General features: G+C 41.0%; 1 protein-coding gene across 2 annotated transcripts; it reads left to right on the top strand.

The window, feature by feature from the left end:
* Positions 1 to 16418: 16418 nt before the first annotated feature.
* Positions 16419 to 68205, top strand: Jcad (junctional cadherin 5 associated). 2 transcript variants are annotated; one of them, XM_027928455.2, is made up of 4 exons: positions 16419 to 16510; positions 31877 to 32207; positions 48241 to 51986; positions 63459 to 68205. In XM_027928455.2, exons 2-4 carry the CDS (start codon positions 31936 to 31938, stop codon positions 63491 to 63493), a joined length of 4053 nt encoding a protein of 1350 aa, XP_027784256.2. In that variant the 5' UTR covers positions 16419 to 16510; positions 31877 to 31935; the 3' UTR covers positions 63494 to 68205. The 2 variants fall into 2 exon arrangements, with proteins under 2 accessions (XP_027784256.2, XP_071456039.1); XM_071599938.1 differs by lacking the exons at positions 16419 to 16510; positions 31877 to 32207 and adding an exon at positions 32281 to 32409.
* Positions 68206 to 72089: the final 3884 nt, after the last annotated feature.

The following is a 72089-nucleotide window of genomic DNA, read 5'->3' as shown; positions in this document are numbered from 1 at the left end:
AATAGCTATCTTTAAAAACAAACAAAAAAAAACTTCTTACTATAGCAGAGTTGTAGGTGAGATTCTGGAGTTGATAGTACTACACATAACTTTTAAATACACATCTACTAATTCTAGGAATGACTATACCCAGATGTGCATGATCTCTTTGGGGCAGAACAATGATTTCTTTTTTAATCAGAGTCATGCTTCTGCTGTTGCCAGTACCTGTGGTCTTTGAATCTGAGACTCTGATTCAGCTCCATGCCTTAAGTTACCCAACCTATTTGTTTCCTCCTTTCTCCAACTCTGCAATCCACTAAATCTTTCAAGATTAAACTGAGTAAGATAGTTCAAATTTGTTTTTTGTCATTTGTAACAAACAATATTTCTTACTGAGATGCATATTTTTGATACTAGGACATGAACCCAGGGGTGCCCTACCACTGAATTACCTCCAGACCTTTTTATTTATTTATTTTTATTTTTTCGAGACATGGTCTTGCTAAATTGCTGAGGGTCTCACTAAGTTGCTGAGGTTGGCCTTGAACTTGTGATCCTTCTGCTTCAGCTTCCAGAGTTGCTGGGATTACAGGCATGTGCCAACTCACTGTGCTCCTTACCGACGTGTAAAATACCAAAATATAGTTGCCTTCTGTTCTATTCCTTTATTCTTTTTTCTCCAGCTAATCTGGTAATTTAGTCATAGTATGGGTTTACTAGATGCCAATAATGGCTTATCCCTCACAAGCAGCATAGATGCCCTTTAAGCTTGATCTCAGGAAACATTTGACTTCTTTCGTGGAGTCAAGAGTAGTCACTAGTAAGGAGATTTGGGCCAGAGCAAGAGTATAATCTACTGTGAGGGTATAATCCATTGTTTTTCAGTGACTTTGGTATATAAATGCATGTCTGGTGCAACTCTAATAAAATAGGGCTGCTCTGGTGGAAAGGAGAATTTGTTTTCCTCTTTCTCTAAGCTGAGAACAAATCTTGGAAGACTCCTAGTGTCATATGCGAGAGGAGTTTAGGAAGCCAACTGAGCAGCAGGCACCTAGAACAAGAGTCTGGTTGAGCCATAGGAGGGCAGTTGAAGGAAAGCCCGCAGCATCTGCAGACCTATGGGTTCATGCTGGGTGACTGTGGCTGATATGGGATTGAATGGAACCCTGGAGGGTGGTGAGGAGGAGCATTCTGTTGGGGCAGTGACCTGTAAAGGATTGACTGATGGGGGAGTGGGCCTGGCATGGATGGCAGAGTGGTGGGAGGTGGGGCTTTCCTACTGAGTAAGGGTCATCTGTGGAACGTGTGACTAGGAAGTTGTTTTTGTACCTGGGGTCTTGCTATGTTGCTCAAGCTGGCCTTGAACCCCTGGGCTCAAGTTTTCTAGCCTCAGCCCCCTGAGCAGCTCAGGCCACAGGTGCCTGTTACTGTGCCAAGCCTGGAGAGAGGACTGTTCTTAATACAACTGTTTGAAGAAGGCAAGGAGAGCAAAGGCAGCAGATAAACCATGAGTCTTTTAGAAGGAAGGTAAAAGTGATGCTTTGAAACTTGGTAGTTCTTTTAAGATGAGAATTCCAAAGGAGTAAAAATTTCTTTTTCCCTCACTTATTAACTATTAGACCAAACCACTGAAGAGTAAGAAAATTAATTCCACCTGGGTATAATCTAGGAAATAGTTACTCAATAATTCAGGTAACTTGTTTATATATATATATATATATCTCCTTTCTCATTCTTGTTCTCTCTTTAAGGTGGGGAAAGTTGATTTTAAAATTAAATAATTAATTAATAATGATTAGGAATAACCATATGCAAGTAGGACCTGACCTAGATTCTTTTTTATAACTAATCCTCATAATCTATAGAAACTGTTCTAAGTTTTAAGCAGGGGAGAGAAATGTGAAGTCCAGCTTTCTGGTTTTCCTAAGTTCAGAATTAAGAATGAATATATTGGATGCATCCATCATTGATGTGATACCTAGTCCAAACTCCAAGGCATTCTCTTACTTGGCTACCCTCTATTCTCTCAGAGTGACCATGTTGTGTGTCATGTGACCCAAGGGTAGCCAGTCCATAGCCAGTAACCAGGAAGAGGTTTGCAAAAAAGTTATGTGGGGACAGAGATAATGGTAATTAAGTAGACCAATAAGATTCTTTCTCTTGGGAATTTTGCTCCATAGAAAGTTAATTGAAATTAATATTTCCATGACTCCAAAGTTTGAATATATATCTGTGGGCTGATGCTGGTTAAAGAGAAGCTCCTCTGATTCTTACTCCTTTTGACCTAGTAATAAGGTAATATCTCTTTGCCAGCATCACCAGCAAAGGTGAGTTTCACTGCTATTGACCTGGATAGCTTCACCAGAGAATGTGCACTAGAGCCTAGAGCCAGATTTGTGGGACCCTTACCTCTACTACTCTTATGCCCTCCATCCCCATAACATCAAATAAAGTTCCCATCTTCAAGGGCACACAAAAGAAAATGACTATAACATCTCCCCATCCTTTACCGACATGTATTTAAAACATTGGCCATGGGCTGGGATTGTGGCTCAGTGTTAGAGCCTTGCCTAGCATGTGTGAGACACTAGGTGCGGTTCTCAGCACCACATATAAATAAAAATTAATAAATAAAATAAAGTTTCATCGACAATTTTAAAAACATTAAAAAAAAAAAGCCACTGGCTATGACCGTTCTTGCCTAAAGTTGCCAGTGTCAGTCCTAGAATCACAGGCACCAACCTCCTGAGTGTCATCAAAGAGAAATGTCAGCTCTGATACAGCAAGTCTCAAATGGAAACATGTTGTTGTCTGTGGTTTTTTTGTACGGTTGCAGAAGGGGGGCCTGTTGTCATTGACTGACAAGAGGAACAACGCCTCTGATGGTTCAAGGTCCAGCTTCTTACAATTATCCCAGGTGTAATTTACTGATCTTTATGTCAGGTCAGAGCAATGAGCTTTTTCGCCAAAAGGAGCAAATCCCACCATGGCTGCCTTTGTCTAGCCATTCAGCCATTAGAGCGTCTGCTTCAACCATCTTCACAGGCTTGATGGGTGAATTGCCTGGTTTTCACTGAATGGAAGTCTCTGATGCTGCTGTATTTAAAGACAGAAAGAAAAAAACCCTTCATCCTGCTCCATAGGAAGTGCAAAGTGCACTCCCGGTTCAGGAGTTTGCCTTTCTACAATTCCAATCAGTCTCTGTGTGTAGCTTGGCGGCAGCGACAAGGTGAAATCCCTGCCGAGATGCCCTGAGATTTGTCAGAAAACAGGCTTCACTGGTACATTGTATGCTCGATCACATTGTGTGCTCGATCAGAGGGAGCTACCAGAATTTCAGAGGAAAAGACACTTGTCCTTAATGACTAAATTGGAAAAAGCATGGCGTGCAAATCAAAACTGTGAGACACTGCTTCACGCTCCTTAGGATCACTTAAAAACCACACACACAGCAAAATAACAAGTGCGGGCAAGAATGCGGAGAAGTTTGAATCCCACTTCTGGGTATATATTGAAAGTACGGACTCAAAACAGATATTTGACATCCTATTCACAACAGCATTATTCACAATAGCCAAAAAATGGAAAAAAAAATTCATGTCTATCAACAGATGAATGGACAACCAAGACATGTGTGTGTGTATATATGTATGTATGTATATGTGCATATTATATGTATGCACATACATGTGTGTATATGTATATATAATACACATATAATATATATACAGCTTCATACGCCTTAGGATGACTGTTCAAAAACAAAACACAACAAAAGAGACATACATATATATATATTTTTTCTTAATATGTATGGTATATTTTTTCCTTTTTAAAGGCTGAATTATATATATATATATATATATATATATATATATATATATTTGTGTCTATATATATATATATATATATATATATATATATATATGTACATGGACTACACATGTGTCCTTATATTATCCTAGCTAATTATATATATATGCAGATATGATTCTGCCTTAAAAATGAATAAAATTCTGGTACATGCTGCAACATAGATGAAACTTAAAGATATTATGTTAACTGAAATAAGTCAGATACAAAACAAGAAATGTTATTCTAGTTTTATGAGGTACCTAGAATATGTAAATTTACAGAAAATTAGGGGTTGAATGGGAGAGGTACTGGGGAGTTATGGGTTAATGAATAGAGTTTCTGTTTGGGATGTTGAAAGATTTCCACAAATGGACAAAGGTGATGGTTATCAACACTGAATGTTCTTGGTACCACTAAAATGTATACTTAATTTCTTTTTTTAAGTGGAAAGGTCAATTTCATTTGCTCAGTTCTTTGCCAAGGGCTTAGGCAGCTCAATTCTACCTACCATCTTCTGGTAGGGGGTCGTAAATGTGTTGTTATGGTACAGAGAAAATGATATGCAGAATCTGGAAGATGGGTTTCCCTGGGCCATTCAGGCTCTCTGGCTGTGGCCTCATTAAGATACTCTGTAATTCCAATGTCTTCGTATATTTTTCCACAATTTGTTCAATACTTTTCCATTTTTCTGCCTGTCCTCCTGGGCAAGTCAACTTTGCTGGGGAATGTGCTTCTTCTCTCCTGAGAAACCTTTTAAAATGAATAAAACATGGGTGTAAGCAGTGCAGCCTGCCCCGCTGGCTCACCCCAGCATATATTGTGTCTTTTATTTCCTCCTACCCTTGACAAGCATGATGGCTTTGCTCACATGCTAACTTTGATTCCTGTGAAGTCGAGGATAACAGGCTGTCAGTCTTATCTCACTAGAGTTTTAGATGCTAATGATTAACAGTGCCACGCTAAGCACACCCAGGGCTACACGTGTGTCCTTACATCATCCTAGCTACACACAGATGACCCTTCCCAACATCATTGCAAAATTAGGAAAGGAGAACTGAACAGCCCTGGTCTGCCATCCATCCCTTGCTGAAATGGGAAGCCCTCTTTCTGTATCTCTGTGAGTGACCTACAGCCTTAGAAGACTAAAATGTTAAAGTTTAGCTTTAGCTGTGCAGTCAGCCAATGCATGTAATATAGGGATATTTTTATATCACTATATTAAAATTTTTATATCACTATATTTAAAATTTTTGTATTTTAAATATAGTGATAGAATAAAAATGCTGCTGTTCTCAGGCTAGGAAGAAATAATTGACAGGCTCCTGTGTAGGCACTGTGTTAGTCAGCTTTCCATCACTATAATGGAATACCTGAGATAATTAACTTGTAAAGGAAAAAAGTTAATTTTGGTTCTTGGTTTTAGAGGTTTTAGTCCATGATTAGTCCCATTGCTTTGGGCCTTAGGCAGAGACAACATATCATGGCAGGAATGTGTGGCAGAGCAAAACTTCTCACATCGTGAGCCAGGGAGCAAAAGAGAGCAAGAGGAAGAGGTCTCTTCCAAGATCCTGTTTGAAGCTATTCCCCAAATGACCTAGGTCCTACCTCCCAATAACCCCACTTTAGAGACCAAGCCTTTCACACATGAATCTTTGAGGGACATTCAAGATTCAAACTATAGCAGGTATCAAAACTCAAAAAGTCCCATTTGAACCATATTTATAAATTAGAAGTGAAGATATGCATGCCCCAGGAGGCATCAAGTTAACTCCATTTGTCATCTCAGTTTAGATGATTCAGAACAAGTGACAGTGCTTGGAAATAAGTGTTATAATATAATGAGGATACCGCAGTGGCAACTGTGGAAAACAGAACAGACACAGAGCGTGGCAGCTCCTCCGCTTTGTACCCTAATTCTTCCGAGGGACTTCCTTCCCCTTCCACGGATGTTAGTACAACAAAGACAAGCTGGCCTAATTTCCAATGCATCTTGCTCTTCCTACTCACTTTGGATTTTCCAGTGTGCTGCTCTATAATCTGACAGCATGATGCTGACAGGTTGGCATCTGCCTATGTTTAGGGCTTGGTTGGCATTTCTGATGTGACACAGGCCTCACTTTATGCAGGAAGTTTTATGCAGAAAGACTGTAAATTCCTAGGGTGGGTTAAAGGTACAATTTTGGATCAAAAGATAATGGTTAGCTGGGCGTGGTGGTGCACACCTGTAATCCCAGTGGCTCGGGAGGCTGAGACAGGAGGATGGTGAGTTCAAAGCCAGCCTAAGAAACTTAGTGAGGCCCTAAGCAAATCAGTGAGACCCTGTCTCTAAATAAAATACAAAAAAAAAAAAAAAGGCTGGGGATGTGACTCAATGGTTAAGTGCCCCTGAGTTCAATCCCTGGTACTAAATAAATAAATAAAAGCTAATGGTCAGAGCAAACCATGGGAATTCTCTCTCCTTAGCCAACCTTTATGCCACTCCTTATATAACAATCACCCTGGTCATTGGTGCCGATGTGAACATTAAATCACTTAGGCCATTCTATGGAACTGGGATAAAACTGTGTGAATTGTCATCAGAACTATAGGTTTAAATGAAAGAGCATATTATTCCTCCAGGACCTAACTAGAAACATTGAAAGCAGCATGTCTGTTAGCAGCTTGCATAACATGAGCTTCTTCATTATCTCAGGAGGCAACTCTGATTGTATCATATCTTCCATTATCAAAGCACACTTATTCCTTTCAGAGATTAGGATGCTCCAACCCATTCCACTCTAGGTTCCAAAAATGTTTCCTCCTGGAAGAATATAAGGGTTCCTAGAAATCTATATGGATTTCTAGTTTGTGCAATCAGAAATTAAAATAAAAAGACTTAAGCCCTTTAAAAGATAGTCTGACCTGGGGAATGAAAAGGAGGTATTGCTTCTTATATGAGAAAGCAGTCATTTGTGAGGCTGTCATGCCTGAAGTAAAGGGGGTGGTGGGCATGCATAGGTGACACATGCCACATGATCTCTCCCACCAGCAGCCTCCTTTAAGAATCTAAAAAATACCTTTACAACCTTCTTGGATTCTCCTTCCTTGCAGACATCACCAGCAGCTAGATGTGAGCACGGCTGAAGATACTGATACCTTTTCCTGGAAATTGTTGTTATTGTACTTTGGGATGGATGGAGAGCTGTGCACATCAGTACCACCCATGAATGACCCACCCATGTGTGGGGAGATGTTATCAGCCTGAGAACAAAGGGAAGCCAACCAAGTCCAGATAGCCAGGTTGCCTCTTCTGAATGTTCAGCCCAGAGAATTTGACTCAAAGTACACAGAGTACTTGAACTTGAAATTACTTTCAACTTGGCCTACTTGGCACTGTTCCAGTTAAATCTGGAAGGGTGGAAGTCAGCAAAGCACTATCCTAGCCATAGGTACAATGTGTTCAATGTCCAAAGGAAGTATCATCATGGATTTATCATGCTCCTGTATGACTCAAAGTATACTCTTCATTGACTATCAGATGGCTATTTTGTCCATAGTATTTTGGTCAAGATTCCTAACACATTTGTTCATCCCCTCTCCACTGGGCTAAAACTAGTCCTGTAAATTCCAAAAGCTAGTTTTCACTGCCGTCTTCATGTGCAGGTGTCACACACACTGAACCATATGCTCAGATGAAGCTCAGAGAAGTCACACTTCACATTAAGTAAGAATCTTTTCCTTACAATGTTCTCTTGGATTCTTGGACTGTCTGGGTTCCTGGAAGAATGAAGGTAGCTCTAAATACCCTGCCTTTCAGGGTATATATTGACTAAATATTTGCTGGTATTTCAGTAGCTTTAAGGAACTCCAGTGCTTTGTTTCAATCTGAAAATGCACATGCTATTTGTAATACCATTTTCCTATAGAAAGGAAAGGAAGAAGGAAGGTGGGGAGGGAGGGAGAAAGTTACATTCTTGCTTCCAAAGAAAAGACTCAGTGGAATGATCCTTCCAAAAATGTGTTCATCATGCTATCTCTATAACATTTTTTTCCTACAAAAAGCAAATGAATATAGAAATAGTTTTCTCCCTTGGTTCTCAACAAATGAGAGAACTGTGCTCTTAAGTTATATTTAGTCCCCGGAAACTGAAGCTACCTCCTGTTTGCAGGATGCTCTGATGTGCCAGGTGCTCTGCATTGCTCTCACTCATTTTTACATAAGCTTCAGGAAGAAGAACAGCTAATATTTAAGGAATATTGACTTTATTCTGAATGCTTTTATATAATATCTCATTTAAGCATCATAGCCAGGCTGTGGTTTGTTATATAAGGAAACTGAGGCTTGGAGAACTGAATTGTTTTACCTAAAGATGTACAATAAGTGGCAGCACTGAGATCCAACTAAATCTGACTCCAAAGCCTGTATATTTTTCCCTTGAGGTTATGTCACCTCCTGACAAGCAGGGAAACTGGGAAGCACTTTCCTCTGAATATATTCAGCTCCCCAAATGGGGCAGCCAGTGCCCTTAATGGTTAATGAGATCTATAGAGTGAATGGGTATTATTAAGAGAAACTGTCATTGATGATTATTGTTGGGAGTGGTCAGAAGCTGTGGCTCTCAAACTTTGCAACACATTGAAATCAAAGAACTTGTTTAAAACAGCAGATTTCTGGGCTTCACTTTTGGATTCCTACTCAATATCCACTAATCACTAGTTTTTCCCTAAATAGTCCATAAATTTACTGATTAATCTTTAACAGATACAGACTATGACATTTCTAATCTTAATGATTTATCTTATGAATGGCAGGTGTCACCAAGGCATCATGCCATTAGGAAACTGACAATCTGATGTGATAAAAAAGAGATCTTTGTGCATTTAGGGATGTTGTAGGAAGACATGTACCTGTACTGAGATATTAGTACAAAGAAAAAGTGTCTAAGAGAGCAAGGAACACAAAATAAATCATGTAACCTGGAAAATGGGAATGTTAAATAAATATACATTACTGAATATCAATGGGTATTAGCTGTGATCTAAAGTTGTTTCAAGGCCTTTGATTTGAATGCCAGGCGAGTGTGTATAATACTAGCCTCAGGTCATTTGCCTTCATAAGGAAGAGGAGAATATCCTGTTTTCTCAAAGCAATGGTATCTTGGTGTCTGTGGGATTTCTTTCATTACTTTTATGTCAGTGTTTAAAATATACATGTAAGAAGGTTGTCTTGAGTTTTAAATATATTATCTTAAACCTAATTATTAAGATCTTAAAATTGAGGGATAGGGGATGTTGCTCAGTGGTAAAGTGCTTGACTTAGAATTGCTTCAGCATTAAAAGATTGTGTCCTTATAGCCCTTAGTGTGTCATCTTTTCTGGAGTTCTCCCCTGTGACAGTGCCCTGTTCTTACAAGAAAGATAGGAACATTGAAATTAATTAATTAATTAATTATTAATTAATTAAAATAAAAATAATATTGGAATAGTGTATTGGGAGGAAGCAACAAAGAACTGGTAACTGGGAAATGTTCTACATTTTTTATTAATCCTTTAAAATGTATAATCTATCATAGCTCCATATTTTGATGGCTCTATTGATAAATAGGTGGCCCCTGACCATGAATAAGGCACTGTTCCCTAAAAGTAAGCACATTTTGTTTATGAATGGCATTACTTCAAGACATACAATGTTACGGTGCCCGTGTATGCTATATAGAGAGGGGAAACGAAATAGGGCTAGATTTAGTACTACCTCTGTGACTAGTTAGTTATGGTAAACCTCCAGGTATTTGATGGTTGCAGCAAAAGTTCTAACACACATTGTAGACATCAAGAATCATAGGGAAGACTGCAAAACTACATAGACAAATAATTAATACATCCACCACTTTGATAAAAGCAAAAGCACATGCAGTTTCCTGCTGATCTAAGAGTTCCATTCAATGTATCCTTTCACCAGGAAGGAGCTACAGATATCCATCCACAGATGGGGACACTAGTGATGATGTAACAGAAACGGGACATTCTGCAGGACCTTATCAGTGATAATTGAGGAAAATGCACTAACTTGTCAAGGGAGGATAGGAGGAAATATGGCAAAGGAAACATTGCCTAGTTACTCAGAAATTTGGAGACACTACTTAATTGTTCCAGCTAGATAAGACACTGGGTTTGGACTGACACTGTTATTTTTCAACTATTGATGATGAAAGCTAACTTTCATTTGATTTATTACCTTTGCTTAGACACATTTCATGTCTACTAGTTGCCTTTTTACAAACCACTAATCATCTTCTTTGGCCTCCCTTATTTGCATGTTTTGATATTACAAGCTTTTAGAATAATCTGAGTTTTGTTAGTTTAAAGAGACCATATCTACTTGATATACAGATTATCCAGGCCCATAAGAGGCTAACAAACAGAGAGTTTTAGGACAGTAAGTTGAGTTTAAAGTAGAACACAGAAGGAGCAAAAATAACATTCCAAACTGAGTTAAAGTAAATTGGCAAAGAAATTAAAATTTAGAAATCTCCTAAAAGTATTTTGTCTTTTCCTTTGGTAATCTTTCAGCCCTCAACTAGCCCATAGGACCCCATAATGTGGGTTTAGGTGACCATTTTTTACTTCATAAATATTCAACTAACCAGTTCTACAGTTGTTTGTTTCATCTGTCTGTCCAAAGGAATGACGCTAGGTACTCAGTGAGAGAAATTAGTGCCTACTCAGACACTAATTTATGGAGGTTTTAAATGTACTGTTTTTGGTGCTGGGGATTGAACCCAGGGCATGAGTTCTACCATAAAGCTACATCCCCGGCCCTGGATCTTCATTAACAAAGGTATGATGGAGTGACAATTCCTGAGAGGTCAATGCCATTGAAAGAAAAGATTAAAGTGAGAAATACAGCATGCCATGCCACACAGGACCCTCGGGGAAGCACCAGAGTTGGTCAGGAGGCAGAAGAAGAGAGGCAAAGGCCCAACCCTCAGCCTTAGTGGGGTTTCTGCAGGAAAGTCAAGGCCAGATCAGGGAGACAGCAGTGTTGGCTAGCACATAATTTCTGGGATCTTTGGGACACAATTCTCCTTCAATGTCTGGTAGCAGGCCCTGCATTGATTTAGTGCAGGGAAAATTTTGGTGTGGTATGTGAGTTCGATAAGGAGGTAGTTCTGAGTTTGGGCTCTGATCACAGGAGGTATAAACAACTTTGGCTGTTAGTTTGGCCCTGTGACTAATGAATGCCAAGTAGACAAATATAGAACCTAAGAAAACAGTTAGAGGAATGAACAATCCATTACGCCAGGATCTCAGAATCTAGTTGCCAAACCAAGTGTGTATGCCAATAAAGCAAATCCAAGGTATCTATGGTACATGCTATTCTGGCAGTTTGTTATGGCTAGCATCTTAAATGTCCTCCAGAGGTTCATGTATTAAAGGCTTGGTCACCAGGATGTGATGTTAGGGGGAGGTGTGGAACCTTTAAGAGGTGGGGCTTAGTGGGAGAAAGTTAGGTCATTGGGGGGTGTGCCCTTGATGGGGATATTGAGACCTCTGCCTGCCTTCTCTCTCTCTTTTTGCTGCCATAAGATGAACAGCTTCCCCCCCCTATGTGCTCCCTGCCATGATGTGCTGCCTTACCTCAGGCTCAAAAGCCCAAGAGCCAACCAATGATGAAGTGAAGCCTCTGAAACTGGGAACCAAATGAGTCTTTCCTCATTACAAGTTGATTGTCTCAGGTATGTTGTCACAGTGATGGAAAGCTGACAAGCTGTTCAGTTGTTAAAAAACAACTTCAACAAAATGTGATGGACATTTTTAGAGAGGCATACTAAGTAATAGGATGGAGTTTTATTTAGGGAAGATTTATATCCTCTTCAATCTTTAACTAGAATGAGTATTTGAAAGGCATACAACTCTGTTAATAAATGCTATGTTTATGCACATGAAAATATGTAAATTGGAGCCTGGTCCAGTGCCTGGACCATAGAAAAGTTAAGTGAGAGGTGTATCTCACATTTCTCTCCAACTACTTGATATCAATTTTTGTTGGTAGTTGTCATTGATTTAATAAAGAACTGATATATTGGTCCATTCCTAAATGGAAGCATTCCTTTTAATGTTGATAACCAACTTGGAACAACTCATAATTGCTCATGGGTTCTCTTTGGGCAGTTCTGTAGATCAAATCTAGGGCCTTGCACATGATAGGCAAGTGCTCCACCTCTGAGTTACACCCCCAGCCTTTTTGTGGGATTTTTTTAATACCTGAATTAATTTTGATTAATTCTTGATTAGCAGGCATGTAACAGGAGAGAGAGAGCCCAGAGATGCCCATGTCTGGACCCCTCTTGTGCTGGCCACATTTCAGTCTGCTAGAAGCCACACTAGCATCTCTCTGCCCCTATGGAATCCCAGAGAGGCACTGCCATTCCCTAAAGGACATTGTCATTCAAGGGTTTTCTTTATGAATCTGGCAAAGAATTATAGAGTGCAGGCTGGGGGTGCCTGGAATATTCTACCACTGGTAAACAGCAAACCTTTGCTGTGAGTGGTGACAGGGCTTGGGAGAGAGACAGAGAAGCTGTTTTCCATTAATGTGCAGCCATATGTGGGACAAAGCTGACACAAAGATAGCCAATAATTAAAAGTGGTTTTTCTCAATTAATAACAATACAGATTCAATCTCCCTAGAGTGAAGGTGTATGTTTGAAAAATGTTTCTTAGTCCCCAGGGTCATACATTTTGTTTCAGTTAGTGTCAAATCTTCGAAGTCAACAGTTAATAAACACCTAATACACTTGATTTGTGAAGGACATTGCTGTGCTACTCTTTATCATCATGCAGTGATATTGATGGCTACTGTGCTTTGAGTGTGTGTTGTGTGCCATTCTCTTATAATCCTGACATATGTCATTTCCGTTTCTCCTGCTCTATCCTTACTTCTTAAACTTTACTGTGTGTAAGAATCATCTAGGCATTTACTTAAAGTTCACATTTCAAAATATCACCCACAGGAATTAGAAATTCTGATTGTGTCCATTATTGATGAGGTCTAGATAAATATCGGTCAAATCCCCTCATTTGATCCTGGCATAGGTGGTCTATGGAGTATACTTTGGGAAACAGATTTCTAGTCCATGGTTAGTTAAAGATAATTTTATGCAGTATAGCCTCTGAATTAATAGAAAGAATGCCTATATCTAAAAACAATTTTTATTAGCACTTCTGCTGTAAATTTCTCTCTAGTTTTTATATAACCATCATTGTTTGACTTTTCAGAACAAATCAAGATGGACTTCAAGATTTTATCAAGAACACTAATCATTTTTTAAAAATTTGAGAACTGGTGGTGTTTTTACATATTAAGAATCAAAGAACAACTAAATCAGCTAGAGGAAACTTTATAGTCACCAGTAAAGGATCCTAACATATAGTTCTAGGTCCTTGAAAATGTAGTAAGTTAAAGAAACAGATTTTTGTCTTTTTTTTTTTCTCCTTAAGCAGGATCTTAAGCATTCTTTCTCTGCTCATTGCACATCTGCCCTGATGACTCAATAATCCAAGTTCCTTCCTGAGTCTGTGAAATCCCTTCTCTAGGACTCAGAGGAAGGAGGGGACATTGGGCATCCGGGGCTGGATCCCAGCACATGTTCCCAGACTATGCTAGATAGATATCTAACATCATTGTGTGAAATGTTGTTTGCAATTACATTTTACATCATATAAATCATAGGGTTTTTTTTTGTTTTGTTTTCTTATTTTTACAATACCAGGGATTAAACCCAGGAGAGCTCTACCACTGAACTACATCCCCAGCCTTTTTTTTTTTTTTTTTTTTTTTGAGGAAAGTTCTCACTAAATTGCTGAGGGTGACCAGAAACTTGTGATCTTCTTACCTCCGTCTCCCAAGTCGCTAGGATTATAAGTGTGTGTTACTGGGCCTGGTAAATGCTAGGTATATTCCCCTGAGTTTAAATCTCCCAACCTCAGGTAGGTGGGGGAAAGGGACTGAAGTTTCAGGAAAGTAGGTGGCCATTGGGAGACTGGGAGGATGGAATAAGAAATGCAATTCTTTTGATGATCAAAATAAAATGTATGTAGGTGTTTTCTGAGTTACAAAGACTTAAGAAGAAATGTCCTCTTTTCTAAAAACACACACGTGTGTGTGTGTGTGTGTGTGTGTGTGTGTGTATCCCATGTCTGTATACCATTGATCAGTGACCAGTGCGGAAACTGACCAAATGGATTTTTCTCATTACTTTCCATCTTCGTTTGTCTTTTTACATTTATAATTCAGATAATTACCCACCCATATTCATGTATCTTTTCAACTTTTCTCTTCATCTTCTTTATAGTTCTAGTCCCAGATATTCAGAAAAATCTTCCACCTTTGCCCTTGACCACCACCATCTAGCATCTTGTCTCTTTCTTTTCGTTTTTTTCAGGGGTGGGGTGGGGTGAGGTTTATTCCTTTTCTATTTTGAAATGGCCTTAGTCATGACTGGAAAGCATTAGAGCAGGGCTAGTGATATATCTGTACTGAGCAAAGAAGGATGCCAAACATTTTGAAATGAGGTGGACATGATAATGAGCCAGGATCTAGAAACCGCAAACATCTTTGAAATTATGCAGTCATCTTCTTTTGAATGTCCAGTATTTCAATCTGATTACTTTACCCTAATTGAATCTGCCTTTGCTAAAACACATTCCCTATTAGACTTTATCTTGTTTGGTCACTGTTGTTCTCTACTGTAACTCTACAGCATTTTAGCTACATTATAAAACTTGTGTGGGGTTGACCTAGAAACCCAACAATATGTCATTGTTCTATGGGGAAACAAGTCCTAATCTTAATTCACTAGCCAATAAATGGTTCTCACAGAAACATTTGGCTCCATAAGTGTCCATACAGTCTTGAATACATATAGGTGTCACACAACAACAAAAGTTTATTTCAATGAGTTGGAAAAATGAGGAGAAACAGGAATTGTATATGTCATTGAAGCAACCTACCCTGAAAGATGCTTTGATGACAAGAAGTAATGATACAAATGTTATTGACCAACTCCTGGGAAAAGTCTCCTATGTTTCATTTTACTTTAAAAAAGTTTTTTCCCCATCCTATTTTCCTATCCTGGAGATGATGTTTGTGTCTCTCTAACCCACTTGTCCTTCAGGGTGGTCCCCATAGTATTCCCTGGTGGTTCCAGCTCAAATAACACTAAGAGTCTAAGTGTTAGTGGTAGTTACCATTTTCTGCATTTAATCTAACCAACCTGTGTGCATGAACTATTCCCAGTGCTAAGAAGGCATTATGTCATTTAGTTGTCCTGACTTTTCCATGAGGTGAGCATTGTCATTATCTCCATGTTGTTAGAGAGGAAACTGAGGCTAACAGAAGCAACATGTCTAGAAAGTAGTGAAAACAGGGACCCAGGTTATCTGCCACCTGATCTCTAAAACACTGTCTGCCCCCCCCCCCCCCATCTGTCTTTCTTGGGTATATTACTGATAACTCACAGTACCACACTTATTATATTGTTCTGTCTTTTCCTGTACTGGTGTGTTTTTTTTCCTACTAGATTACATAGTGTATTTTTTTTCTCAATTAGAGGAGCATATAAGGGCTCAGATATGGGGAGAGTGCAAAAAAAATTTAGATATTATCAGTAAGCATGTCCTAAAACCACAGTGTGGCTAAATGGTTTACAAAAACTGGGTTTTATGGGGACATCAGCCTGCTGTGTCATCCACTTTTGTTTGGATGGACTTAGCCCCACTCTTGCCTCTCTCCATTCATGAGAAAAGTTTAACACGTTGTCTTTCTCTGCCCTTCAAAGTGTAACAACTTGCTCCTGAGCAGATTAGCAATCTAATCTTTCTTCCTCTCTGCTGCTTGAAGAGAAACATGAAGTGGGTCTGGGGTCAGGAAGTGCTCAATCTGGTCTGAACTCACTGACCTCCTCCTATTCTCCCTACTCCCAGTCTGTAGGCAAATCCTAACCCAGGTTTCAGTTTCCTCATCTGCCATAAGAAAGGATAGATACCAGTTGACCTCTAAGGTCCTTTCTAGGCTATAGCTAAGACTCTAAGATGTTGCTTAAGAAGTAAATCCTAAACAAGCTGTTGCCACCATCTCCGTTTTCTGCTGCTCATGCCCTCACTGTATATGTGTGTGTTCTGTTTGTGCTGTGTGTGTGTTCCGTGTATGTATGTGAAATATGTTTGTGTACCTGTGTGTGACTCTATTCGAATGTGTTTGTGTGCATCACTGTATGACTGTATAGAAGGGCTTTTGTGTGTATCTGAGTATGTTCCTGAGCATCTGTGTATGCGGACATTGGCATAAGATTGACGCTGCCCAAACACAAGTGACAGGAAAAGAGAGGAAAGGGTGGCCAGACCACCTGTGCCTTCCGCGCTACTCACCACGTCGGGCCTGGAAGCGCGCGCATCCGGCTGTGTGCCCAGGTGCTGCCCTCCAGCGCCAAGGGCCTGAGCCCCGAGGCGGCCAGGGCGGTGGGCGGGGTTATCCCCTGCTGTGGGCGGGGCTATCCCGGGCGGTGGGCGGGGCGGGCGGCGGCGCTCCGGGCATGCTCGGCCGCGGCGGCTGCTGGCGGGGCGGGTCGCGCTGGTGCCCGGCCGGCCGGAGCTGCTGCGGCGGCGGCGCGGGCCAGCATGAGGGAGCCGCTCGGTAAGTCCTGGCGTGTCTCGCGCTCCGGAGTCCCACCGTCCCTTTGGCTCGCTCCCACGGCGCTATCGCGAGCCTTGCCGGCAGCCTCTCGCGCTCGCCCCCCAACTTCTCCAGCCCGGACGTTGCTCCTGTCCGAGCTTCCCCAGCCTCAGGGGATGTCCGAACCCCGGGTCGCTGTCCCCCTGGAGCCCCCCGCGCGGTGCTCAGCCCGGCAGCCGGGCCGCGGCGGGCCCCACGCCCGCAGCCCTAGGGTGGGGGAGCGCCTGCAAGTCTGGGAGGGGTCCGAGTCCCCGAGGTGCCAGTCCCGGGCACCGGACGCCGAAATCCCTGGGCGGGCTCCGAGGGCCGCGGCTGGCGTTAGCGCTCGCGTCGCCAGTGGGCGCGGGGAGGGCGCGGGAGGGCGGGGGTCGCTCGTCGCCCTCTCTACGTCTCCCTACACAGCCGGGGTCCAATCAACCCCCCCTCACCTGCGCGCCTGACTTCGCGGACCTCTCCACCCTAGAAACTGAGTCTCGGCTCCGAGTCCCCGAGGTCCCGGTTCCCACGGCACCCTAGCAGTCGGGACCTGCGGCGGGACGTTTGGAGCCCGCAGCCGCGCTCCTGCTCCCTGCTGGTGTCTCATCCCGGGCCTTACGCGCCCACCGCGCTGCGCGGTCGGGACTAGGGATTAGGACACTAATCGCTGCCGCTTCCCAGCTAGTGCAGCTGCGGGTCCCAGCTGCTTGTGGGGTTCGGGAAAGAACCCCGCTTGGGGGTGCTGTAAATCAGTTCGTTTATGGGATCTGGAGCCTGGCCGCCCTGGGTCTCCGTGCCCAAATCTCAGCTAGTTCCCTGTGGTTCCTCACCCCCAGTCGCAGTCAGTTCATCCCCAAATGCCAGCGTTTGTCTAGATGCTGTGACCACAGTGTTGCTCAGCACCCACTGCTAAAAGCTCCACTCTCGCTTCTTGTCAGTGGTTAAAGAAACCTAGCGCTTGCCGCGGATTCTTCTGGGGGGGGGGGGTGAAAAAGAAGCTGTGATTTCACTAGTGAAGAAAATAAATAAATTAGTTAAAAACGGGAACTTTACGCCAGCACTACCTGGCCATGTCCTAGTCATTGCTCATCCTCGATCTCTAGAAGCAGAGGACTTTAGGGAATTAGTTCCCTCTCACCTTTCCCCAAGTCTGGGTGCCAGGCCTTGTCTTCCGGAGAGGTCTGGGCAGTGTGGACCACACAATTCCCAGGTTTTTCCTGTCGGTGACAGTTTAATATGATGTTTCTCCCACAGCTTCATGTTTTCCTACTCTGGCCTTTTGTCTTTTCAGACTTATAAAGAATGAACATCCCAGGGATTTGAGGCAAGGATGGAAAGATGGGGAGATTCTTGGGAGGGTAGTGAGAGGTGGGATTCTGGTGGTCAGAAATGCTCTGGTTTAAAAAAAAAAAAAAAGCAGGCATAGTGTAACAGTACAGGTCAAACTTTAGGAAGACTGTGCCTTATATAAGGTGGTTCTAGAGTTTAAAATAGTTGGATTGAGACCCTCCAGCAAAGCAATACTGAAGAAAGATCTATGGAAATCATATAGAGATTCTGTTTGATGGGAGTTGTGTTGGTTTTCATATGAAATCGTGAGTTTGGTAAATTCCTTTGGTTTTTTCCTAGTGTTCTGAGTGCTTGGACTTCATTATTTACCTTAATATTAGGTGTCTAATTCTGTCACCAGCTGAGTAAGCTTCCTAACTGTCTCTCCCTTTTATTCCAGACAAGCAACATGTAGCAAACTTTTACTCTTGCTGGAGTGGGTGAGCAAATATTTGTTGAACAGAGGTCTTTAATCTGTTGGGCCTTCCTCCTGCAAAATTTCACCCTCTGCTGCAGAGACTGGGAGGTCAGGCCCTTGGCAGGCCCACGAGGGATAGGGTGGGTGGAGGAAGCCTGTTTCAGGGGGAGAAAAAAAGTTTGTCTTTCCACCCTCTCGGAACATAAAATGCCTGAGTGACCACATGCTCTGGAGTGCTTGACGAGCTCATCAGAGTTATCTGATAACTCATCTGAGAGATCACAGATTCCAGAGGCCTGCAATGTATTGTTCAGTAGCTATAAAACATAACTGGTGATCCAAGATACACAAGGAAAATAGAAAGGGACCAATTTTTCAATTAAAAAATAAGGTAAATATGAAGATTCTTGAAGTCTGCTTTTAAAATGGTATTCAAAGATAAATTCTTTCATTACCATCAGTAAAGAAAGCCCAGGAGTTGGTGGCTCCTCCAAGTCCTCCTTGTCCTTGCTGGGAGAGCCCTCTGGTTTAGAAGAACAGTAAACACCAATCATGGTAGGAGGCCAGAGTTTCCCTTTTAATGAGCTTGGCGAGACTCCACAGTAATTAATCTGGAGAGAGTTTAGAACATAGAGCATTGGATTGAAACAATTGTTCTGTTGTGACTTTCATTTTGATAAGCAAAGACTATATCTCTGGAATCTTCTGGGCCTGTTGCTGAGCCCCTTATTGTAGTTTCTTCTAGTTGTTTGAAGATGTTGCTTTTTTACCTTTAGGATTATCATCCTTGTGAAAACCTTGCCATTGTGCTTTACTCCAAAGGCCTATGGCTTGAAGAATACTGAGAGAACTCACTTGCTAAAGCCAGCAGCCCAGGGAAGGGTAGATCTGTCTTCCTATTCTTTGCTTTAGGAAATCCAGGACCCACACCCATACTAAAACCTCAGTGATCTTGATTTGAATTTAAGGTGTTTTATTTGAATTTTATTACCTTGACTTTTATAACTGTATTTCTCAACAACTTTCTATAGATAATATGAATAGGAACAGCTTGCTCAAACTGGCAAACATTTATCATCAATCCACTATCTTTAAAATTTTCTGCTTATTGGTTATCTCTTTATAGTTTACCTAATAAAGCTTGTTTCTCCATATGTAAATGAAAGAATTTAGATAACTGTTATGAGGAGACACTGACATGTATTTCAAAGAGGCAAAAGAAAGAAAACAGCAACAACAACAAAAATGAAAGCACCTCTATGCATAGTTGGAGAAATAGAAGCAACTATTTCTTCTGGTTATCTCTTGGCACAGTGGGGTCATTAGGAATTTTTTCTTTTTTTAACTTAAGCTCTGAATTTTGCAATGTTTACTTTTGAAATAACTTTACATGACCCTTGTAATTCAAAAATAAATAAAAATGTAAAAATTATATGAAATAATTTGAACTTTAACATTTGTATCCTAAAGATATTTAAAAAGTATGAAATAAAACTAGTATGTTAAAAGTTTAATGAAAATCATTACATGGCAGGCTTTACATGTTATGATGATGATAATGGAATAAAATTCTAGCCTAGTAAAAGTTTTATAGTTATTTTTACAAATAACCCCAAATTCCAGATGATTCTCAAAAATCATACCTAATTTCAGTCCTTTCTTAATGATTTGTAATCTTTGAAAAATGTTAATGAGGTACTTGGGGTCTTATAAAAATGAGGTGAAGTAGCCAGAGCACGAATTGCATGACACAGAATTTAGAGGTGAAAGAAAAGACAGGAGTGTGTTCACAAGTTGTGGAGACATAGAGAAATTAGAAAGATAATTTATTTCTCCTTCTCTCTCTTGTTGAATATGCCTTAATGTCTAATCCAGCAAATAATATTTCAAGATTCTTTTTTTCTTGGACCCCAAGTTTTCCATCCCTTTGTTTTTTTCTTTTTATCACCTTAAGGAAAGCAAACTCAGTGTAGTTCTTCTGCTAAAATGATTACTTCACAGATTAGATCTGCTTTTCGTGCCTTATGAGTTTTTAATGACATGAGGGCTCTGGCAGAGCTGGTCCTCACACTGTGTGGTATGGTAACAACAGTTTGTGAGAACTTGTCCCAGAACTTAAAATAGAACTTTGGAGTTATTTATTTAATAATTAAGACTAGCAAGGGAAATGGAAATCCTGTTTTATAATAAAATGCATAATTCTACAATTACAAAAAAAAACTTCAGAAAGCATTCATAATTCATGTATTATACCAATATACTCCATCCTGATTTGTTCTATGTCTTTAAAACAAGAGGCTATTTACCTCTTGTTTAAAGAAAGTACTTTGCTCTATATTAATCATAACATTAGACCTAAAAATTGTCAGTTGAAGAAATATTTACACTCAATTTCCAACAATTTGAGGGACTGATTACATCTTAAGTATGGAATGTCAGTGAATATAACTGAGATATTTTAGGTTTTTTAGAGGAGTAACAATTATAATGTGTAATCAAGACCTTTAAAATGTAAATTGTGATCTTGTATTGGGTTTCTTCAGAGCACATGATCTTAGGCTTACCCAAAACACATTAAGCATATCTATGGCAGATAAAATATGTGTGCCAAATTCTAGACCCTTATGTAATTTATTCTTTTCATTTATTCTTCACTCTTTCTTTTATGGTTCAGAGTCTTCCAAATATGCAGTATATTTTCAAAGATACATTTTATTAATCATACCTAGGCAACTCTTTGTTTTTTTAAAAAGTTTTCTTTGGAAGGGAGCCTGCAACATGAACTAAAAATTAATATAAGAGACAAATATGCATGATTAGCTATATCATTATTTTTTACATTATAGTAATTATAAGTTATTAATCATTATGTTACTATAACTAAATTAAGTTACAAACTTAATATACTAATTATGAGTGATTATGACAAATTACTGATGATGAAATGTTATATTAATATAGCTTAATTAAGTTAATTATAACATATACACAATAGTAAGTTATATATGCTTAAGCTAGTATTAATGAAATTAAGTATGTTAAGAATATGAGATTGCCAATATTTAACTATTTTTTGACCTTTTGGCAACTTCATATCATCAACATAATATATTTCATGATAGACATCATTAAATACAGCTAAAGTACAAATAGGGAAATTTTTTTAAAAACCCAGAGTCCGGTATCATTGTTGAATTTTGTTATGTTTCCTTTTGATGTTTTTCCCCTTCTGTGTGTATAGGTGTATAAATAAAATTGATATCACATTAATCTAGCATTTGAATCATGTTTTTATTATTTAACATAGTAGTATGAGCATTTCTCTGTGCCATAAGATACCTGAAAACATAATTTTATACATGTATATTCATATTATAGTCTTCCATGTAGATGCATCAAGTTTTTTAGCCATCCCCTAATGAACATTTATTTCAATGTTTTATCACAAATAAAACTTGGATATATAGCCTTACATTTATATGTTTATATACCTCTGATTATTTCATTTGGATAGATCCTAAGAAGTGACATTACTTCTTAGTATTTCACATGTTTAAAGATTTCATTACATATCACCTAATAATCCCCCCGCCCCCACCCCATTTTTTTTTTTTTTTTGTACTGGGGATTGAACTCAGGAGCACTTGACCACTGAGCCACATACTCAGGCCTATTTTGTATTTTATTTAGAGACAGGGTCTTACTGAGTTGCTTAGAGCCTTGCTTTTGCTGAGACTGGCTTTGAACTCAGAATCCTCCTGCCTCAGCCTCCTGAGCCTCTGGGATTACATCTCCTAATCACTTTTAAGAAAGGAGTATGCATTTGTGCACAGCCCCTTGCAAACACACTCACACCCACAGGTAGAAGAGGCCTGATAAGTTACCATACCCTTATAACAACAAACACAGCTTTTTTAAAGCTTCAGTAATCTGGTATGTGAATAATGGCATTTTGGTATAATTTGCATTTCTCTTATTACAGATGAGAGTAAGCTTTCTTTTTCATATTTTCAATTGGGTATTTGTATGTTTTAATTTTCAGTTCATGTTCTAAGCAAATTTGAAAAAGGAAAAAAAGTTCTGGTTGCAATGAGTTTATTAGTATTTTGTTTCCTCTCCGTGTCTTAGGGAGCCCTATAACTGTATTTATGGGAATAAAAATATTGTTTTTTTATAAATGGAAAAGGAGGAGGAAATGATACACCTTAAATAGCATTTATTTGCTGCTCTCCACGCTAGTGATGAGAATAAACACCACCTGGATTGTAACATCAGCCAGGAAGGGGGTTGACCAGGTCTGGTCTGTCTTTACATTCTCTAGCACAGAACACAGTATCTGGCCTGTCCAGTGCAAAAAAAAAAAAAAAAAAAAAAAAAAAAAAGTGTTTTAATGAATTTAGATTGGAGTTAAGTGCGCAACACCTGCTCTCTGGGATGGAGAATAGCTAGATGTTTAACTCACTGGTCCTCCTCTTCTCAATGTGTGGCCATTTACCTCTGCTTTCATGAGTGGCCTCTGCCCTGGTGCTAATGAGGCCAAGGTCAGAGGGTCTACCTGCATATGACCTACTTAGTTTTGCTCTGGTCATGGTCACTAGCTGTACCCTTCCTTTTTTTTTTTCTCCTCTCTCTCTTTCTCCTGTGGCCAGCTGACTTAGAAATGCATGCTATTCATCACAAGGGAGCACAGTCTGGAGATCCCAGCAGATTTTTAAGAGCTAGAAGGACCCTAATGAACCTCTAGTTCAGACTTCCGGTTATTCTCTTGCAGGGGAAGACTGAGACCCAGAAGTTGTTTTTCTTCTGGCAGTCCCAGGCTCTATCTAACTGACACACACACCAAAATGGTAAAATAGGCATCCAAACAAGGAGAGGGAAGCAATTCAGCTCCACCCTTTGGTATCAGTTAAGTGTTAACCACAGCTTCCTGATTTTATAATCCTGGCCATTTGAATATAAATGATAGAGCTAATACTTACCTCAGAAATCAGCAATACAGAGAAATTGCTTTATGTGGTCTCTTTCGTGGTCTTTGGAAGGGCCAGATAATTAGTCTTTGAAAATCCATTTGCATTGTTTGGGGAAAAAGAAAATCTTGTGGGAAGCCACATCAATGTTTATAGCAGCACAATTCACAATAGCTAAACTGTGAAGCCAACCTAGATGCCCTTCAGTAGATGAATGGATAAAAAAAATGTGGCATATATAAACAATGGAATTTTACTCAGCAATAAAAGAGAATAAAATCATGGCATTTGCAGGTAAATGGATGGCATTGGAGAAGATAATGGTAAGTGAAGTTAGCCAATCCCCAAAAAACAAATGCTGAATGTTTTCTCTGATATAAGGAGGCTGACTCATAGTGAGGTAGGGAGGGGAAGCATGGGAGGAATAGATGAACTCTAGATAGGGCAGAGGGATGGGAGGGAAAGGGAGGGGCAGGGGGTTAGCAAGGATGGTGGAATGTGATAGACACCATTATCCAAAGTACATGTATGAAGACTTGAATTGGGGGTCAACCTACTTTATATACAAACAGTGTTATGAAAAATTGTGGTATATATGTGTAATAAGAATTTAATGCAAAAAACCAGAGTACATGTATAAAGACATGCATTGGCATGAACATACTTTATACAAATATATGAAAAATTGTGCTCTGTACATTCCGCTGTTGTGTATTTAAAAAAATAAAATCAATTAAAACAAAGAAAATTTTGTGGGAAGAGTTGGGTTGAATCAAAGTCAAATTACCTATCATACTGTTGAATCAATAATTATTTCCCATTTCTGTAAAAGAAATGACCATTATCCTAGTTACACCAAACCTAAAATCCATTGTACTTCCTCACTTGAAAATTACTCTTATTATTCCTTTTCTCCTTATCCTCCTACTCACATGCCTGCAAGTTAGAGTGAGGGGACATCTAACTACTTGTCCCCCTCTGTCGTCCCTCTCTCCACTTTCCTATTCCCTTTCTTGCCAGATTCACCATTGAGCAGTCTTTTCTTTGCCTGCATCCAGTTGTGGTCTCCATTACCTACTTGAGGTCCAAATTCTGTTGATGTTGCAGATAAGAGTGGCCATTTCTATATAGGGTTTTTTGGTTTTGTCTTTTTTTTTTTTTTTTTAATTTAGGGCTTTGTTGTTGCTGTTACTCCTCTCTCATTTGTCCTAGATGTGATTTGCCTGTTTTTTGGTTTCACACAGCAAGTTTTATGGTAGCTCAGCATTACTTAGAAAGACCCAAGACCCAAAATGACCAAAGATGCCTGTGACGGTCACAATGGTATATTTGTGAATGAAGTACATTGCTGAATATTTAAAAATTAATTGGCCATCAAGACATATGGGCAAGGGCGGCACTGACTCCTCTGTGTGTGTGTGTATGTGTACAGTCATCCACAAGAACCATCTAACTCAAGAGAATAAAAGAGAATTGTTTTTCTCTTAAAGTATATAGTTTTAAGTTTAATGCTACCATGTCTTTTTGATTTTTCTTGTTTATATATTATTTGGTAAATTAGGGAACTTGATGATGAGGAAGGAAATATAAAATGAATAAGTCTTAAATAGTAGCCCTGTGTTCAATCCCAAGGCTGAAAAAGGCCAAGCATATGTTTTATAGACCCCAAAGAAGGACTCAGTGGAAAGGTTTTGGATGTTTTTTTACTCACTCACTCCTAGATGGCGGTGGGTGGGGGAGAATATGGAGGGCTGAGCTTGCTTAGGAGCAGGGGAATCTATGGGATAGGTTACGTGCCCACTGTGCAGGTGCATTCTTTCAGGTGTTTAGTTAGTCCATGCCTTCACTTCTCCATTACAGTTCTGTTTTGATGCCCTCCTAAAGCCTGGAGATACAAAATGGCCCATTCCCCTTCTCACCCATGCTCTTGGAAGTCCTGTAAGCACCTCCAGGAACTATAAGCACCTTCCCAGGAGTGTGAAACCTCAACACGTGGACTTCAAAGCTAGGCAGACCTTGGATCTGCCACTTAGAAGCTGTGTTGCCTTGGGCTTGCAGCCTCAGTATTCTCATCTGTGAAATGGAGACATCCACAGCTTCATCGGGAAGTTGCTGGGAATACAAAAGAAAGCAAAGTGCCAAGGAACTGACACAGTATCTGGCTCATGGCAGATCCTCATGGGTATTGATTTGATTGTTCATGTGTCCTGTGATTGTGGGCTCCTAATGTACATTCTTCCTCCTGGTTTATAAAGAGAGTTTATAGGGGCCATGGGGTGAGAGGCACAGAAAGTGAGTTAACCCTGAATTGAAGGGAATTCTTGGTGAATTTGTATATCGATGGGACAGTATTTTGAGCACTTTACAACCTGTCACAGGCATTTCCTAAGGGCTGAAAAGAATAGAATATAAATCTAGAGATGTCATGGATCAGTCAAGAACCTCACCCAGAAAAACTTGGCTCTCCAGCCTTGTTATTCCTCTACCTAAATTAGAGGCTACATGCCAATAAATATTTCTTTTTTGGTTCCACATCATGAAAGTAACAGAGAGACTGGGACTAAACTCTGTCCTGGCACCTACCTCAGTGTTCTTGTGTCTTGTTTCCTCCATTACAAGTTAAGTTTTAACATTATTTTATTTTTCATTTTAAAAACAAGACAGGGGAAAAAAACTTGAAAGATTGCATCTCTTTTTTTTTTTTTTTTTTCTTTTTTTGCATACTCAGCACAAAATCTTTCTTTTACAAAAAGGTTATTTTCATCAGTCTGTTTTTTCTTCTTTGTATGTGCTGTTCTACAAAGTTCGTTTTGATCAAAAGCCTTGTTTGGCATAACCCAAGCTATACAAAACCAAACTAGGGAAGAGCATATGGCTGAAGGCCCAAGAGAGTGAGAGGGTCCCTGAGAGCCAGGTTGCTGGTCTGCTCTGATTTCTCTTAATTAAAAGAGAAAATCTTTCCAGTGCTATGAAGCCCAATAGAGGTGACAGTGTTAACATCCTGATAGTTCCTAGGCCCACATATTCTTCTTTGGAAAAAGTGGTGGATGCATCTATTTTACAGATGAGAAAATAGGCTTAGAAGATAAGTACCTTGATAAAGGCTACCAGCAAGTGGAAGAGCCAGGGTGGAATGTAGGTCTTTCTGAAGTCAAAGCCCACACTCTTCATACTGTGCCCTGCTCCCTCTCCAGGATGGCGTAGGCGTCTGCAGGCAGCTCTGTCTTAGGAGAGAAGCAGTGAACACTTGCTACCTAGAGAAATGGGCCCACCGGGGCACGTGGCCTTTTAATCTGCTGTCAGTTTTCATTGTGGTAGCAGTTACTAAACTGTTTCATAAATGTTGTCTGAATTTGAGAAGTGGTGGACTAACTCAAGAATGCAGAGTGTAAAGAAAAATAGGAAAATTTGAAAAGGATAATACTGAAATGAAAAGCCACAAAAGGCTGCTTCTTCATTGTCTCAAACCAGAGAGAGAAAGAATAAAGGCAGCAGTGAAAATGCATTTCGTGTCCCAGGCCCTTTGGGTCCCCCTGGTTCTACAGCTGGGTCTGTGTGTCAGACAGAGGCTGGGTGTTCAGAGGCCCCGATTTCAAGCCCCATTAGGTCTCAGGTAGGGAAGAAGGAGGCAGGAGGTGGCACTTTATCCTAAGGAAATCCATTCTTTTTCATGTCATGCTCTGAAGACTAGGAAAGTAGCATCATTTAATAGCTATAACTTTTCTTGGAAAGCAGATTTTCATTCTCTGTTGAGAAGAGCAGTGAGCAAGGAATTTCTCATATAATGAGTGATATTTGAGCTTGAAAATTTTTCAGAGGTCATCTCATCTAACACTTTGACCATCATAGGAATGGCCTCTACTTTGGTGCTTTTCAAACTGTGGGTCATGCAATTATTTTAATAGGTCACAAAATTAGCTTAGTAGTTGGATCAGCATTTTAAAAATGTAAAATAGAGTAGACAAGGTTATAGTTCATGTCAGGATATGAGGGTAAATCTTTTTGCTTTCATGTTTTGATGTGTGTATTCACACGTTCAGTGTGAACTGTAAAAACAAAATAGTTTACAATTACCTTAACCTCTGCTTAAGAGGTACCCAGCCAAGGAATTGCCTATGTTCAGGCCAGCCCTTGCTTGATAGACTGTTCCCCTAAAGTGTTTGTTCTCATGTTAAATGTTTCCTCTGAATTCATAGTATTTAAATATTCCTAGAATGAAAACAACATTTAAACTGGGCTCATTTGTTTCTCGAAGTTGTGTCCTGGCCCAGCCTATGCCAGAAGTCTCTTCCTAGTTTCTACCTGGAATTCTGTGTAGGTACCTTCACAGGCTTCATTACTTTTCCTAGATAATCAACTATGAGCTTTGACTTAAATAAACAAAGTGAAGGAAAAATTTCTTGAATGAACTGGCTGGAAAATTGTACCACCAGGGTGAGTTATAGTGCAGCCTTAAGGGAAAGGATTTGATAGACTAAAAAGCAGTCTTCCAGGCCTTCTTGATCCCATGAGACTGGGTAGGATCTCTTCCCTGTCCTGGTGCTATGAGGCTATGGGAGGTGGCAAGCTCCCTTCATAATGTATGCATATGCTGTATTTTAATTGCCTCTTTTCTAGCTGTCTTTACAGCTAGACAGTCAGATCCTCAAGGAAAAAGAATGTGTCTTGTTCACTGTTATAATTATAGTTCCTGGCACATTATAGGCACTCAGCAAATGTGTTTGAATGTTTTCGACTATATAAAATAATACTTTTGTTCTTAGTTACTTGGCTGGAAGTTGAAATGTACACTCAGAGAAGACTAGATATGTGGGTGATATAAGGCAGGAATGGCTCTGGAAATCAAACAAGAGTAACAGCAAATGATTCAAAAGAAATCAGGAAATGGTCTGAACTACATGGTAAAATTAGCAATTGTTTGAAATCTTTCCATAAGCAAGTAACCTCAGAGACAAACTAGAAACATTGTAGCACAATAAGTCTATAATGTTATATGTGTTTGGTGATTTACACTTCGGCTTGTTCTCATTGGGCCGACTAAGCAGTCAGGTGAGATGGAAAGATAGTAACATTGCCATTTTGCACATGAGAGGACTGAAACTTGGTGTGGTTACTCACTGGCTCCAGGAATCCGAGTATGGGCAAAGGGCTGCCATCACACCTGATCCTGTGCCAGTGTACCTGTACACAGACAGTTCCAAGTTGTGAAATATATTGTTAAGAATAATTATGGTAATAAGTTAGGTTGATGTCAAATTTCATCATGCATTTGTCTTTTTTTTTAAATTGGTGCATTATAATTACACATACTAGTGGGATTCATTATGCTGTATTCATATGTGCACATAACATAATTTGCTCAATATCCTTTCTCAATATCTTCCCTTTCCCTCTCTTCCTCCCTCTCCCAATCCACTTGCTCTGTTTTACTGATCCCTCTGCCATTATTATTATTATTATTATTATTTATTTTATTCATATATGTATTTATGGGATTCATTGTAGGCTATTTGTACATAAACCTAGTATAGTTTGATAGATTTTGAGAAATTCTCTCCACCACCACCTCTTTTTTGGAGGCGGGTACTGGGGATTGAGTCCAGGGGTGTTTTACCACTGAGCTACATCCTCAGCCCTTTTTTTTGAGACAGGGTCTGACTGTTTCCCAGACACCTTGAAGTTGGGATCCTCTTGCCTCAGCCTTCTAAGTCTCTGGGATTACAAGTGTGCACCACCATGCTGGCTCGCCCTTCCTACCATTTATTGATTTATTTATTATTGCGTATTTGTCTTTACAGCCACCTTTTGAGTTGGTGTCTGGGTGATAGAATTAAAGTTGTTGATTTAGAATGCTGGAAAGAAATGTTAAAGGGCCATCTTTCCAGTGCAGCAACTTGGTAGATACCTGAGTTTCCTACACCTCAGCAGATCGTCGTAGTGGCCACTGTAATTGACATGTTTGTGAGGAGAAGCCTGCCACCTCTTGAGGCAGCCCATTGCATAGATAAAGGGTGCTAGAGAAGGTAAGCTGAATATGACAAAGGTTAGAAATAATATGACAATGTTCAGAAACCTCTGAGGGGAGAGGGTAATGATCAGTGTGAATGTGGAAATGCAGTAGTTGAGCTGGGATTGAGAAGGCAAAGAGCATTAGCTTCGGGAGTGGAAGTCTTCCACTAGTTTAGATGGGGGCAGCAACGTGGGTTACTGCTGGGCTTGTGGTCTCCCCTGGCCTCTTGGGCTGCTCACATGGCTTTAAGTCCTGACTGTTGAAGTCTGTGTGCTCTGTGCTCCTGCTCCCGGGGGTCTGCCCACCTCTGAGGGATGGAAATGAGTTTGCAGTTTCTAGCAATTGGAATACTTTTGACCTCAGATCTTTAAGGACAGGTTATGACTTTTATACCTATACAACTTTTTCAAAAGATTTTTATGGCTTGGTATGGGTTGTCAGGCCATTTAAGGTTTTGCTAAGTATAATTCCAAACATATAGTCATATTGGACCAACTTCCCCATCCCTAGTAGGAAAATGACCCACATATACATTTGGGGATGGTTATTGCTTCTTCACCATTCTGATAAATGAGCTGCAGTACAACCACTCTGTGTGGAACATATGCCAGTTGGTCTGGGAATTCTAGTCTAGGCCACCAGGATTCTGTTGCTAAGCCATTTCTTTATTCCTGGGAACAAGGCAACATTCCTTGGTGTATTGGGTAGCCAGATGGGGTGCAGTGCTTGCTGTTTTCCTATGAAAGAGCTTGACATGGTGAGAGAGAGGGAGAGCACATGTGCAAATGTCATCAGACCTGAACTCTAAGCTCTGGGGCTGACTCAGATGTGAGTCAGAGGGTCTGGGACTCTGTTCTAGGCCCCCAAGATTTCGTTACTGAGCCATTTCTTTACTTTTGGAATCACTGTACCCACAGTGTACTTTATGTGCCGGGTTCCCTTCTCATATGTGTATACATGCAGCTTATCCAGTGAACTCCTAATTATTCTTCAAAACCTAGTTCAAATGCTCCTTTCTCTTTTGTGCATTCATTCAACAGGTATTTATTTATTAAGAAGATACTAAATACTAGATGCTGGAGAGTTAGCATGGAACAAAGCAAAGACCTGCCCTCAAAGCCTTGAGCCTGTGTTCCCATACCTCTGATTTTACAGTAACATCTCATTTGAGTATAGTTCTTAGCCTAGTGATTTGCTCAGTTGAGTCAGAGGACAAATGCTGCTTCTCTTGGTCCTTCCTTTTCTAAGTGAATGACCCAAGTCAGGGAGCCCTGGGAGAGTCTTACAGAGGAGTGTCAGGAATGGTGAAGTTGCCATAGAGATGTTCCTGTAAGTGCAGTAGCTGCCATAGAATGGAGAGATGTGATGGAAAATTGTAGACCTACACTGTGCAGTCCTCCCCAGGCTGACAACAGGGACTGTCCTGCTCCTGTGGTCTAGTGGGCAATGCAAAGCCAGGACGTGCACAGTCAGCAGAATAGCATGGTGGATCCCAGGGAGAATTCCTGCTGACAGGAAGCACAGGCGTCTTCCTCACACCTGCACATGGGCCAGCAGGCATTTCCTGGCCATTGTTTGTGGTGGCCACAGTGACTCTATTTCCAAGCACCAGCAAAGTGGGGCTAGAGCTGGCCAAGCTCTGACCAAGCCAGCTTTTTTTATGCTGTCACCCAGGCCAGAGCTTCAAACAGCCTCTGCAGAGGCTGAAGCAGTGGTGAATCCATCTGACCACAATCTGTCTCCCACCTAGTGAGTGAACATGGCAGCCCTGCCTGTTTTGCTGTTAAATTAGCTTTTATTATTCATTTTTCTTCTTTCTTGGTCCTTTTGCCTTTGGGCAGCTTATACTGGGGTCAGCTGCTGCCATTTAAGGTGGCAGAATTTGAGTGTGGACACCCTTGACCAAGAAAGGCAGCACTTTCCCCCAAAAGTTGTTGGGGAAAAATTCTATTCTTTAAAGTCTCACGTGGAAACTTTCATGTTGCCCAGCAGGTAGAGTGTGTGAGCTGGATCAGCACGTTGTTTGTTTTCTCATTATGAGCCTAAGCACTTCAAATCTATTTCCAGCTGTTAGTTAGCCTCCCTGGGGAGCTGCCCTGGCAGTCGCTTTTCCAATTGCTTGCACTGGAGTGTATCATGGCTACGTGTTGATTAAAGATCTCCCTCTGCCCTTCAGAGCAAAAGGTATGCGTCCAGGATGAAAACAGGCACATATAATAAGATCAGGCTGGGTCTTGGTAGTCTCTCTTTTTAGAAGCATGAAGTAGTAATTGAGCTTCTGTGTCTGTGTTTGCTCTGCCCTGACTCCTTCGGTGCGCTTCTTTTTAGATGAGTGGGGCTAGAGGTCCGTGGGCAGTGTGATCATTTCTTCACTTAAACACTGTTTTAGACTCTTCTCCAAGAGGTAGTCATCAGAGGGTGAGAGCCCCAGACCTGCCGCACATCCTGTGGAGCCAGTGCGGCCTCCATCTCTCCTGCACGAGCCCACTGGGGTTGATTTCAGGTAGACAAAGCCACGTTTCTTCACTTAGGTGCAGGTGTACCCTGGTCGGGTTTGGTGGATAGAGGGAACTGCAGTTCTTCAGGGAGGACAGGTCACAAACTGCCTCTCTCTGTTTTCCCCTCAGTGATGAGTCCGGCCACCATGATGGTTCCAGTGGTTGAGCTTTGATGAAGCCAGTGCATCATGTACAGCGTGGAGGATCTTCTGATTTCTCATGGATACAAACCGTCAAGAGAATCATGTGAAGACAACCCTGAAGGGCGCCAACGAACAAGGACAAGGACCAGAGGTGCCCGTGGCCTGATGAATGGGTATGAGGATGGCCCTGTAGCCTTTGAACACAGTCAGTCATCCCCAGGGACAGGACATGTGAGTGACTCTGAAAGCCGCCGCGGCACTCCGAGAGGCCACGGGGAGCGCCCAAGTACTTCTGCTTCTAGAGCTGCTGAGGCCGGGTAAGGTTCCATATTGACCTGCCATATTCCTTTAACTTAAGAGTTTGGCGTTGCGTTGCATCTTAGTAATTTTTTTATATTTGGATGGGCCAAGGAGGAAAAAAAGAGTCTAAGATAAGAACACTTCTTTCCGTTGTGGTATTTGGGGTGTTCCAGCAGCACTTAGCCCAGGAGCTGGCTATAGTAGTCCTTCAATAAACAGGTGAGTACTGTGCTAAATGTGTTTTAATGCTGTGTGTCTCTGTTCTCTTTTGTGTTCACTTGCTTCAGGTAGGAATCATTTTGGAACTTTGGAAAAGCTAGTTCATGTCCACGCAAACATTCATGGTACATTTGTCTTTCTTATTAATACATTTCAATACTTTGTAGGTTACAGGAAGTTGTATTCCCCTCCATTTATTACAAAGACAACCTTTCTTCTTGTGTACTGATATAATTCCCTTGGCTTTGGACCCATCTGCCCTTTGCAGTTGCACTGTACTTCATCTGGGTATCCCATCTGAGCACAGCTGCATCTGTGGGTGTTCACTATGACATAAACAAACAAACAGATAAATAGCATTGGTTGGTTGGAAGAATGAGATGGTTAACAAAAGGGAATTTCTAGAACTTGCCACAAAACCAGCATGAGATAGGAGCCCTGAAACTCTCTCCCAAACACTTTCAACTTGGAGAAAACCATTGTCACCCCTTCATAAAACTGTTTGTCTTTAATGCTGCATTGGGACCTAGTACAGATTGGAGAAGAAGAGCTCTCGGTATACAGTTGCTTCATGCAACTGGTTGCAACCAGCCAGAATGGATAAAGGCAACAAGTGGAGGCAGGGGTGTATTTTTAAGAAGAGCACACCGAAATGTGAATTAAGTCTGATGGGAATCATCTGGCCTTTTGGGGTTACAGGTCACCTTTACCCAGAAAATTTCTTCCTCATTGTTTGACTTTCAGTCAAAAATGGGAGAGATTCATTTCTGCAGTCAGAGCAGTCAACACTGGTTACTGGGTAAAAGCAAGAGCGCCTCTTGCACAGTGTAGAGAAGCAGGTCTGTGCTACCAGTGAGTTCCCACTGGTGGGAGCTAGGTGTGGAGTGAAAGGTAGCATGGGAGAGGACAGGAAGCTATGGCTCTTTGACCTTGCCCTCCACCATCCACACCTCTGTCCACTACTTTCTTGGGCTTAACTCTCTTGGCAGCCATGTTCCCTGCCGTGGAATTTGGATGAGGACTCTAATGGACCAGTTGGCTGAAGGTGAAGGCAACCTTAATTACTATCAGAAAAACATGTGCTTGATTTTCTCCTGCTTTCTGTTCTTTCTAGTTTTTACTGAGTATATCCATCTTCCAATGTGGATTGAAGATATTACGCTTGTACCTTATCTCCTGTTTCTTTTGTATTTCCCTGCAGAGCTCATTACAGCTTTCGGCACACAGTAAATGATATATTATTTAATATATGCTGATGGATTCAATTTATTCTTCCCGCCATTGTGGGAACTTTTGAAAAACAGAAGACTCAATTCTGTATGAGGTAAAGACAGGGCCGTGGAATCCATATAAATGGGCTGTGTCAGTTATATGGGGGTCTTCCTCAAACCTGAGGATCCAGATCAGAATTGGGTTTCAGAATAGGAGGTAATAGAATCCCCTTTAGAATTCTGTGTGTGTAGTGTGGCCCCCAAGCTCAGACACAGCTTACTCAGGACTTTCTAACCCTTGCATGGTAACCTGGGCACCCTCAGGGCCCACCTGCCCAGTGTTAGGTGGGTAGCATAACCAGACCCATAAGCAGTATTTCTTTCTGTCACAAGTGAAGTGCTCAAATAAGTGCTTTTGTGTGGCAGTGGGATGTTGACTAAGTTCTCCATGAATCTGGTCTCTTTCTCCATGTTTCTGAGGTTTACTGATTAACTTGGGAGGTGTGTGATGGCTTAAAGTTGACTTAAAAAGTAAAAAGAGAAAAGCTTACATATTTTCAAAACTCTATTCCAATATCCAGATCCTCAGAGATCGATTGCAAGGCTTCCTAGGTTGACATGCTTTAGGAAGAAATAAATACGTAAAAGTTAAAAATAGTTAAAAGCTTAAAAAACATAAAAACAAAATAAAAAACAAGACAAAACAACCATATCATGGCTTATGTGAATTCTGAATCTGAGTGAATAAATGGTGTTCTGCCAGCTCACAGCCTTTGATCGCTTGACAAGTGCAGCTGTAGTCTGGCTGCCTGTCCTGTCTCACACAGTGGCCCCTACTGGGCTGGTCTCCAGGTTTGGGGGCACTTGGAACCAGAATGGCCATCTAACTCCAAGCCAGCAGGGTGACGGGGAAGTCCTGAGGACTCCTCTAATGCTGTTTCTCAGGTGGACACCTTGGGCTGGTCCTCAGTACCCTGCCAATTTCCCGGGCAAGGTAAAGGGTGTAGTTTAGAAGTCCACGGGCTGGATGGAAGAGATCAGTTTGTTCTATGCTGGCAGGTGGTAGAGACAAGGCACACTGGTAATTTTTACAGAAGAACATGAAGCCCAGAGAATGTCAATGGCTTGTCCAGGGCCACTCAGGGCAGCAGTGGAGGGAGCCCAGCTTAGCCACAGGCTCTGGTTTGGCCAAGTTTGAAAGGGGCCTCACTTCTGTGAGCCCCTTTTATAGCTGCCCTGTGCTGGACTGTTTTCTCATTTCCTTGTCCCTGGCAGGCATGGATGTGTCCCTTCGTGTCTGGGGAGTTGTAGAAGGAGTACATCCTCTCATACCGACTGTAGATGACATGTATAATACTGCTTTTCTGGGGACATTGTTAAGGGCCATAAAGGAAGGTGGTGTCCTTCATCTGGGGCTTCTTTTGGCAGGATTTTCAAACATGTAGAATACTTGTTACCTACCTTGCTGAAGACACTATGCTTAGGAGAGTTTGCTATTATTAGATCAAGTAATAGTGAGCATCCGAGATGGTAAAGAAGTGTCAATTCTGATATGAAGAGAGGTGCAGGGATGTGTGAACTTTCCAAAAAGTTCTTAGGCTCAAGTAGTGAAGATAGGACCAAGAATCAATTCTCATTTGTACAAAGTTTATCCAAATTAATGAGTAATGAGAACTGTCTTCCTTAACCAAGTATTAATGTATGGGACCGTCCATCTTATGGCTGGAAGGCACAGAAGATGAGCTCTGGGCCCCTGTCATGTAACTGCTGCTAGCACAGGGCCCACCTGGCTCTGCTCCCTGCATTGCCCAGCACTGCAGGCCCTGCAGGCCACATAAGCCCAGCCAGCCTACCTCTCCTGTGGCCTCCTATTGATGGGACGCCAGATACACAGGGTCACCATGCAGGCCCCACTCCCTTTCCACCCAGTCTCATACTGGAAACTCCATCTTACCTAACGGCTTCAGGTTGCTGTCATGGAAGTCACCCTCTCCTTTGAATTCTTCCGACATTTTCTCTTGGTCTTCAAAATTGTCAGTTTCCTGAAGGCTGATCCCATATCTAAGTCATCTCTGACTTGACTAATTCCTATTAAAGAATTTTCATTTAGTGAATGTTCATTCCTTAAATAATTCCTCTGAATCAACCCTTGCACTCATAAGCCTAGGCAATGTGTACAAGGGACGAGTCTTTCAGAACGTTGGAAGAGGAGAAGGGTGGGACTGTGTGAGAAGGTTCGATTGTGAAGAGGAAGAGTGTTGGCTTCCCTGACAGGCAGGTGAGGTGGCAGTGTCAGTGGCTTCTGCCATGTATAGCAGGGAACAAGCAGGGAGAAAGTAACTGCCATAGACCCAGCAAAACTATTGGTGGCTGAACAGTTCCTAGTGAAAAAGCTTTCCTCCTTTGTAGATGCTGGGGTGGCAGAAACTGGTACCCATCTAAATGGAAAGGCAGGGGTTGTTGTAAAGATAGGTAGGACAGGAACTCTCAGGAACCATCCATGGACAGGAAATGAAGGAAGACTGGCCAGACCCCATCAGATGTGGGAGCAACAGTGCTGGAAGCCAGGACTGCTCTGTTCATTGATGTCTCTCGAGACAGTCTGCAGAGGGGAGACCCATTCAGTCTTTGTCCCTCCTTACCTCTTGGCATCTCTCTGTTTTTATGCATCCCCTTCTGCTGGGCAGCCTCTTCCCTGATAGTGAATACTTTCTAAAAACTTGGGCTCAGGGTAATTTTTATCCTTCCCTTATCCTCTGTGAGGGTTTAACCTCTGAGCTTACTGCTAACTTAGTTTAAGTTTTTCTAGACAAGAATCAGTGTTGGGCAGCCAGTGGCATATCAGTCTTGGTGAGGGCAGGGGGACAAAAAAGTGGTAGAAGGCGGACTGTGGAGGGGAAATGGACATACATGGATGCTGGGACTTTGTCCACATCAGGGGCTATGGATGAGGACAGTTTCCAGGCCAGGGGCCCTGACCGTATGCCCAAGATATGTTCTCTCTTCACAAACCATTCATTGAATGACTCTAAAGACTTGGCATTTCCCCCTTTTTAAGCCATTTACCTCCTGGAAAGCCTTCTGGTCTAGAAGCTAACCTACTCCTGGCCCGTCTTGGTTAACCATGAAACTGCCCGCAGGTTTGGCATGAAAGTCACTTCCATGGTACAGAAGAGCCCACGGGCCTTGCTTCCTAAGTAATATGCACATGGCACATGCACATGATGGTCTAGGGGACGCGGATCAGGGAAAGCTGTGTGTTATCTGTTCATGGAGGAAACCTCATATTTCAAATGCCAGTAGCCATAACTGAATAATACTTAGCTGCCGTAAAATATGTAAAAGACTGTTATGAGGCATTCTCGGTTTCCTTAATGTGTTTCCTGTGAAATATTATAATCAGAGGAAGCTGTAAAATGACTTAACTTAGCTGAGGTTTGAATCTGAAAGTCATACCACAATAGACTCTTCTCCGCTTTGCCCCAGGAATTCTAGTAAAAAAATATTTGTTAGTTAACCATGGCAGTAACTTGTAATTATTTTCTGTCATCAGTGGCAGTTGGACTAATTAGAGACTCAGCAAACTGGGAGAGTCTCTGATGTGGTGGCATGGGTCCTCATCTTGGGAGGCTTCTATCCGATCAGTAAACACCCATTCTAGATGGTGCTACTGGATACGGTAAACAGTTAATTTGCCGGAGCTTTTGAAGCTCCTCTCAAATCATATCCCACTTACAATGGTTTTCCAAAAAAGGAATCTTCAAGTTTAACATCTGTTCCTGTGTAGCTCTTTCTTTTTACAAAATTATAAACCAACACACATTATTTATCTTTTAACGCTTGTTTCATACCCTGAGCATCAGGCATGGCTCTCTTGACCTCTTCACAGGGGAAAGTGTATATTCCTGGTCTGGCATGCTCTGAGCCCACATGCAGATTGAAACCTCCTGTTTCCCCTGGTCCCTTTGGATACCTTTCCCTGGGGGTGCTTTGTTCTTGTTCAGGAGCAGCATGACCTTCCAGAAGTGCCTGGTCCCCGTCCTCTCTGCACATGCTCTCATGTTGCTTTGCCATTGTCAGCTTTTCCCAACAAGGAGCACTTTGGATCCTTTGAACACAGACTTCCAGAGGCATAGTGATAAGGAAGCACTTTCAGAGTTAGTGGGAAGACTCCTGTAGCCTGGAGTTTTGTGGGTCTGGGCGGCTGTGACATCACCAAGAGGAGCATGGCTTGTGGAGAGGTTCTTCTTTAAGAACTGGATGAGATCAGGAGCTAGGAAATACCCAGCCGAGAGACGCTGGGTGGTAACAACAATAAACATGGAGCTAACCAAGACCTGAGTGGGTCTTTTGAGCCCATTGCTTTGCTTCCAAGATGACTGGCTCTCCAGATTCTTGATGAAGAACAAAAAACCTAGACTAGAAGTCTAGTTTCTCACACTGCCATGTCCAGCTGTGGGACTGCAGGGCCTTTAGGTAGCTCTCCTACGGTGTAGGGGCAAGAGCATGGACAAGGGGGCCTTTTCCACAGCTCTGCAGGCTCCTGGCATGTGCTCCCTAGTGCTGCCTTCCCCGCTTCTCCCTACTCTGAGCTTAGCTTCCAAAGAACAGTGGATCAGAGCAGAGACAGCAGTCCAAAAATATTCACTGAATAAATGAACCCACGAGTGAAAATGGTGGTGCTGGAAATGTGGAATGGAGGTTAGAACCAAGGGTGTTTTCTTTCATGTCTACGGTGGCTACTGTAGTGGCTACTGAAGGGACAACACTAACAATGATAGTTTAACTAGGTAAAAATATATTCTATCCCTCTTAAAGAGCAAGTATGAAAATACTGAAATAATCTGCCTTACCTATTAGATTTACATGACAACAAGTGGATTGGAGCTTGTTCTTCCTATTTTGCTTTAATAAACTAAATATTGGTTTGTTCCACATCGTCTTTGTAGAAGTGGTGTGACTTCAGCCATCTCTGGGATGGGCATCTTGTTATGACAGTTAGCTGTATCATTATTTCGGCTCCTGCGATGGCCTATTGATTATGACTTAGAGAAGGACAATAATCATTACATTATTGTCTAAAATAATTGATCTAAAATAATCATTACATTAAGACACTTAGCTCTCTTCTTCTGTCCTTCGTGTTCACCTGTACCTCCTTCCCCTGACGATGCAGGGGAACAGTTCCACTACTACCTATCCACTGAGGAGTTATTTTAATTGGGTTAATAGCAATAATATCTAAAAACAAGAGTTTTTTTTATGTGTTAGTCATTTTGCTAAACTCTTCAAATGTATTATTTTATTTACTGCCTCCCAGCAAACTCCAAAAAGGAAGACTGTTCCCATCCATCCCTCAATACATGTGAGACGTCAGAGGCAGAGAGAAGTTAAGGACATGGCAGGAGACCTGCAGTCAGAGAGCTGTGCTGCTGGCATTTAAAGCCATGCCGTCCTGTCGGTGCTGGGCTGCTGCTCACATGCTCCTGGCAGCATTGTTGTACTGCTCCCTGGTGCTGTGCTAAAAAGCCACAAGATGCTGGATGATCCCATGCAGGTGCCACAAACTGTGGCTGTTCTGTTGACCTGGAGCAACCCTCTGGGTGCCTTAGGCCTGACTGCAGATACCATCTCCTTGTCCCGCTTATCTCCACCTAAACACTTTATCCTTAGAAAATAAATCAGAAGGTGATTAATAACCTCTCTTAAATACAGGTACAGCAACCAAGTATTCGGATGCAAAGGGCCATATCACAAAAGGGGTAGGTATCTGCCCCTACTTTTTGTTATTGGGGCTTTACCTGGTAGCTCAAGTGGGGAGCTATTTCTTTAGTGTTTGATGCCCCTCCCTGAGAAGACACTCTGTGGGGTGGCTTCCCTATGGGCTCAAGGATGCCTGCCAATTGATGGTGTGTGGGATTATTTTTATGTAAAGGGAGAGGGTGATCTGTCATTGGGATCTTTCTGTGGATAGGAACGTTGGCACATGTCCTTGTGGGGAGGCTGCTTCTGGAATAAAGAGGACTCTAGTATCTTCTTGATTTTAAATTCAGAGTCATCAGTGTGTCCTTGCCATTTTAGTCAGTGAAACAAGTGGGCTCATTTAACTAACTGACATGAGTCAAAGACAGGGGATTTGTGAAACATGATTTCCTCTCTTCTAAGTGCACTTATAGGAAGAATGTTGCTTAAAGATGACATGTTTCACAAGAAGAGGTGCTAGCAGCACTCTCCTTCGAGGATGACACAGTAATCAGTTAGTGGCCCATCTGGGGTGGCAGTCCACCAAGTCCCACCTTACCTTGTCTCCATTTGATTTTTCTTCTCCTTCCATGCAGATCTTAGGCACTTCTTTCATTTGTATTTCTCTCCTTCCTCCTGCTTCTCTCATCTTTTTGTTTCCTTTGCATAGATTTGTTGGTAGCCCACTGAATGTGAGTCAGCTTCAGATGCATTCCCTTGAGGGATGGAGTGTAGATCAGTGGTAGAGCAAAATTGCCTAGCATGCAGAGACACTGAATTCATGCCCAGCGAGAGAGAGAGAGAGAGAGAGAGAGAGAGAGAGAGAGAGAGAGAGAGAGAGATAGGTGGTGGTGGGGGACCGACCGACCAAGACCAGTTTCAATGAGCAGTTCTTCCAATCCCTGATTTTGTTACATATATTGAAGAGATGTTAAAGGTTGAGTATCCCTTACCTGAAATATTTGGTACCAACAGTGTTTCAGATTTCGGATGTTTTTGGATTTTAGAATGGTTGCCTAAGCTTTATTGACTGAACATCCTTAATCTGGAAATCCAAAGTTTGCTCAAAATATTTCAGACTTTGGAACATTTCAGGTTTTCAGATTAGGTATGCTCAATCTATACTACAGAATTATCACCACAGTTTCTAAGATGGCTCAGTCTTTCATATCAACACAAGTTGTGTATTTACTCATGTATTAAAAGCAAGCAGCAAACCCAGACATCACTCCCTGAGGCAGCAGGGCTTTTTGAGGGGGGTCTGTGACTTATGTTCCATATCTAAAAGATCTTTATTGGATCTTGCAAAATCAAAAATCTATTAAGATCCTAGTGCAGTGATGCTTCACAAAGCTGTTGGCACCCTCAAAAGAGCAATTCATGTTCATTTCTAACCATCAGAATTTTAAAAATATTATGGTCCTGTGAGAGAGCCAGTTGGCACCACAGCAAAGATGCTTTCCAAAATGTCTTTTTTCCCCCTATTCTGAGCTAATCTTTGTGGAACCCAGATCCAAGCTCAGGAGTTCAAAGCCTGTGTTGTAACTGTGATTTCAAGGGCCAGTTTATGAGCAGGTGCTTTGCCAAGACACCCCACTTATTTACCACTGTCCACACTGACAGCCTGACTGCCTTTGAATTGGTTATAGAAACCCTTGTTCAGATGGCTAAATTTAACACCGTTTGTAAGCCCCAAAATTAATTTCACTTTTTCTTCCAGACCCCTTATCAAATTTGTGTATTTTGTTAAATAACCAAAAAATAACCTCCTAAAATTGTCGGCAAGTTACTTTATTTTAGCTAATCTATTTGTCATCTGCAGTCATTTAATGTGACATTGTGAAAATCAGTTACAGCAGCACGTTAGCAGTCTGACCAGGCATTTGTGGATTTTCTGGTTACAACTCTGCCAGTACAGCCTACAATTCTTGTTCAGCCAAGTGGGCTGAGTAGTTATGTTTCTCCATTATGTTTCTGAGCAGCTTCCTCTTATGACTGATGTGTAATTTATGCTAACCTCTGCATTTCATTCTTAATCTTCTCCTGACCTCCTGTTTCCCATTTCCAGAAGTAGCTCATGTGCTATCCTTGTGTCAGAGGGTTATTTGTACATTATGGAACATTGAATATCCCACTGCACAGTGAGAAGTGGAATTGCAGGCTTCCAGGCAACCGGAGAGAACTTTGTAGGGAGAGATGGCAGAATCTATGGAAGTGTGTTGAGCACCTAATCTTGGCTGGTGAGAATGGGCCAGTCTAAGGAGATGCCCACAGTTCCTTCTGCCATGTCAACCTAGAGAGGAAGCCTTCTTCTTGGAGGAGGTTGCACTACCTGTAAACTTGTTTAGCTGCGTAAGAACAACTAACCCCACTAGAAGGGAGTGGCTTTTGAATGCCACTGAAGCAAAGTACAGCAGCAGTCCACTGGTCTAGTACATGACATTAGAGCTTGAAGGTGGTCTAGCAGCAGGCATCTGCTAGACTGCAGACTGGGGCACCAGAAAGAAATCACTGGACCAGGACCCACATGAATTTAATGGAGCCTCTCTGTCCATTACCCCGATTGGACTGTGAGGGCCACCCATGGGAGGTAGGGTTGTGTTCCTGGAGGTGGGAGAAGTAACTTCAGTGCCTGTGTTTCATTTCCCACGGAGTTCCTAGTTCAGTCAGATGGGCAGCAAGCCTGTCCACATCTATCCCTTTCCCCCTGGCTGCCTGGCACAGTTCTAGGCTCTCGCATGCCCAGAAGTCACAAGTTGGTACAGCTCATGAGGACCCTGGAGTCTGCTGAGAAGATAATCTTTTTAAAGCACAGAAACAGTGGTTAAAAGTCATCTCAATAATGTCATTCTATAAGCAGGGCAGGGCTGGGGTGTAACTCAGTGGGAGAGTGCTTGCTTAGCTCTTGCAAGGTCCTGGGTTCAATCCTCAACATCACACAAAAAAAGAAAACAAAAAGAGCATAGTATTTTCCACTGTGGTTGGAAATGAGTCATATGAACTAACAGAAATTTCTCATTTTTCTTTTTATTTGCTCTTATACATACAGTGAGTACATTTGCTAATTTTTCTTTAGACGTGTCATTTTTCAAATATTTTCCAAACAGTTTTTTTTTTTTGTCAGTTATTTTGTTGACCTCATCTGTCTCTTCTGGGATATGATGTGGAGCTTGCCCTTCCCTCTGCTTTCTCCAGGGAATTCTGTGTAAAGATTCTGCTTGTCCTATTGAACTTGTAAGCACAACTCATTTGGCCCTTCATATTCCACTTCACTGCCTTATCTTTTTCCCACCCCATATCAATGTGTCCAGCATGTTTATGTAAAATATCCTATTGTTAATGTTTGCTAAATGTAAATCATTTTTTCAAAAAAAAGGTGTTTGATCTCACCTATCTTTTAAAGGTATTAGAAAACATTCTTGGCTTTGAAGTCGCATAGGGAAGTGCAAATGTGGTATGGTAAGGGGTGCTGTTTATCTCAGCTGGTAGAATATCCACATGCGATAACTGGTCTGAAAGAGAAATTTACCAGAACTCTCACCATGTGGGGGTCCATGTGTGCCTGTCAGAGCCTGGCTTAGAACAGGTACAAAATAGATGTTTGTTCAATAAATGCTTTATAGTTTTCTATGCTAATGAACTACTATATTTTAAGGTAGGTTATTTAAAATTTCCCAGATGATCCCTTTTTTCTTAAATTGGGATTTTGTTGTATTATGCAAATAGGAAAAATTTTAACCCAGAATACTTAGCCATTTTGATTAGTTTTGACAAAGTTAAGGTGATAACATTTGTATGGAGAGGAAATTCTAACCACATTAACATCTATAGAAGGGCAGTCTATTTATAATCTTGTCCCATTTATGTTGTATTTTATACATCATCTGATTGTGCGTGGGCATGTACCTATATCAATAGCCCCTTGGGATTTCAGCTACCTCTCTGAGCACAACATATGTTCACTGTGAAACCAGAATATCAATTGAGAAAAAGAGCCAGATTATAAAGTTGAGCACTCCTGAAAATGTTTATAAGGTTAAGGAATAAGAATAATGTTTAATAAAGCCTTGGGTGTATGAAGCCCACTTATGAGATCAGCTTAAGAGTAGAACAAAGTAGATAGTTTTGCTGCCAAGCATTCCCCACATACCCCGTGAATTATTGTGCACTCTCACAGTTGAAGCTGTGACAATGGCAATGTCTTATTAAGTTGTGGTTTTTAAGTCTTGCCCCTGAACTTTCTATAGAGTCTGATACCCTGTAGCCAGTGTGTACTGAAGACTCCTCCCTGCCCCACCCCTGTGCTCGGGATGGAACCCAGGGCCTTACACATGCTTAAGCTCTCTACCACTGAGCAACACCTTTTCAGTACTAGCCTGGTACTAAAGACTTATAAGTGGTTTACCTTCTAAGGTTTTTCTCATGCTACGGATGGGCAATCATGCAGGAGTCTCTAGGAGAAGAAACTGCAGCTCTCAGAGTGGGTAGATGTGCAAGGAGCGGTAGCCTCCAAAATGATCATCCTGATAGTACCGGACCCCAGAATGGCCCTGCTAAGCATTCTAAACCCAGAGTGTTCCAAACACGATTCTGATGACAACAAAAGCAACAATGAAATCGTGACCTCCTCCCACCCTGGTGTCGACAGCCTGTACTGATGTGAGTAGTAAGTACAGAAGCATCTGCGCTGCATAGGGCCACACGCTTTACCTCAAAATGATTTCCGATGTTTTCTACCCATCACTAAGTTGCTAAAAGTGGATACTTAACAAGTGACTCAGGGCTACCCTCATCTTGTAATGCAAAGAAGTAATTCCAAAATAAGAATGATATTAATAATAACATAATTTTTTATTGGCGTTCCTTGCAGAGCTGTAACCTTCTATCTATGTGTTGGGAATGGTTCCCCTTAGCTCAGTCAATCCCTGGGCCTTTAGGTGCCGTTGCTGCATGGCTCTGAGTCCCTCCCTGTTCCCTGTAGTTTTCATTTGGCCTACCACCAGCCGAGAAGTGGACTATGTTGTAGAAATCACTTTATGACACTTAAGCACATGAAAAAATTGACCTTCTGGTAATCAAAGAAATGCAAATTCAAATAACCAGAAGTTATTTCCACTTATCTCAAGAGGAAAAACAATTATACTCTGTCGGGATGAAAAGGTTCAATAAAGCCAGCTGTCCTCTACATGGCAGGAGGGACTCTACATTGAAGTGGTTAATGTAAGGTCAACTCAACAGTGTGCTTCTTGACTTCTCAGTCATTTTAAAAAACTAGGGATTTATTCTAAGCTTATGAGCTTGCATTCAGTGTTTGTGGACAGTAGTGTTTCTCAAAGTGTGTTTGGATGGAATTTACATAAACGTCCATACTGGTACAGTGGTATGTATGTATGATGGAATACTGTTCACCCATGGTAATTAAGCACTTGAAGAAGTTTTCATTACATTGAAAAAGTAAAGACACAGTGGTTAATTATTTCCCAGCTTTGTAAAAATTATGTAATTTAGGAAAGTTTTTTAGCATATCTGTGCCTCAGTTTCCTTACCTGGCATAGGGGGAAGTAAAGGTGGTCATATAGTTTATTTTTTTAATTTATTTTTATTAGTTCTAATAATTTATACATGACAGCAGAAAGCTTTTTGATTCATTATACACATATGGAGCACAACTTTTCATTGGCTGGACACGACGTAGAGTTGTACCACATATGCACAGCGCACCATGGTCAAGTGGAGTCCATATCAGGGATGCAGGGTTGGTGCAATATACGGAAATCAATAAATGTAATCCATCACATCAATAGACTTAATGATAAGAATCTTATGATTCTTTATATCAATTGATGCACAGAAAGCATTTGACAAAATACAGCACCGTTCCTGTTCAAAACACTAGAAAAACTAGGGATAGTAGGAACATATCTGACATTATCAAAGCTATCTGTGCTAAACCCAAGGCCAACATCATTCTAAATGGAGAAAAATTGGAAGCATTCCCTTTAAAAACTGAAACAAGAAAGGATGCCCTCTTTCACCACTTCTATTCAATATAGTTCTTGAAACTCTAGCCAGAGCAATTAGACAGATGAAAGAAATTAAATGGATACTGATAGGAAAAGCAGAACTCAACCTATCATTTGCTGACAACATGATTCTATACCTAGAGGATCCAAAAAACTCTACCAGAAAACTTCTAGAATTAATAAATGAATTCAGCAAAGTAGTAGGATATAAAATCAATATCCATAAATCAAATGCATTTCTATATATCACTGATAAATCCTCTGAAAGAGAAATTCAAAATAGCCTCAAAGGAAAAAAACAACTTGGGAATCAATTTAACAAATGAGGTGAAAGACCTCTACAATGAAAAGTACAGAACACTAAAGAAAGAAATAGAAGAAGACCTTAGAAAATGGAAAGATCTCTCATGCTCTTAGATAGACAGAATTAATGTTGTCAAAATTGTCAAAATGGCCATACTACCCAAAGCTCTATACAGATTCAATGCAATTCCAATTAAAATCCCAATGTCATTCCTTATAGAAATAGAAAAATCAATCATGAAATTCATTTGTTTGTACAGTTTAAATGGAAGAAGTCATTGCACGGGCTTAGCACAATGCACAGCATAGTATAAGTGCCCAATTTCCCAGTCTCAGTTTCCCTTTCTGTAAAATGGCAATGACAATTGTTCCTACCACAGAGGGATGCTGGTGAGGTTTAAGTGAATAAATGGACAGAAAACACTCAATGTGGAGCTGGTATGAAGCAGCCACTGTTGGTTAGCTGTGGTATGTAGCATGGGTACGGGAGACGTTCCTGTGAGCCCAGATGCCTAGAATACTGAGGCTGTTTGAAAATCCATGTTTTCATATACACATAGACTAGAAGACACATATTAAAGTGACTATCTCTGAGAATAGCAGGATTACAAGTAATGTTTGTTTTGTACTTTCTATGTTTTTCCAACATTCATTTTCAACAATGAATATAAAATACTTTAATAATCTACAAAAAATGGTTTTAGAGTTGACATTCTCATCTGCTTAGCCCATGGTTAATCAAAATAGTTGAGTCCCCCAGGCTCCCTTCCAGTTAATGTTTCTACTATCTGGTCATTTGTAGTTGGTATCATAATATTCGTGCACAGTGTAACAGTGTTATATGGATAATTTCATTGGTTGCATTAGAACTATGATTCTAAACCCCTAGATGCCTGTTAGAACCATCTGGAGAGATTTTGAAATAAAGTGCTATCAGGCTCCTTACAAGATCAATTAAATCCAAATTTCTGGGGTTGGGTCCTGGTATCTGTATTTTCTGAGGGCTTACTAGGAAAGCAGTATGTACTATCAGGTAGTGAAGCACAGCCTGCATTTGATACTACCATTTCCTGCCTGACAAAATTTCCCACAAACACAGCCCACTCTCCATCTGTACCTGCTCTTCCTCTGATCAATCTCAAAATCAGCCATAGCAGTATTTCCCAAATAGCTTAAGGATAAGAATCCCCTGGACTGCTTGTTCAAAACACAGATGCCTGGGCTAGACCCAGACCTACTGAATTTGAACTTTCCTGGGTTGAGATTTGGTAATGTATATACAGTCACATGTCACCAAATGATAGAGCCACATTCTGAGAAATTGTACTTAGGTGACTTTGTCCTTGTACAAATCTCTGGCATAGGTCAATCATGCAATATGGCCTCTTGGTGCAATTAAGAGAGAGGTTAAATGTACGAGGCTGCCACTGTTTTACAATAGATTTTTTGAAGAAGTAGAAGAAGTACAATTAAATGAATGACAAAAATATTGTGTACTAAATATATAAACCAATAGCATAGTCATTTATTATCAAGTATTATGACTATACATAACTATATGTGCTGTATTTTATATGACTGGCAATGCAACAGGCGTGTTTACACCAGCCTCCCCCCATACACGTGAATAATGTGTTACACTGCAACGTTACAGTGGCTACAGCATTACTAGGTAGTAGGGATTTTTCAGTTCCATTTATAATCTTACGAGAATACTGTCAGATATGCGAATATCATTTACTAACCTTATGCTGTGCATGACTGGGTGATACTCACCATAGGGGAAGTATGCCTGTGGTATTCAGTCTCGGCTGCATACCAGGGACACCTGGGGAAACCTGGAGGAATTCTGATGCCTGATCACTCCTGATGTTCAAATTTATAATGTGATGCATCTAGGACACTGCTTGGCCACTGGGATTTGTAAGATCCCTCCTGATTCAGATGTACAATCATGTTGACACCGTACTGACTGTCCAAGTAAAGTCCTAGGACCAGCAGCATCCCCTGCCCAAACCTTGTTAGACATTCCTACAGCCCTGTCCAGTTACTCTGAATGAGAAATGGGAAGGGAGTCAGCAGCCAGTGTTTTAGCAACCCTTCTGTGATTCCCACTCCCCCTGAAGATTAACAATCACTGCTGTGGAGTGGCATCATCAAAAGCAGGTTCCCAGAGATTGCTCAGTAAGTCTGGATTTAGCCAGGAATGTGCTCAGATTGTCCAAGGCCACACCTTGAGGAACTGTTCCAGGGCATGCCCTTGTTCCTTGGGGGTTTTAACGTAAAAGCCTTGATATCTCATACACCCAGCATCCTTTATGTTCTTCTGGGCAGCCTGCTGCTGCCACTCCTCAGCCTTTGCTGGCAAAATATGTGGCTGTCCTCCACCTATGATCATTGGGACTTGTTTTCCTTAAAATTGGCAAACACTGTGATTGGGTAGCAATCTTTCAAAGGCACTAACTTAAGTTTGATTTCACACCAGCCACAGAAGCAGAGAAGGGCATGTTTCTTCTGGGTGTAACATCTACGCCTCTTTGTTTCTTTTGTAGGTTTTATAATCGACCCACCTTAGCATGGTCCTCTCAGCCCCAGATCGGTAACAACCAGGCCTATTGGAGAAGAGGAGGACAGGAGGTCAGTAGCTTGCTGAGTCCAAGAGACCGGCAAGACCTGGAGGTCAGAGGAATGGCCCAAGCCCACAGTATGCCCATCCACGTGAGGGAGGGTTCATGGGAAGTCGGAGGAAGGACAGAGGACGTGATGAAGAAGGCAGTTTGGGAAGAAGAGTTGAGGATGTCGGGTCCTGCCAAGTGGCAGAACGTAAGCCTGGAAAGCTGGAACCAGCCAAGGAAGTTAGGGAAGCAGATGTCTGATGGTGATGGGGAGAAGTTGTTTCAAGAGCTGTACCCATTCATTCAAGGTGAACATGTGTTGACTTCTCAGAACAAAAAGAAATCCCGGTCATTGCCTCGAGGCCTTTCCCCTGATAGCCTGAGCTGCATGGAAATTCCCATTCCATTAAGTGATGGACATGTACCAGATATTCCTTTGATATCACCGTATGCTCCAAATTGTGTGCCACATTTGGAGTCCACAAGGAACCCTGAGAAGGGTGGCTCCCTGACCCCTTTTTCCCGGCCTAAATTTGGGAGACCCCTCAAGCCTCCATTGTATGGCTCACACCAGCAGACCAGAGGAGAGAACAGCGACTTTCAGGGCAGCCAGCAAACAGACCCCCACGGTTCCTACCTGACCAAAACTAATGACTCCAGGCATGAGCTCAGCATGTCAGATTCTGGCTTGGAGCCTCCAGTTTATGTGCCTCCGCCTTCATACAGGTCGCCCCCCCAGCATATCCCAAACCCCTACCTGGAAGATACAGCACCCAGACACGTGAGTAGTGAACACAGTCAACCGCCACATCTGACTGAGAAGCCTGGGGCCAGTTGTCCACGTCCTTCTGGTGTCATTGGAACAGGGAGTGAGTACAGCACGAGCCCTGGCTCTCCTCGAGGGCTCCCTCAGTTCCCCAGTCCTGTCACTGCCCATGAAAGCTCTGTTCAGTACATCCCCTTTGATGATCCACGGATACGACATATTAAACTAGCTAAACCCATGGGTTTCTGTGAAGAGATGAAGCTTGATGATAGACCATATCACTCTGGTCCCGTTACTGCCCAAGAGCCAGCTCATGGGAAAATGAAATGCGATGGTGCCCTTGTGAATGCACAGGGCCCAATACCCCTGTCGGAGAATGAGAGGAGCCTGGCCTTTGCTGATCCCAGCCCCCGGTGGCTCTGGGGCCAGCGCCCTGGGAGTGGGGAAGATGGAAGCTTCTCTGACCAGAGAGATCCCAGCGTTTTAAGAGAACAGTGGACTGGCATAAGAGGAGGCCAGCATGGACGTGAGGAAGGCCAGGTTTCCTCCCCAGACCCACAGAGTGAAAGTACCTGGGAAATCCAAACCAAACTCAGAAAGTTTGAAACTGGGATCCAGACCAAGAAAACTTCAAAGAAAAAAATGAACGAGACTATATTTTGTTTGGTTTCCATCCCAGTTAAATCAGAATCACATCTGCCAGATATAGATACGAACAACAATGACTTAAAACAGAGTGCTGATAAAAAGCACAGGGTTGATAAGAGCACAGCTCTGCAGGAACAAAGTCTGTTGAGCACGTCTTCCACTGACCTGGAGCTGCAAGCTCTCACAGGAAGCATGGTCGGGAGAGCAGAGTTCACAAAACACGATCTGAGGGAACCAGAAGAAGACAGACAAACACATGACCTCAGATTTATCCACCTTGCAAAACACAGAGAGTTCAAGTATTCTAGCCCGTGGCCAGGGCATCAATACAAAGATCAGCAAACTCAAACCAGTTTCTCTGAAGAATCCCAAAGATCCCAGCTCCTTCCTGATGAAAACCTGGGAGGGACGAGTAACACAGCACCAGCCCCCAAATCCATAGAACCCCCTGCCTCCAGAGCTCTCTTGCACACAGCATTAGTGTCTGGTGACCAAAAGCAGAACCCAGATGCTCATAACCTAAAAGGTCAAATGTCCCTCAGCCCATCTAGCAATAGTGCTTTCTCAAGGACTTCCTCATCTGTGAATCAGGCACCTGTGCCAAAAGTGGGCCAGAGTCAGCCTTGTGTGGTTGTCCAAGAACATGAAGCCCACCCTGCACCTAAGCCTGAGGTGGTGAAGGGGGAACCCATGGCGGGCCCCTGCAACAGTAAACAGCCATTTGGTCAGTTTCTCTTGAAACCAGTTAGTCGTCGACCTTGGGATCTGATCAGTCAGTTAGAAAGTTTCAACAAGGAGCTTCAAGAAGAGGAAGAAAGCTACAACAGCAGCCTTGAGGAAAGTGAGACCGAACAGCAGCAGGAAGACTACGCTGACTCCAGACTGAGGAACCAGGGCTTCCGTGAAAACAAGGAGCAGCAGCCGGGGGTGGCGGCGTCAGAGGACCCAGGGTTTCATTTGGGAAGAATTATAAGTAGATTTGAGAGCTGGAGCGAGGAACCAAATCCTGGCCACCCCTGTGCCCGTCCTCAATTCCCAGGCCCTGTGCAGGTGGAAGATGGCAGAATTGGCGCTTTCCAGTTGGCAGATGGAGGCCTACTTACAGAGAAACAATGCCAAAAGGTTGTAAATGGAATGAATGAGCTGCTAATCAGCCCAGGTCCTGTGAAAAGAATGATGTCTTCAAGACCAAGTGACACAAAACCAGCACCTCTGTCCTATCTGGCTGAATCTAAAAAGCCACCAGAAAGTCTGAAACTCACCAATGCTCTAAGTTCTGTGCAGCTGAACAAAGGGGTCTCTCCGGAGAATGATGGTAAAGAGAAGGGCACAGAGGTCCCACTGTCCCTTACTGTCAAAAATCGAGGCCTCTCAGCACCAGACTTACGGTCTGTGGGGCTCACAATGGGGCAAGAACAGAATGTCAGTAAGTTAGATGGATCTTTGGGTAAAGGAAGAGCAATAGAAATACCCCAAGAGGAGTCCCTGCAGGAGAGGGCAGAAAGGATTCTGGGCATTGAGGTGGCTGTAGAGTCTCTCCTGCGGGGCACCAGAGCAGGACAGAGCCAACCACCCAAGTCTGATGCAAGTGCCTGCAGCCCAGAATCCTCCAAGGAAAAGTCTCTACCCAGCTCAGTGCCATCAGATGCACCCCTGATTACCACTGATGCCTTCTATGGCAGGAGAAAGTGTGGCTGGACGGAAAGCCCCCTCTTTGTAGGGGAAAGGGCTCCCCAGACTTGTGAGCACTTGAATGTGGATGGGGTCCTTACCAGTCAACCCACCAGCCCTGAGCCTCAGCCCAACCATTTGGAGTCCAAGTCCTTTGAGCCAAAGGATGTGGGGTCAAAACCACCCTTCAGGTCCACTTTGTTCCATTTTATAGAAAGGACCCCAAATGTGGCAGGCTCAGAAAAGAGGCTCAGAAACCCTTCCAAAGCAATTGAAAGTTTACAAGAAAAACTGGCATCCCCCCAGAGGAGGGCGGACCCTGACCGCTTGATAAGAATGAAAGAGGTGAGTTCCGTGTCTCGGATGAGGTGCCTGAGCTTCAAGAACATAGACTCTGCAGAGGAGGCGGAGGAACTGAATGTCCCAGGGAGCCAGACCTCGCAGCCAGGAGGACCTGTGTCCCTGAGCAGTGGGGACCGAGCATGGAGAGCTGGGCACCTGCCCTCTGTCTCCAAGGATGTCATCTCTCAGGAAGAAAATGGGCATCTGGCAGGTCAGAGGGAGCGGAAGAACGTGGATCAAGGCTTCTGGTGCCCAGGTGAGAAGTTAGGCAAGAGGGCCAGAGTTTGTTATTAATTTGAAATCCTAAATTGATTTAAAAAAAAAAAAAAGCGTTGTCAATATTGTAAACCTGCATATTCCAAGAAAGTAGACCCTGTGGATCATTTCATCAAAAGAATGTTCATTTTCAAAGAATTATCCAGAACTTTTCCTTAGAAATCGGAATCTTTTATAGAAATTATCCATGTAAACAACTGTATAAAATTATCTATATAATCAACTTTTCGGGCCACTTAATATAAGGAGGTGAAACAACAAAGCATCCATTATCCCAGGCAACTTCATAAGTTTCCTTGGAGACCACAGCATTTTACCTCCTCCTAAAATAACAGGCATTCACCAAGTGGTCTTCACTGCACTTTAGTGTATGTTATGAAAAGATACACCAGGTTGATGTCATCATCAGTCCCTTTAGGTTGTGTCCTACCTTTGTACCTTCCCATACTCTTTGCTTCCCACTTTTTCACCCTTTATGAAACATTTCAAGATTTAGTAGGTAAATTCACAGTTTGCAGTGTCTCAGCACCCCACCCCTCTAGAATTCACCCACTGTCTTAAGTCCATTTCTGTTGCTGTAACAATACCAGAGACCAGGTTATTTATAAAGAAAGATGTTGTACTTTTGCTGAATTCTGAAGGCTGAGAAGTTTGAGATGGAGCAGCCGTACCTGACCACGGCCTCATGCTACTCATAACAGATGCACCTGCAGGTGCACGTATGTGACAGAGCGAGGGGAGGTTCCAGGCTCACCTGTAACAACATGGTCTGGAAACAACCGACCCATTCTCTGTATTACTCCCCTTAAAAAGCAGTCACCTCTCAAAGGCCCTGCTGCTTTTCAGTACCTTACACTGGGGATTAGCCTCCAACATGAGTTTTGATGGGGACAAACCATATTCAAAACACAACCACCCGCCAGCTCTGTTTCTTAGTCCCCTAAGTTTTCATTGCTAAATCTCATGTGAGGCATTCTGCAGCTAGGCGTTTGAACCCTCTCTGTTGTCTTACCTTAATGTGTTTTTGCGGCCCCCTCTGTTTCATGGAGCCACTGGGCAGTTTCCCATTAACAGTATCAGTGATTTTTTTTTTCATAAACTCAATTTCACTGTCTCATCTGTGATGAAAACAGACCCAGCAAATTCTTGGGATCTCTGGGAATTATCTTTAGACACTGGGAATTAATCCATTATATATCCTAGAAGTGACTAGACAAGTAGTTGAAGTAAATATCAGAAAGTTCACATCATAAACCACAGTCTGGAAGGAACTTCCAATCATTGAGTCCAGACCCTTTTATAGTGAAGGGAAACTGCCCATGAGTGGAGTGTCGGGGAGCTGCCACTTCCTGAGTCAGTCCGTCTTCCCAAGCTGCCCACAAGTGGTGCTGTTCCCTTCCACCCCTACTTTTGTTTTCTTTTTGAAATCTAAGAGTTTAGAAGTAGATGGGAAAGGGCAATTGTTTCAGCTAGGGGAATCTAGAAATTTTAATTTTAAAAAATATACTTGGTGCACTTTAAAAATCTTTTCAGAAATGCAGTATGATTTTTAGCCAGTGTTGCCCTGTTCCTTATGCAAAATGCATTGTTGATACAGTCTGTTCATCATGGCTTTGTTGGGGCCTTTGACTTGGCAAGTTGGCTGGGCTTTTGCTGAAGAAGACAGTACTAAGTTTTAGTCTTTGTCATTTTAGTGGAAAAGGTTTTTACATGGTCCATATTTTAAGCTGTTGGGATTGATTGATTTTTAAATTGACAGGCAAAATTGTATTTATCTTGTACAATGTGATGTTTTAAAGTATACATACATTATGGAATTACTAAATCTAGCTAATCAGCAATGTGGTACCTTACATGGTTATCCTTTCTGTGGTGATAACAATGTTAAATCCACTCATTTTGCATTTTTCAAGAATACAATATACTGTTACTAACTATAGTCACTAGGCTGTGTAATAGACCTCTTGACTTTATTCCTGCTACCTAGCTATAATTTTATGTATTTTGACCAACATTTTCTCATTCCCCTCCAAACACCCCAGCCTCTGGTAACAACTATTCTACTTTTTGCTTCTATGAGATGAACATCTTCATATTATGTGTGAGTGAAGTGACTCAGCATTTGCTTTTCTGTGCCTGGCTTATTTCACTCAAATTGTCTTATGTTGTCATAAATGATAAGATTCAATTCTTTTTATGGCTGAATAGTAGTTCATTGTGTGTATGTACCACATTTTCTTTATCCATTGATAGTCACTTAGATTGATTTCATACCTTGGTTGTTCTGCACATAACGCTGCAAGGAATGTGGGAGTGCAGATGGCTCTTCAACATGCTGATTTCCTTTCCTTTGGATATATATCCCAATATTGTGATCGCTGGATCTTAGGGTAGTTCCACTTTTAATACTGTGAGGACCTTGCATCCTCTTTTCCATTACAGCTACACTAATCTACATTCCTACCAGTAGCACATGTGTGTTCCCTCTTCTCCACATCCTCACTAACACTGGTATCATTTGTATTTTTGAGAACAGCTATTCTAACAGGAGTGAAGTCATATCTCATTGTGGTTTTGACTTGTATTCTCCTGACAATTAGTCTTGTTGAACATTTTTTTCATATATCTATAAACCATTTGTGTGTGATATTTTAAGAAATATCCATTCAGATCCTTTTTAAAAATCAGATTTACTTCTTGCTATTGAGTTGTTTGAGTCCTCGTTTTGTATATTTGCCTCTTATCAGGCATATTGTTTGCGAATGCTTTCTCTCATTCTGTAGGTTGTCTCCTTACTTTGTCATTTCCTCTGCTGTGCAGAAGCTTTTTAGTTTGTTAGAACCCATTCGTCTATTTTTGCTTTTGTTGCCTGTGTTTTTGAGGTCATATCCAAAAAGATATCATTGCTCAACCAATGTCATTGTCTCTATGTTTTCTTCTAGTAGTTTCATGTTTTGGGGTCTTACATATAAGTCTTTAATCCATTTAAACTGATTTTTGTGTATGGTGAGACATAAGACACTAATTTCATTTTCCTATATGTGGAGATCCAGTTTTTCCACCATCATTTATCTAAGAGACTGTCCTTCCCCTATTGTTTGTTCTTAATACTTTTGTTAAAAAAAAAAAAAATTAGTTGCCCCCCAACTGCTTGGGAGGCCGAGGCAGGAGGATTGTGAGTTCAAAGCCAGCCTCAGCAAAAGCTGATAAGCAACTCAGTGAGACCTTGTCTTTAAATAAAATACAAAAAAGGTCTGGGGATGTGGCTCAGTGGTCAAGTGCCCCTGAGTTCAATCCCTAGTACCTCCCACACCCCAAATTTAGTTGCCTATAAATGTGTGTATTTATTTCTGGGCCCTCCATTCTGTTCCATTTGTCTGTGTATCCGTTTCAATGACCATACCACAATGTTTTGGTTACTATAACATTTTAATGTATTTTGAAGTTCAGCCTCTAGCTTCAAGATTGCTTTGGCTATTCAGGGGTTTTTGAGGGTCCATACAAATTTTATAGTGTCTTTTTAAAAAATCTATTTCTATGAAGAAATAGTTTGGTATTTTGATCAGGGATTGTAATGAATCTGTAGATTGCTTTGGGAAACATGGATATTTTGACAATGCCTGTTTTTCTAATTCACATCTATGAGATATCTTTCCACTTATTTGTGTCTTCAATTTCTTTCATCAGTGTTTTACAGTTTTCAGTGTTGATATATTTCATCTCCTTGGTTAAATTTATTCACAAGAGGATTTTTTTGTAGCTATTATAAATGAGATTCTTTCCTTGATTTCTTTTTCAGATAGTTTGCTATCAGTGTATAAAAAAATTACTGGTTTTTGTATGTTGATATATCCTGCAACTTTATCAAATTAATATATGAGATCATAACAGTTTTTGATAGTTTTTAGAATTTTCTCTATATATGCTCATGCTATCTGCATACAGGTATGATTTCTTTCTTTCTAATTTAGATGCCTTTATTTTTTATCTTGCCTAATTGCTCTGTCCAGGATTCCTAGTACTGTGCTGAATAGAAGTGGTGAAAGCAGGCATCCTTGTCTATTTCAGATCTTAGGGGAAAAACATCTGACTTTTCGCCATTCTGTGAGATTAGCTGAGGACTTGTCATGTATGACCTTTATTGTGCTGCAGTGCAAACCTTCTGTACTTAATTTGTTCAGGATTTTTATCATGAAACAATGTTGAATTTTCTCAAGTGCTTGTTCAGTGTCTATTGAAATGATCATATGTCCCTTATTCTTCACTCCATTAATATGATGTATCATATTATTGATAAATTATTGAACCATCCTTGCATCCCTCCATCATGACTAGCATTTTTGATGTGTTGTTCAGTTGTGTTGCTAATAACTTGTGGGGGATTTTTTTACATCTTTTTTTGCCAGGGATACTGGCTATAGTTTCCTTTTTTATTGTTGTTGTGTCCTTGTCTGACTTTGGTATCAGGGTAATGCTGGTCTAAGAGAGTGGGTTTAGAAGCAGTTCCTCCTCTTTAAGTGTTTGGAATGATTTGAGAAGACTTGGTAATGGTTCTTTAAATAGTTTGTATGGTTCAGCAGTGGAACCCTCGGGTCCTGGATGTCCCTTTGATGAGACACATTTTATTATTGATCCAACTTCCTTTTTCATTATTCTGTTCACAGTTTCTATTTTCTCATGATTCAATTCTGAATGTTGTCTAAGTCGAGGAATTTGCTCATTTCTTGTAGGTTGTTCAGCCTCTTGGTGTGTGATTGTTATAATAGTCTTCTGAGTCTTTGTATCTCTGTAGTCTAAGTTGTGATGTCTTCTTTTCCATCTCTGATTTTATTTGTGTCTATTCCACTTGTTTCCTAGTCTAGCTAAATGCTATCAGTTTTGTTTATCTTTTCAAAAAAAACAACCATTCATTTCATTGATCAGGCTTCTGGGGTTTGTCCTGGGCTTCAGTGTGATTCTTTTCCAGCACCTCTTTTCAAAAAAATGACAAAAAAAAACTCCACTTGATTTCAAGTGCTAGTTAAAACTTGATATAGACTTTTAAAGCAAGATTCCTCATTTATAAAATCTGGATGATTTCAGCCCTGCTTCTTCCTGTAAGGGTGTTGTTTGTTTGTTTAGTATTTTTTTATTTGTTCTTTTTAGATATACATGACAGTAGAGTGTATTTTGACATATTATACATACATGGAGTATAACTTATCCTAATTAGGATCCCATTCTTGTGGTTGTACATGATGTAGAGTTTCACTGGCTATGTATTCATATATGAACATGGGAAAGTTATATTCGACATTCTACCATTTTTCCTATTCCCACCCCCCCTCTTTTCCCTCCCTTCCCTTCATTCCCCTTTGTCTAATCCACTGAAATTCTGTTCTTCCCTATGCCTCCCTTATTGTGTGTTAGCATCTGCAAATTAGAACATTCAGCCTTTGGTTTTCTGGGATTGGCTTATTTCATTTAGGATGATAGTCTCCATATCCATGCATTTACCAGCAAGAGTCATAAAGTCATTCTTCTTTAAGATTGAATAATATTCCATTGTGCGTACATACCACATTTTATTATCCATTCATCTGTTGAAGAGCACATAGGTTGGTTCCATAGCTTAACTATTGTGAATTGAGCTGCTATAAAATTGATGTGGCTACATCATTGTACTATGCTGATTTTTAAGTCCTTTGGGTCTGTACCAAGGAGTAGGATAATTGGGTCATGGTGGTTCCATTCCAAGTTTTCTGAGGAATCTCCACACTGCTTTTCAGAGTGGTTGCACCAATTTGCAATCCTATAGCAATATATGAGTGTACCTTTTTTCTCACATTCTTGCCAACATTTATTGTTACTTGTATTTCTCATAATTACCCTTCTGACTAGAGTAAGATGGATTCTCAGTGTAGTTTTGATTTGCATTTCTCTAATTAGTAGAGATGTTGAATATTTTTTCATATATTTGTTGATTGATTGTATTTCTTCATCTGTGAAGTATCTGTTCAGTTCCTTAGCCCATTTATCGATTGGGTTATTTGTCTTTTTGGTGTTAAGCTTTTTGAGTTCTTTATAGAAGATATAGTCTATTTTAGAGAAGGATCCATGTGCTGCTAAGAATAAAGTATATTCAGTCATTGATGGATGATATATTCTATACATGTCTGTTATTAATTATATTTCTTAGTTCTATAGTTTTTTTTTATTCAATTGTTTTTTTTGGGGGAGGGGATCTAGTGATGAGAGAGCATGTTAAAGTCACCCCAATATTATTGTGTTGTGGTCTATTTGATTCTTGAAATTGATAAGGCTTTGTTTGATGTATGTAGATACTCCATTGTTTGGGGCATAAATATTTATGACTGTTTTGTCTTGTTGATGTATAATTCCCTTAAGCAGTATGAAATGTCCTCCTTCATCCCTTCTGATTAACTTTGGCCTGAAGTTCACTTCACTTTCTCTTATATGAAGATGGAAACCCCTGCTTGTTTATGAGATCCATGTGAATGATATGGTTTTTTCCATCCTTTTACCTTCAGTCTGTGGGTGTCTTTGCCTTTGAGGTGAGCCTCTTGGAGGCAGCATCTTGTTGGGTCTTGTTTTTTAATCCAGTCTGCCAATCAGTGTCTTTTATTGGTGAGTTTAGGCCATTTATAATCAATATTATTATTGACAAATGATTTTTATTCCATCTTTTTTATTTATTTCATGTTTTTTTAATTTGAATTTGATTGACTAGTTTTTTTAGTGTAATTCCTCCCTTTGCTGGTTTTCAGTTTTATTTTTCATTTCTTCTTTATGAAATATTTTATTAAGTACGTTCTGGTGTGCAGGCATTCTATTTGTGAATTATTTTAACTTTTGTTGATGTAGAAGGGTTTTTTTATATTTCATCATCGATTCTTAAGCTTTATTTTGCTGGGCTTAGTATTCTTGGTTGACATCCATTTTCTTTCAGAGCCTGGTATATATTTTTCCAAGACCACCTAGCTTCAAGAGTTTGGGTTGAAAAATTATCTGAGATCTGGATTAGTTTCCCTCTAAACATGACCTGGCAGCCTTTAAAATTCTATCTTAATTCTGTATGTTAGTCACTTTCATAATAATGTACGACCCCTGTGGGCCTGTTGAAATTTTGTCTGTTGGTGTGGGTCTGTTGAAATTTTGTATATTTGAGGTCCTATAAGCTTCCTGTATTTGATTTTCCATTTCATTCTTAAGGTTTGGGAAATTTTTGACATTATTTCATTGAAAATACTGTGCATACATTTAGTTTATATTTTTGAGTTTTCGTCTAGTCTGATAAATCTTATATTTGGTCTTTTCATGTTATCCCATATTCCTTGGAAGTTCTTCTCATTGTCTTTTAACATCTTTTCTCCAGGGTCAATTTTATTTTAAGATTATATATTTTGGCTTCATTGTCTGAAACTCTGTCTTACAAGTGGTCTAGTCTACTGGGGGTGCTTTTCATTGAATTTTTATTTGGTTTATTGATTCCTTCCTTTTCAGGATTTCTGCTTGATTTTTTTTTTAGAATATCTATCTCTGATTTTACTCCTACATTGTTTTTTACCTCACAGATTAATTTAACTATGAACATTATAAACTACTTCTCTGACATTTCTTTTACTGTGGTGTCAATGGATTATATTATTGAAGCATTTTGGTTTGTTTGAGGCAATTTGTTCCCTTCCTTTTTCATGTTGTTTGTGTGTCTACCCATCCAACAGTCTGTGTCTAAGGAAGTAGACTTTCTACCCTGTGGACTTATAGTGTCCCTGAAGGTCTCTAATACCTCACCATTTAGGGGGAGACAAATAACAACAATAACCAATGCAAACAATATACAGAGTTAAACCAAGTACTTCATGCTGTGACATCTACAGTGTTAATTGTCACAATAAACAAAATGATGTGATCATTTATTGCCTGCAGTAAAAACAGTAAATTTGCAAAAGGGTTTATAATTTTGAAAGGTGAACAGAGAAAGAACAGAAGTGATGTAGGGTGTGGTGATTAAGAGGGAGGAGGAGAGAAAATAAAAGTAAAAATTAAAGGAAGAGTGAAAGAGAAGACAATAGAGATTGGTTGTTAGCAGAAGCAAAGAGAATCAAGAGAAACTGATAAATGAGAGAAAAAATATATAAAATAAAAATTAAATAAAATACTAAACAAAACCAAAATACACTAATCAAACATCCCAATCCTTAAAATACTGATCCATGAAAAATAACTGCCTTCAAAACATGGTAGAAATGCAAAAAAAAGTAACAAATATGAATATGTATAATTGTCCATGAACCATTCAGGTCACAATTAAACAGATAAAAGAAAGAAGAAAGAATATAAATTAAAAAAAAATCTCAATGAAAAGCTAAAAAGAGGCTGGAAAGGGGCTCTCTGCTTTAGGCCCAAAGTGGAGAAAATCAGGGAAGGTTCAAAGAAGCCAGAGAGCACCATCAGGAGGCTAGACATTAGCACACCTTCAAGGGCAATAGCTTTCAGGCCCATTAATGCGTGAAATACCTACTGGGGCATATCTTGGTGGATTTTCATCAGCCGAAATAGAGCTCAGAGAAGCAGGATTAAAATACTCCACATTTTGGCTTTCCATCACAGTGATAATCAACTTGAAAACAAGGAGAGATTTATTTTTGTTCACAGTTTCAGAGGTTTCAGTCCATGGTAAGTTGGTTCCGTGGCTTTGGGGCCTTTGATGAGACAGCATGCCATGGCAGAAGCTCATGGCATAGCAAAGCGTTCTACCTCATGGTGGATGGGAAGTGAAAAAGACAGGAAGAGGAGGGACTGGAGTCCAAACATCCCCTTCAAGGCTCACTCCCAGTGATGTAATTTCCTTCTACTGGGCTCCACTTTCTAAAGGGGACATCACCTTCCAGTAATGCCACGGTCTAGCCACCAAGCCTTTAACACATGGACCTTTGGGGGACATTTTTCCAAACCATAGTACCAGGTAACCACCCTACCTTCAAGATCCAGACTATCCAGAATAGTAGTAGCCCCTTGTCCTCTTGGATGGGTAAGCACATGAAATGTGGTTCATTCAAATTGAAATATGTGCTGTAGGTATAAAATATGCATCAGAATTTCAAGACTTAGTACAAAAAAAGAATATCTTAATAACTTTTATATTTAATTTATATGTTATAATGATAACATTTTGGATATATTTGGTAAAATAAAGTATATTATTAAAGTTGATTTCTTTTTATTTGTTTGAATGTAACCACTAGAACATTTAAAACAACATTACAGTGCTCACACCATATTTTTCTCGAACCTAGACTATCCACGAGCTAATGGAAGAGCCTGTTGTTTTACAGAGTTCTTTTCATGGCTCCCATGTCTGGGCCCCAGGGTTGTGGGCCTCAGGTATGATTTGAAGTTTTGTGGATGCTCAGCCTCCCTCAGACTAACTGGAATCGTGCCCTTAGCCTCCCTCAGACTAACTGGAATCATGCCCTTTCCACATTATCAGCCATAATGACCTCCTGCCTCATTCTCAGTGTCCTCTTTGCTTATAGGCGGTCCCTTCAGAACTGGCACACCGTGAGGCTGATTGAGCACAAAACTCTAGTGCTCAGCTGCAGCTGGCTTCTGTGGGCAGAAGGGTGTTGCTAAGTGTAAAATGTCAGATGGCGCTAACTCATGTAGACTCCACTTCCTTTCAGCCAGGTTAGCCCTGGGGCAGCTGATCACATCTGAGCAGGAGCAGCCTTCTGTTCCTCAGTGCAGACTGTCCCATCCAGTCTATAACATCTGCTCAGAGAGCTCCCAACACTGTCTTAGTTGTCGCCATTATGGTACTTAGCATATCATAAATATGTGCACCAAATGGAAAAGGTTCAAGAAGGACATGGTGAAGTATTTTGCTGCTAGAGAAGTCGGAATCTAAGTGGCCTTCATAGCACATAGTTTGGCCTTCATAGCACATAGTTTTTCAGATGGATTTCAGAAAAGGTTGTTTTGCAGTTGTTTTCCTTAGTGACAAATTGTATCAACCTTCCAGATTCTTTTTTAAATGACTCACCTTTTGTACTGTGTTGAGCCTTGCTTTTTTCCCCTTTTTTCTGAGCTTTGTTGAGGTATGATTGACAGGTAAAAATTATATATATTTAAAGTATTTTATACACCGTATTTTATACACACACACACACACATACACATATTGTGAAACGAGTACTACATTCAAGCTAGTTAACATCTGTCATCTCACATAGTTAGGAATTTTTAGTATGTGGTGAAAACACTGAAGATCTAACTATTACAGATCTTCAGCGTACCACACAGCATTATTGACTATGCCACCATCCTGAACTGGTCACACTCTTTGACTAGCATCACCTCTTTTCCTGGACCCCATCTCCTGATAACCACCATTCTGTTCTCTGTTACTATGAGTTTAACCTTTTTAAAATTGAGATCATATAGTATTTGTCTTTCTGTGTCAGGTTTATTTCCCTTACCATGATAAAAGATTCATCCATGTTATTAATGATATTTTTAAGACTTAATGATATTCCATTGTATATATGTGAGAGAGAGAAACATTTTTTTTATCTATACATCTCTTGATGGACATTTAGGTTGTTTCCATGTCTTGGCTGTTGTGTGCATAGTGCTGCAATGAATATAGGTGTGCACGTATCTCTGACATTCTTATTTCCTTTCCTTTGTGTATGTGTCCAGTAGTGAGATTGCTGGATCATATGGTAGTTCTATTACTAATTTTTGAGGAATCTCTATAATGTTTTAGTTACTATACCACTCGTTGATGGCCACACATTCAGGATTTCAGGATCCCCAGGCCTTGATGGGACAGTATTTGATCATAAAGATGTGTATTCTAAAGCAAGCTTTCATTATAGCTGTAAATCACAAATAATAATTTTTTTAAAAAAGGTGAGAAAAGAAAAGATATCCTCTGTAGCATCAGCCAAGGACATTACTGCTGGTTAAGAAACTCTCCATGTATCGTTAATTCTATTCCACTATGAACAACAGGAAGGAGTCATCAAAATATTAAGCAACTTGGGATGAGGCTGTAGCTCAGTGGCAGAGCGCTTGCCTAGCATGTGCAAGGCACTGGGTTCAATCCTTATCACCATATACAAATAAAATAAATAAAGGCATTCTGTCTATTTACAACTACAAAAAAATTTTTTAAAAAAATTAAACAACTCACATTTTCCCATCTGTTTGAATAATGATCAAACATGTTTCTTAAAAACAACCTTTTAACAATAGATTTTTATTTTCCAGTGAAAACAAGATTGTTGCAGTGTCTAAAAATGAATTTTATACTCTTGTGGATTTGCTCTCTAAACAAATTTATTTCTAGGCTGAGGATTTTTAATCCTCAAAAAACACACTAGTTAAACATAGCGCTAATTTTATTTCTTCTTCCCTTTTCTTTTCTCCTTTTTTTCTCTTACAGATTCCTATGACCCAAGCAGAGTGGAGAGGGTGTGATGAATTTCTAGTGAAGCTTGGGACCACCTTAGTTTGCTGGTTGATTATTCCCTGATTGAGTCCATCCACCCATCTTGTCCAACAGAAGCTAGCAGCTCTGGTCTTTAGTGTACTGATTCCTCCTTCACCACTGTCAGTAGGAAATCTTTCATTCATACAGAATTGCTTGTGAATATAAAGCAATAGTCTGTTGAAACCATCTGTTTTTATAACATGAAGCTCTAATGCCTACATGTAGAAAAGAGTTTTCACATGCAATCTCCTTCCTGATGAATTTGGCCAAGCTAATAAATAGTTTGGTGTTTATTTGGTTCCAAGTGAAAATGTAGACATGGAAGATATAATGAATGATTTTGAAAGGACCATGAATGTCATTTCCCCTCTGAATCTCCTCAGCCTGCAGTCCACACTCACGCTAAGGGGTTTAGGGTATAGGCTTTTGCCCAGTGTTTGGGCACTTCCAGTAGCGGGTAAATGTGAATGAATATATATGATCCATTTCTAATCAATTTGGTCTTCTGCTGCTGGAAGTAACTTTACTTGTAAGTAACTTGCCATCAGAGGATAAAAGCAATATCTTTAAAGTTTCTAAAAGAGAACATTTGTACTGTAATATACTAAGAGCATTATTTATCTGGCAATGAAATACTTTGGTTGTTTGCAAACATGCCATGGTCTGCTTTGCACTCAGTATTATCTATTTTTATTTTCTGTATGGATGTTTAGAAATTCTTTATATGAAAAATAATTGCTGGTTTAAAAATAGACCATTTTAACAAAGTAACTATATTTCTTTTTACAAAATTGCTATTTTTCTATGATGTAAACAGTTGTTAGGCAGCAGATTTTTAAGGAAGTATTATTTTATTTAAGAGTCTATCCCTTGTGTGAGAGGAACCCAGAGAGGGTCCGCTCTTGCTTTAAAACATATGTCCCTGACCCATTCTTAACTATTGCTTCTATTTTATTTTAGGAAATGTCAATATAAACATATCACAGGGTTAATAAACTTTCACAAAATTTTCTTTTGCAAATGTAGCTATAAGGTTATATTTGATAATATCCCTCTACTTCAAACCAGCCTACATCTTTACAACATTTTTTACTGCCATATCAATTAAAATTACCAAAAAACATATTTCATCTTTTTATGTCTATGGGGATCTGCCCTGATGCCATACCTTCCTCCTCTTCCCCTCCCCTGTCTCTTTAAAGAAATGTGTATTTTTATTTAGAATGATTCTGAATCAGCCTCACATTTTTAAAAAGTGCTTGGAGATATTACAAAAGTATTATAAGGCCTATATATTCTACTGTGTTTAATATTGCATTAACCTGCACAAAATGTATGCATTTTATGCATTTTTTCCTTCTAAGTAAGGTATTCTTATGAGCTAAGATTTTCTATATGGTTTCATATCTTTTCCCTTCTTTCCTTTTTCCCTTCCTCCCCTTATTTCCCCTATTATGGTTTTTCTTTCTCTCTTTATTATTTTTTGTTGTTGTTGAGAAACCACCTCATCTATTTTTAGACATTTCAAATTCCTAAAATGTGAACCATTGGCTGGTCTGTCCATAGATCCTAAAGTGATGGACTGGGTTTTGTGGCCTGCTCGTATCTGTACCATATGATGTTATTTCATAAGAACCTCATGTATTTGGACCATAGCAGGCACAACAGAGTCTAAGTCAGTCTAAATACACTCACTTGCAGTCTTGGTTCCCACCTGTAGTCATCTCTTTCCAGAGCATGGTGCTATGAGAAGTTAGAGGAGACTCCAGTTTTCACAGCAGCAATCAGACAGGCCCAGTCTCTTCCCAGGAAAACTCTGGTGGGTCACTTTGTTATGACTGGTGAATCATTCAAGTCATCTGATAGAAAGAACTCAATGAGGGCTGAGCCACTCGGAGATCTCTGTACTTCCCTCATTAAAAGCAAATGAAAGAAGGTACATGTACATATACCTACGTGCACACACCAATGTATGCATACGCACATAGGCATTTCATATACATAAGCTCTGTTCTAACTTCTTAAGTTTCATTGATACCAACCGAAACTTCTTTTAACAAAATAATTAAAATTTAGCTCATACCTCAATAGAGAAAAAAAGACTCCTCAAGGGGGAAAAAAAAAGTTGTATCTTATGTGTCTCAATTCTTTTCTGTTTTTATTTTATTCTCAATTGCTGTATCATAGTTTTCTGGAACCATTCTGCATTTAGTGAAAATTAGTACTATTTATGTTTTTAACCCTAATTTTTCTGGATTCAAGCCTTTGTAAATCTTTTGAGGGGGTGATTTTAAAGTTAGTAACTTGAAAATTTGACTTTTAAACTTTCATATTCTGAAGTAAATAACAGTTTCTAATCAAAAATAGATTTCCCAGAGGTTTTGAAATTAATACTAATTATACTTTCATTACTCATACTTCTCATATATACACGCCTGTGGCTGGAAAAAAAAGTGTTTGTTTTGTGTTTTTCATTGTTCTTCTCACACATGATTTTCTGTTGGTGTTTAATAATTTGGAACTGGTAAAGTTAAAAGTTCTAATTTTGACCATTTTAACTAAAAATTGTATAAAGAATTATGTATGAAATGTATTTCTGGATTTGCAAAAGGAGAGAGAAATTATAATAATTTAGTTCTAGCTGCCTTTCTTTGAAGAAAATTTATGAATGATTGCAAATCATTCTTTATTATCATTTTCAACCTTATGTTTTGCAAATCCCAGAAAACTCCTTTCTAAAGATGCAACCAGTCCCTGTTTGACTCTTAAGAATTATTTCCATATCATTCATAACTACTTGGATATCTTTTTTCTTAAAGACCCTAAAATATGGATCTACTCTTTGATGCTCTGGTTTCCTTACTAGAATTGTACGTCTGTGTTTTGATTCAAGTGGAAATTCTAAGTAGGACTTTTTTCTTCCACTTGGCTGTTGGTACAGGGCTGTCATTCATGGAAGTTCAAGTATTTAAACTCAAATGACTCTGAACCTAGATCCTGACCACTTTTCCCAGCTGCAGAATGACTTACTCTGAGCATCCTGGTTTGGGGCTTCTGAGGAAATCTGATGGAGCGGATCTGCTGTTGAGCCAACTACATCCCAGATCTGAGCAGAAGGGAACAATGGAAGATGGCATTAACCTACCGTTTCATCCTGCAGCTCCCCGAAGGTTGTGTTTGCGTGTTTGGGCTTTTTCATTCTTCATTTAAAATGAGGAAATAATACACTATTGTCAGGTTAACATCTCTTGCAAAGTAACCAGTGCAGCCAAATTCTGTCTCTAAATATCTGAACTTAGAGAAACACTTGCAATTTCCTAAATTCTTATGAACGATTACATTAATGTTTGGGAGCATTGTTCTGCCAGATCTGGCTGTGCAGGGGAGAACCAAGCCTAAGAGGAAGAGTAGGAATGGGAGTGTGTTTCTTAAACTGAAGCTGTTGCAGGCCTGGAGGATTTTTGCATTTTCTTTCTGTTTTGTTTTTGACTGCACATTCTGTACATCTGTTTATGGGAGGCGAGTTGCTACTCAGGACAGAACTTAAAAGACACATTCCAAATGACCTTTAAGAGTCAGCATGGTGGGAGGTCCTTTCCTGGAGCAAGGGTTGGTCCACTCTGGGACCCACCACGCTAAGAGGGGAGACAAAACATTCAAGGAAGAGCAGCTCCAGCCTGCATGTTATATTGAAAACAAAGGCAGTGGTTAGAACTAGAAATTCAGATAGAAGCCTCTTGAACAGGTCCATATATTCTAGCCACCTGTCCATTAAAACAGTCCTTGAGTTCATTAGCAAGTGGGGCTATGGCCAAAGTTCCTGTGCATTCCTGGCCTTGACTTTTGAGAGCCCCTCTCACAACTGTTTACTAATCCAGTAGAGGCCAGGGAGGTGCTCCTTCTGTGGTCTCTGCCTACCCACAAGCTTAACCCAAAGGCAAGCCAGACTGCTGCCACTCATCCCCGTGCCATGACTGGGAGCGAAGAGGAAGCCTCTTCCAATGTGGAGCCAAGCCCTGCTGGGGCTGGCAGCTAAGCCAAAAGAGCAGCACCTACTTCTACCTCCCTGCACCCGAGCCCTGCAGCAAAGCCCAGATGTGTTGCACTCTGTCACACAGAGCAAGAGGGAGACAAAGGCAAGTTCAAGTCAAGAAACAGAAGTTAGAAACAAAAACCAGTTGTCCAAACCAGGAGAAACCCATAGATTATAAAAATCAACAAAGGACTCTCCACCTGCGTCTGCCAAGAATCAGAGCCCTGGCACTCAGTAAGCTAAGCAGAAGCATCTCAAAATAGATTACTTGAAGTAAGTAAATTAAAATAAAATTAGGGGAAGACAAGGCCCTGCAACCCCACAGAGATGTTTTTTTTTTTCTTTCTTTGGGCACCTTTACTACCTAGGGCAGGTGGAGAGGGTCCTGGGAAGACTAGACAGTAATGGCCATTTACCAAGTGAGGTCACCACCTCCAGATAAGGCAGTACAGGAGACCTTGGGTGATGAAAGGTGAAGGACGATGAGGAAAATGAGCACAGGGAAGGCAGAACAGAGCAAAGTAGCAGATAAAATGCCATCAAAGCACAGATGAATGCCTGTACAGAGCTCTTGTATTTCTCGGCACAATGTAAATACCCTTATGTTTCAGGACGGCTGGCCTGGTCCATAACACATGTTCCAAATAAAGATTTTGCATGGAAATACCTATGTCTACTGTCTTTGGCTGTGGGGGTAAGAGCTGCCCAGGATACCCTATAGACTGCTTCCCAGAGGGCAGCAGACTGCAGGGGCAGTAACAGGTGGCATGGGTAACAGAGGCCCACAGAATTCCAGCACCTTGGTTCTCCAACGAGTGTTTCCTGGGAGTTGAAGGTCCTGCTGCATCTCTCCCAAAGCCTTTGCCAACATGGTGGAAAGAGGCCTAGCGTCAGTTCAGGGACTGGGTACAAATTTTGACTCCACTGCTGGCCACATGGCCTTGCACATGTCACCTCTTGGCTTCCCATTCTTCAACTGCCTCTCCCACTTGAACATGAGAAGCAAATATGTAGAAACCCCTCCCCTAATCTTGTGGGTGTGCCAAGCATGGAGAGCAAAAACGAGACCTTTGCCTTATGGGGAAAGTGCTTGTGTGGCATCTTGTAGGTTTTAAAACCCGGGGTCCGGCTTTCTCATAGGGAGCCTTGTTCCCAGGGTGGCGTTTCTGGAAGCATGATGCTCTTGGTTTGTTATTGCTAGAAGTCAGGCCAATAAGTGAAACTACTTCTTATGAGGTTTAAAAAAAGCCCTCCTCTCCAAGTTAAGCTTCCTCCCTCTCTCATTAGCTTTCATAGGCTGTTTTCCTCATTTCTGCCTTGACTACGTGTGTGGGGCTCAAAGATAATTGATTGTTCCAGGACCCTGTAGGTCATCTGAAATTTCACATCCTATGTAGTTGTGGGTTTTAAAGTAAAGACTATCCCCCAGTTGTTTGATAATTGAATCCACATATTAAGAACTGAAAAGAAAAAAAAAAAAGATGTCCCTGGACCAAATCAATGCTGTAAGATGAAACTTAGAACCTAGGAATTGGAGGGCCTAGTCCTGGGCCTGGCTGTGCCATTAGCTAGCTGTCACCCCGGCCACCCACTCTGAGACACTTTACTCCATAAGAGGAAAAGGGGATTGAACTTAATTTTCTGGTTCCTTCCAACTCTTAAGGTTATGTAACTTATTTTTTGGCAAACCTGAAATTCCATAGGGTCTTCTGCTCTGCCAGAGGGTCCAAGAATAAAACAATTTGTAAACTATGGCTGTGCATGACTGAGGGCTGTGTCCTAACCAGGGTGGGAGTCCTGCCATCATTTCCTGCATCAGGGTGGTCCACTCGTCCATTCCAGTGACTTACCATGCTTCTCTCCCCTCACCATAGCTATGGACCAGCCCAGGGATTGACAATATACAATTCTCTCAGCATACTTTTCTCATGTTAGGGCAGGGCATGGGGTGTTTATGAGCCTGGCAGGTGGCCCAACGCATTAATAGACTATATAGACTGCTTTTCTCACAGTTTAGCTGTTCCAGGTCCTTACACTTAGGTTCAAAGATGTTTGTGTGGTGCTAACTGAATTCAGGCTTTCTGCTTCTACCCCACACATATATCTCCCCACAAGGTGGTCAGCCTACAGGACACAGGCTGGCAATGCTGTCAGTCACCCCATCGTTCAGGGTTGTTGGGGCTACTACGCCATGGGAAACTGAGTGCTGGCCCTCATGGGTCCAGTGGGCCTCTGCTTTGGTTTTGGCTGGAGAGTCCAGCTTTGAGTTAGGGGAGGTTTGTTCATAGACTCCGTTTGCTGTTTCTTTTCTTGACTGCCCCCCTCTGTCCTGTACTTCTACTGCATTAATTGTGGGTATTTTTACATAACTGAATCCCACCACTATATTCCTGAGGTTAAGTTAGCAGATTGGCTTATGTAGAAATATCCCAAATGTGCATTTAAAACCAGGGTTTCTCTTGAGTACTTAAAATAAAATGCCCAACATGAGAATGAGGGGAGGAAAAAATCCAGTACTGTTGTTTCCTTACTGTGTACCAGATATGTTTTAGGTGTTAACTCATTTAGTGCAGATAACACTTTATAGTAGGAAATCCTTCCAAAAGGCTGAGTTGTGGCTTGCAGCACACAGCTAGTAGCAGAGCAGGGATTCAACTATTTTATTAACTCTAAAATTCATGCTGTTCATCTTATGCTTATTGTATCCCAAGAGGATGAGAGAATGATCCTCCTATTTAATCAAGAAATTCAAAGGTAAACAGGCTTATTACTGAACTCATTTGTTAGGATCAGGTTCAGCTGCCTGTGCCAGGAAATTGGAAACAACAATGGCTCTAACAAGATGGAAGAGTATTTCTCTCACTTTTCAAAGAAGTCTGGAGGCAGGCAGTCCAGGGCTAGCATGTCAGCTCCCTGGCCATTGGGGAGCCAGGCTCCTTGTGACTTTCTGTTTCTGCATCCTCTCAGAGCGGCTTCCATTCTGAAAGTAACCCATGGTCCAAGATGGTGGTTAGAGTGCCAGCTATCAAGGACTCCTTCTAGGAAGCTGTTAAGAGAAAGAATTCTCCCTCAGAAAAGTTAGCTTCCTTTAACGAGACATCCAGAAATTCCTACATTCTTCTGCCCACATTCCGTGTGTAAGAACTATATCACATGGTTAAACTTGCTGCAAGAAAGTCTGGGAATGGTTGTCTTTTTAACTAGACATCAGTATGGTTCTGAATAAAATCAGTGTTCTGTTACTAATAAAGTGACAACAGATATTGACTGTCATGCAGCAGCCTCTGCTACAAGAACTACCTACAGGCATTGGCCACAGTGCGCATGAATGCTCACCAGCCACGGTACAGAGCAGTTTGTGTGCCTTAGGTCTCTGTGGAAAGCCGGTGTGATGGGACCCTTCTAGGAAGGACAGGAGATTTGTCTTACAAAAGACTACACATGTTACCCCAAAGAAAATGGGAGCTTTCAATACTGTTTCAGTCCAACCAGGCAGCAACCATACGGCTAACTGGACCAGCTGTAAGCAGCTGTCATTGCAGTCAGATGCAAACCCTTCCATTCCTGGGAGCTACACCCTCACAGGAAGGAAGTGGCTTTGTCCCATCAATGTTCCTTGCTGTTCACAATAGGGATGTGAGGAGGGGTGAATGGTAAATGCAGGGGTAGAAATGCTAGGTTTATGGTGGAACCATAAACCTTGACCATCCTTGTCCTTGCTCCTGTGGAGATTCTTGGCACCCTCCATAGAGGCAGAAGCTGTGGACCCTGGGCTGTCTAAATAGAGGGTCCCAATGAGTCTCAGGAGAAAGCCCTGGGGGGGGATGGGGAAAGAACTGCTGGGTGGAGATTGAGGCAGGGAAGGACTAGGGCCAGGGGATAGAGAGATGGATGAAGCAGTGCAGCCTCCTGCATCCTGGAAAGTTCCATGAAGAGCTGAGGTCACTGCCTTCCTTTCCCTCCCTGTGGATGACCCCACAACCTTGGAAATCCTGCCACTGCCCTTGTGGCTGTGGGTTCAGAACAAACCTCTCTGTTGAGGAATCAGGTGTTACATGGAATACCTTGCCTTTCTATTTCATTATTCCAGCTGGTCTCAGGGGCAGCAAGGCAGAGGTTCTGAACCCTCTTTCCTAGTTATTGAGTTTGGTTTGTTGTTGTGTTTGTGGTGCTGAGAACCAAACCCAGGACTTTATGCATGCCAGGCAAGCACTCTACCACTGAGCCACATTCCCAGCCCAGTTCTTGGGATTTTATGTATAGAAGTATCTCTGAAGATGTGCCCCAGAAATACTTTTATTTTCAGACTTCATAACTAAAAGCAAAAATAAACTAGAAACCCACAAGAAAGCATCTAAAGAAGTTGGGAAGAGCTGTGGTAGATAACAATGTTCATGCAATATTAATAAACACAGCATCATATATTCTGCAGGGAATAGTGCATACCCCCAGTGCATCTTCTAGATGAGGGGACAGGGAGGGCCATCTGAACAACGGAGAAGAGGATAATGGGGGAAGATGGCTACCATATTTCTGCACATCTGGAAAAC

The sequence above is a fragment of the Marmota flaviventris genome, chromosome 12 (assembly GCF_047511675.1).
Source record: "Marmota flaviventris isolate mMarFla1 chromosome 12, mMarFla1.hap1, whole genome shotgun sequence".
In the NCBI taxonomy this organism is placed as follows: domain Eukaryota; kingdom Metazoa; phylum Chordata; class Mammalia; order Rodentia; family Sciuridae; genus Marmota; species Marmota flaviventris.
Note: the sequence above shows the minus strand (reverse complement) of the source record. Positions and strands in the feature narration are given on the sequence as shown.

Bases quoted from the DNA above. Each gene is read 5' to 3' on its own strand.
- Jcad (XM_027928455.2), top strand. From the start codon at position 31,936: ATGTACAGCGTGGAGGATCTTCTGATTTCTCATGGATACAAACCGTCA. The intron at 32,208-48,240 runs GTAAGGTTCCAT...TTTCTTTTGTAG, and splicing joins TCTAGAGCTGCTGAGGCCGG to GTTTTATAATCGACCCACCT. The intron at 51,987-63,458 runs GTGAGAAGTTAG...TTTCTCTTACAG, and splicing joins TCAAGGCTTCTGGTGCCCAG to ATTCCTATGACCCAAGCAGA.